Here is a 65,030-nt window from a genome sequence, read left to right as displayed (position 1 = left end):
ATAAATTTTATTTACATATGAAATAAATGATTATTAGATATAAAAGTGTGGTTGTTTTTAACAAAATATAAACTTGTGAATCAATTTTTGTTTTAAAATATCTCGAATCATGATATGGAATTACCATATAATTTCATATCATGGTTTTGGAGAATATTAAATCAAATCTCATGATATGGAATCATGCGATGGAATCAACGTAAAATCGTGTGTCCAAACATTAATTTCATCTCACGATATCATATCGCGATATGGTATCGCATGACCAAACGCCTACTTAGTTAGTGTTTGATTATACATTTCAAAAATATTTTTGTCATGAAATTTGATTTTTAAATATTTATAAGTTTTTAAAAATCAATTCAGTTTCATTCTTTCCATTCTTATTTAGTTGTTATCATTTTAGGTTTCACACTCCTTAAGAAATTAAGTTTATCATTTTACTCTTATTTAATGTATTTTTGAAGTCAAGTTTTCAATAAATGACTATGGATAAATTTATTTTCATCAATTAATTTGATCAATGAACATGAATAATTATTTGTTTTTTCTATGTTTGTCAAATTTATATTTTCAAGGTTGATACTCCATTTGCCCTTAATTACTTGTCCACTTTTGAATTGATACACCTATTGTATTAGGAAAACAATGATTGACATAGTGAGTTTACTATTTTACCCCTATTAATTATGAAGTTGATGAATTAAAAATTTAAGATTTTGAAGAATTTTTACCTTTTTCAAAATTAATTAATTGAGGATATAATACGTAAAAAAAATTGTTCTTTCTTTATTTGTCAAAGTAGACAAGTAAAAAGGAAAACTCAAATTTTTAAGTTTTAAATTCAAAACCCATTGTCAAATAGGAGCTTATACTTTGTGACTAGACCTTTTCGCCTTATTCTTTAATATTATCATGATCTTATTCTATTTGATAAGTTAAGTTAATCATGTTGAGGAAAAATAGACTGCAAAAGTAAAAAAGAGAAATGCAAAGTCTAAGAATATTGGATATGTGCTGAAATCTCAGGTTTTACAATCTATTAAATTGAAGAAAATAATGCCTTTATATAGGCTAAATAAGTAAACACTAAATCACTAAGTTATCATGTAAAGTTGCTTGTCAATCTTTATGTTTCTGCATTTGTTCTTTACTGTATGGCTTTACTGTATTGAGGCTCTGATCCCATCTGTATAAGTGGAGCATACATTCCAACACTATTACTAATAAAGCAACAACTAATCAATAACAGTAAACAATAAAAGTACTGCATCATGACCCTAGAATATAGGACACTACTAAATTGATCAAGTCACACATTGAATCAGTCATCAATACTTTCCGACCTGTTGATTCAAAGTTACAGACACCAAGCAAGCCCTCAAATAAATAAAATTGTTTGACGCCAAAGACTTGGTTAGTATATTAGTTAATTGTCCCTGAGTGTTTCAGTGCTTTAATATTATCTCCTCATTTAAGACCAACTCATGAATGAAATGAAAGTGAACATCATTGTTCTTGGTTCTGCCGAGAAAATTTTGGATTATGACAAAAATATTTTGTTGTCACAGTATATCTCTATTGGCCTTTCTTGTTTATCTTGAAGTTCTGCGAACATACGTTTCAACCATATGACTTGGTAAACGGTTAACTTCAGAGGTGGACAATGTTAGGTTGTTGTAGTTTGCTTCTTTGAGCTCCAACTTATTAATCTTGACTCATAAGTAAAAACATGCGATGAAACTCTACGTTTATCCTCCAACAAATTCAACCCACATAATTTCAAATTGGAAATTTTTGGGTGTCAAATCCCATAGTTCATAGTTCCAGCAATATGGCGCCAAACTTATTTTGCTGCCCCAAAATGAACCGTTGAAGGTTGATGCATAAACCTGAAAAATGACGCCAACAAAAAATGAAATATCGAAACAAATGTGAGTTCGATAAATTAAACCTCCAACTAGTCTTATGATACTTCTAGAATCATCCATCTTTACTGCATCATTAATCTCGAAATTTTCACCAACATTTGTAGGTGTAGCTGCAGACTGTCAATTGAGCGAACCAATTTTGATGAGAAATTTTCTTGGTGAAAAAATATTACATCTGCAGCTTTCAAGAAAATAATGTAACACACCATGCCCGACATCTCAAATTTATTCATCATTTGAGACTTAAACTCATCCACAAGAGTAACAGAAGAGCTAGTATAGATGAAATCATTAGTATAAAGGAAAACAATGATGAAATCAATACCTTTTGTGAAAAATTAAAGATAATTTTTTGGAGGTACAAATAATCCTAGATATTTAGTAAAACTTTCTAGAGTTATGTAGAGTAACACCTTAAGTATTTGATGTATCTAGGAACCGTGTAGATATTCTAGAGAAGTAAATATTTATAGGAAATTATAGAAATATCTAGATTCGTGTTAGATAGTTAGAAGATAAATGTATCTAGATTTTTCTTAAAGAAGTATCTAGACTAATTATAGAAGCATCCCAATACAAGTATAAGTAGGGGTGGCATTAGACATTTGTAAGCAACCAAACCGAATAGTCTTCTTCTATAACAAAGTTCTTTTATCCAAAATACTCCTTCTCCCTTCTAGTTTCATCTTCCTTAGTTGAATCTTCCCATCTTAGTTAACGATCTTGGCTAGCAAAAGGTTTCCCAATTATAATTTTCTTCTGCTATTCCCTACATGGTACCGAGCCATAGTCGTAGATGAGCTTGCGAGTGTTATTTCAAGATCGGGTTGGTGGTAGATTCAACTAGTTTGCGTAGTTGGATTTTAGCAGTCCTGTTTATAGACTGGGGATGGAGTTGTTGAATAAGTCCAATTACAAGGTATGGAAGACATAAATAGAATTATACATTGTGGAGGAGGATTTGTGGGATGTTGTTAATGGGAATGACACAAGTCCTCCTTCTGACGAATCAGAAAATAGCAGTGCATTTAAGAAGTGGAAGCAGATTAATGCAATGGAAGAGTTCATTGTGAAGAGGAAATCTCCTCTGATTTATCTGATCACATTATAAAGTGTACTTCATCTCATGAAATATGGGAAACCCTCAATCGCTTGTTCAACAAAAAGAATGAAGCTAGGATGCAAATATTGAAGAATGAATTGGCTAATACTACTCAAGTTTACCTTTCTATCTCCGAGTACATTTTGAAGATCAAGAACTGATTTTCCGAGATATCTCTGTTGAATTCGGAAGAGGCTATTTCTGAAGCACGAATGAGAAGAGTAGTCATTCTTGGGTTGAAGCCTGAATATATTCCATTTGTGACGTCAATTCAAGGATGGGATCAACAACCATCTTTAGAGGAGTTAAAAATTTGTTGTTGTCACAAGAACTACTAGCCAAGAAGTTGGCAAGTGTATTTGTCAAAGGAGAATAAAATAATCTTGTAGCCAACAAGAGGAACTTTAAAGGAAAAACATGATATATGCTACACTCTCACCTAGAGAGAAGGAAGATTCCTCTAACTATTATGGTAAGAAGCCTCTCAGATGTTATCGTTGTGGCAAAATAGGGCACATAAAAAGATATTGTGGAGTTAAGGAGAGCAATATGACTCAAAAGTTGTAGTAGAAGAAAAAGAGTGGGAAAAGTGTTTAATAGTTGAGGCTCTAGCAATAGATGCCATGATTTGAATCAATCTTGCAAGAGGCCGGATTGAGGATTTAGAATATAATATAGATGATAACTTGGAGAAGCAAGAAGTTGGTATTGTCGGCATGAAGTTAGAAATTTTTGAGGATGTTCCAAGTGGTGATATGGTAGCTTCTATTGAAGAAATCAAGGAAATAACTTCTGAACAAGGAGTGCCTGGAGCTATATATACCGATGGTGACCTTTATGGAGAAAGTATTCAGAAAGATGTACGTGAAGTTGAAGTCTCTGATCAATCGTCAGCCATATAGAGTTCAATCATTGGCTTTGATAAAATATTGGAAGAAAAATGGAGAAAATTTTGATCAAATAGATGGAGAAGCCGACCTTGGAGGATAAATTTTAGGCGAAGCGATAGACGATATAACTTTCGAAACTTCTAAGATGCTAAAGAAGTAATTGAAGAGCTCGAAAGGAAATATGATGGTGTATCCTACTATGGTGTGAAGCTTCACATGAAATAGATAACAATATCATCACTGCCTCAGATGAATAGGCTAATATTAATGAAATCTCTCAATATTATGGAGTTGCATCGAAAGAAGGGTGTTCCAAAATTTTGAGCATCGGAGTTCCAAACTTGTCCATCATAGATGTATCTCCAGATAGTACAACTGCAGGGAGGCTAAGAGAAAGGGGGATTCTAGGAACTCATGAACGAGATAATTCACATGGATCATTCAATGACGGAAAATCTTTATCATTTGATGAAGCAAGTGGAGTCCAGAAGAAATTGTGAACATCTTCACCAAGACATGACTGAAAGTTTCGTTTGAGATCTTCCAATACAAGTGTGAGGTAGTTTCAAAAAAATCACTTTAAGGGGGGAGTCTGAAAAAAATAAAAATATTTTTTTGAATTTACAAATAATCCTAGATATTTAGTAGAACTTTCCAGAGTTATGTAGAGTAGTACCTTAAGTATTTGATGTATCTAGGAACTGTGTAGATGTTCTAGAGAAGTAGATATTTATAGAAAATTATAGAAATATCTAGATTCATTTTTGTTGTTAGAAGATAAAGGTATCTAGATTTTTCTTATAGAAGTATGTAGAATAATTTCTTGAAGCATTCCTATACAAGTATAAATAAGGGTGGCCTTAGACATTTGTAAGCAACCCAAACCGAATAGTCTTCTTCTATAACAAAGTTCTTTTATCCAAAATATTATTTCTCCCTTCTAGTTTCCTTTTCCTTAGTTAAATCTTTAGATCTTAGTTAACGATCTTAGGCTAGCAGAAGGTTCCCCAATAATAATTTTCTTCTACTATTCTCTACATGGTACCAGAGCCATAGTCGTAGATGGGCTTGCGAGTTTTATATCAAGATCGGGTTGGTGGTAGATTCAACTTGTTGCATAGTTGGATTTTAGCGGTCGTGTTAATGGACTGAGGATGGAGTTTTTGAATCAATCCAATTACAACGTATGGAAGACCTGTATGAACTTATACCTTGTAGGAGATTATTTATGGGATGTTATTAATGGGAATGGCACAAGTCTTTCTGACGAACCGGAAAATAGCATTGCATGCAAGAAGTGGAAGTAGATTAATGCAAAAGCAGCAAGGAAAATGTCCTTTGATTTATTTGAACACATTATAAAATGTAATTCATCTCATGAAATATGGGAGACCCTCAATCATTTGTTCAACATAAAAAATGAAGCTCGACTGAATATATTGGAGAATGAATTAGCTACTACTACTCAAGCTAACCTTTCTATCTCCGAGTACTTTTTGAAGATCAAGAACTTATGTTCCGAGATGTCTTTATAATGACTAGGATTACATCAATTTTCGAATGTTAATTGCCCTAGCTGCATTATACGGTCTTGAAATTCATCAAATAGATGTGAAATCGCCTTCTTAAATGGAGATATGGAAGAAGAAATTTACATGGAACAACCTTGTAAAGAAAAGAAAGTGTGCAAACTTACTAAGTCACTTTATGGACTAAAACAAGCACCGAAACAATGGCATTCAAAGTTTGATGAAAACATGTTGTCAAGATGATTAAGATCAATGAATGCTATTAATGTGTTTACATTAAAGATACTCAAAATCAGGAAGTCATTGTATGCCTATATGTGTAGGACATGCTGATAATGAGCAAGGACCTTGCCAATGTAAAAGCTACTAAGTGTATGCTCGCTAGTAAGTTTGATATGAAAGATCTAGGAGTTGCTGATGTGATATTGGGAATTAAGATTATCAAAACTCTTAACAGTCTAGAATTGTCTCAAACTTATTATATTCAAAAGGTACTTGAAAATTAAGGTATTTGAATTTCAATAGGGCAAAAACCCCAATTGATGTGAACCTTCATCTTGCAAAGAATAAAGGTGAAAGTCGGTCTTAATTGGACTATGCCAGAGTGTTGGGAAGTTTGATTTATGTCATGAATTGTACACGACCAGACATAGCTTGCGCTATCAGTAAACTGAGTTAATACACAAGTAATCCCAATCAAAATCATTGGTTGGCAATGAAGAGAGTTTTGGGATACTTAGATGACACTCAAAACTATGCTTTGCATTACAAAAGATATCCAGCAGTTCTTGAAGGATATAATGATGCAAATTGGATTACTGGTTCAACTGAAATATAATCCACAAGTGGATACGTTTTCACCATTGGTGGAGGAGCAATATCTTGAAAATCATCCAAACAAACACTTATAGCTCGCTCTATAATGGAGTCTGAATTCATATCCTTAGGTAAGGCAGGTGAAGAAGTTGAATGGATCCAGAATTTCTTAGATTATATTCCATTTTAGCCCAAACCAATGGTTCCTATATGCATACACTGTGATAGTCAAGCTGCAATAAGAAGGGCTGGAAGCGTTATGTATAACGACAAGTCTCGTCACATAAGACAAAGACATAACTTTGTGACACAAAAACTCTCTAGTGGAATTATCACAATTGACTATGTGAAGTCAAAGGATAATGTGTCTTATCCACTTACAAAAGGCCTAACTAAAGAGGGAGTTGATGAATCATCAACGGGAATGGGACTATGGCCGAGAACAAGTCATCGTGGCGGTAACTCTACCTAAAATACTAGAGATCCCAAGATCTAGGTTCAAGGAGATAAAATAAAGTCATTGATGAAAGTTCAACATTGTCAAAAAATATTTTATGGTCCATTCTCATGATGAGACAATGTTCAGTAACTAGGATAAATGCATAAGGACTTTTTCATAGTTTCTAAGTTTGATATAGGATATATCAAATAGTGTATCTATGGTATAACATATTTAGAAACCACATATGTGAGTGTGAAGTGTAAGTCGCTTCAAGGAGAATCCGGTAAGGCCACTTCTCTAAGCACTTACTAACCGAGATGTGTTCATGGATGAAACGAACAAAACAATGAGAACTAAGAACAACTCAAGGGTTGATTTTGTGACTTATCTTCTCTAAGTATACACCAAAGATCGACGGTTCAAAGATATCAAATATACCGATCGACCGAGTATATCCGATATATGTTCGCTACGGAAAGTTTAAAGGGAAACCTACTTATCTAGATGCGATTAACCATTACTTACAAGACACACAAATTTTTCATGCATATGTTTTAACAATAGCCATTTCCCATTCATGTGGGGTATTGTTGGCTTTTGGCAAAGTGTGAATGGGAAATGAGAAGAGAAATGAAATGAGGAGGAACCAATTTTGGAGGGAAAATGAAAAGTCATTTATCCCATATCAGTAGAAGAAAGGAAATTATTGTCTTTATATTAGGAAACACTTCCTTTACTTCTTAAAGGTCTAAGAAGAAGGTTCAGCCTCGGCTTCGGATTCGGTAAATGATGTGATTGATTGATAATATTTTTGGACAAAATTTATTTTAGCAATCTCATTAATTAATTTTTTCCCCTAATTTTCCTTCCTCTAAAAAATTAATTCCAGATGTTAGTTAATTAGTTAATTAATAAAATTAATTTAAATGTAATGGTAACGTTCTCGTGTAACAGTAACGTTCCAAAAAATCATTACTCTTTCCAAAAAGTCATTACTCTTTTCAAAAGACACAATGGTCTGAAAAAACGGTCTTAAAAGATTTATTTTAACATATGTGTCCTTTGCTGAAAGTGGCTATAGATAAGAGGTTTTTCCAGCTTTCGAACAATAAAAATTTTCTTATCTGCATACAGTTTTCTCTCATAAACAAAGTTTCGATAGACTGAGTCTGTGTGGAATCTTACTGTTCTTAAGTTCGCTGAAGTTATTGAAGTTTGAGGTACCGGTACTTTTTTAAAAGGATTAATCCGTTTTATCTTGGGAGAAATTAATCTATAACCTCAGGTACAGTGAGGGGATTAAATTTCTTAAGGAGACACTGTAGTTTCTGTGGACTCGGATTAACAGTGTATTTTTGATCTGTTTCATCTTCTTTCTGTTGCTGTATTTTTAGTTTTTACTAAACTTGATACATGTGATAACAGAATTTCTCTTCACTTTGTAGCATGCATCTTTTCATCTCTGCAACGGTTCAATCTTTTTGCTCAAATGACACCATTTTTCTATGGAGTCTAAAGTGTTGCCAGCTCCCTAGGGATGCCACTTTCTTTACAACAGAGACTAAACTCCTCGAACAAGAATTCTCCGCCTCTATCAATGCAAAGAGTTTTGATGTATAGACCACTTTGGTTCTCAATCTTGGATTTGAAGTACATGAACTTTTGAAATGGTTCTAATTTTGTTTCAAAAACTAGACCCAACTCATGTGACTCGTCAATAAAGAGTAGAAAATAACGACTCCTACCAAAAGAAGTAGTATGCATATGTCTTCATAAATCAACATGAATTAATTTAAGACATTTTGAAGCCCTCTAAGCCTTTCCAATAGGAAATGATTTTCTAGTTTATCACACATTTCGATAGAATTAATTTCGATATTCAAAGAACTATACCTTTGTCACCTGGCAACATCAGTCCCTTTATGTTGAGATAAACATACCTCAAATGTCATAACTTCAATTCGTCCTTTAAACTTGCAGCAAGAGAAAATTTTCATGTTAGAAACGCCCAATGAAAATAGATCGTTCGGGGTCATGATGATGTAACCTTTTTTCTTGACTTCTTGAGTGTAATAATGACGCTAGTATTGTCATCAAATCAAAGAGAATATATGTTAGTCATTAGTTGTCTAAAACTTAAAAAATTGAATCCTAAATCAGATACAAATTGAACATCATTCAATATTTTTACTTTGTCGTGGCTAGTGTCGACAACTACCTTGCCTTTTCCTTCAACCTGCATCTCTATTGTGTTTCCAAGCTATACCTTCTTATTTTGCTTCTCATCAAGCTCTCAAAACATAGATTTGACCATTGATGTATGATTTGAACAATCACTTTATACAAACCATATATCACTTCTAAAAATTTTGACATTAGTCGCAAATTGATTCGTAACAAGTTGTAGAAAATCTTTCAGTACAAGAGGAACGTCACTTTTGAACTTTAATAAGTAAATCCAAATCATTCTGGTGTGATCATCCACCAAGGTAAGGAAGACTCTATGTCTATTACATGTAGGTGCCTTATAAAATCCTCATACATCTCCATGAACTAAATAAACATTTTACTTGCTCTACTGGTACTACGAGGAAAAGGAATTCTAATCTACATAGCTATAGGACAGATGTGGCAAACAACATATTCGGATTTCTTAGTATTTGATCCAAGACTCTATGTGGAACATGACCTAGTTTCTTGTGCCATATGTCAGTATCCAGAATTGTACTGCAAGCTACCATTGGACTTCAAGTGATATACACCATTTAGCATCTTACCCATTGTAACATCTCGCAATCCGAAATAACTAGGATGAAGCTAAGAATAGGAAATAGTCTTTTTTTGAAAATGATGTAAATTTGGAAATTTATTTAAGTTAGGAAAAATTGAGTTTTGCTCAACTTAAAATGGTCATAACTCCTAGATCAGGATCACTTATGTGTACTTCCAAATATTCTTGGGAAGATCTTGGAATGATCTTTTCAATGCTTCCAAGTTTGCGCGATTTCGAGTTCGTATGAGTAAGTTATGCCCTTTGGAAATTCGGTTGTTTGAATAAGTAAAGTCTAATCCAAAATTTGGAAGGGTAACTTAGTCTTTTCCTTACCTAATTATTCCAATTCATTTTTAGAATTAGTTGGAAATTAGATTTTAGTCAGTTTGAAAAAGTTGAAGTTTCTCGCTAGGGCTTGGAGAAAAGAAAAAAAAGGAGAAAGGAGAAAAGAAGTCAAGTTTAGTCAAGATCGTCGAATTTAGCTTGTGGATTTCATCGAGGGTGATCCCTACAAGGTATGTGAGTTCACACAACGTTGGGTTAGTTCACTCACGCGCCAAACATGTTTAGTTTAGCGTAAATTCTTCCTGAAAATTGAAAGTTTGAATGTTCTTGATATGTGTTCTTGAAATTACTTTCGTTCTTGAATTTGGATGACATTGAGGAATTCTTGAGAGTTTAAGGTCGAATTTTGAGTTTTGTTGAGTTAGGTTCTTGGGTATATTTGATGGGTATCTGAATCTAAAGAGAATTGGAGAAAAAGAATTCATTTTAGACGAGTTGGGGATGAAAAATGAAGAAGGAACAAGTTGGGAAAATATGGGTCCGCGGACATGTTCCTCTTTGGGAAATCCTCCCTCGCGTCGTGGAGCAGTCACAGACCTTTCTGTCTCAATATTGATTTTGTGATAAAAAATTTAAACACATCTCTGTATCGCGGACCAACCTTCGAACAATGATTTCTTCATATTTTCTCATGTTTGAAATCTAAAATCATTCCTAAACATCATGAGATTTTTCCTATCACAAATCTCAGCCCTTGAATCTATAATTCAATTCAAGGATCAGTTAAGAATCAAGTCAAGATCAGTTAAGAGTCCAGTAAAGAAAAGTTCATAGAGCCTTCCAAAAGTCATTTACAAATGATTTAACTTTGTTTTAAGACTTAAGTTTTAAGTTCAGTGAAAAGTAAAGTTGAAGTCCATTTATTCAAAATATATGGGACTATGTATTCCAAAAAAGTTTAAAATGTTTTCACATTTAAATAAGTAAGACAACTTTGATTTTTAAAGAGTTTTTGAGCTAGATTTCATAAAAGAGTAAATGTTTTCACAATTAAGCAAGAAGGGAAACTTTGATTTTCAAGATAGCCTTTGAACTAAGTTTTGAGAAATTATCTCAAACCGCAGAAAGAAGTTATGTTTTTAAAAATAAAGGGCTAGCATATCTTGAGAGTAGTATTGAGCACTGATATGGGGAGAGTTCAAAAAACTCTGAGCCGCCCTAAACCATGTAGCCATCATGGATAGAAAAGGGGCATACTTTTTAGATGATTCCCTTAGTGTTAGCATAGACTAGTGGATCCACTTAGTAGTTCAGATTTTATACTCATGACAAGAGGATGGCCATGGTAGCGTGAGGCTAAACGATGTATCATCACAATAGTGCTTACGTGATGGTTGTCCATTAGAGAAAATCCCACAGAAGTAATAATATTTTTAAATACATAGTTTATTGTATTTTTACATACACCTCAGAGTTATATATATATATTTGCATACACACAGATTTGACATCATGTTTTAAAAAGCTTTTTTTATAGTGCACTTGTTTTAAACTGCTTTATATAGAATTCAGTTCAGTTATGTTGAGTTGAGTTGAACTAGGTAAGTTCATCATATTCTTCAATCCTATGTTGTGTTTGCATTCCAACTCGCATACTCGTACATTCAATATATTTATGTCATTCAGCCTGCATCTTATTATGATGTAGACACATGTAACTAGGATTGGTATTCAGCGCATTGATGATCTAGTGAGCACTCAAGAGTCAGCTGGTGAATCTCCTTGCATTCCGGAGGATTCCTTTTTATTGCTTTCAGTTATATTTATTAGTTTATTAGGATGTCGTGGGGTTTGTCCCGACATCCATCTCAATTGTTTTAGAGGCTTTCATAGATAGTCAGATGTCAGTTCTTTATCTTTTTATTTTGCTATCTTATGTTAAGACTTGAGTTTGCCTTGATGGTCAAGTTGAATGTTTCATTAACATTCCAGTTTATTATATAGACTTGTCTTTGTTGGAATTGAGTCTTCCGCTAGTAAGTAAGTCAGACAAAGAGTTAGCTTAGGGCCAACAATGGTTCTCGAGTGTCAGCCATGTCCGGGATGTAGGCTCGGGACGTGATAGCAATCCCCTTCACCTTCTCAATGTGAAGGTCTTGCATTAAGCAGAAATCATGATAAGAATTTCGACACACAATTTAGCTCTCTGGTCAGCTTGGCTACAAAAAGTAAATTGAATTTTAAACTTGAAAAACATAACACATTTTTTATCATATCATGGTCTAGCTTACATCTACCAACATTCATAATAGGGAGTTTGCTTCCATTGGGTAAATGCACACCTCCGGTTTCATAACAATCATTTATATCAAATGACAAGCTAGGATGACAAATCATGTGATTATTTTCTACTATGTCCACTATCCAATCATGTAAAACCTTGCCCCCACTAAAGTATGAGAATCACCTGCCATGTTAGCTGATGGTGATGGTGAACGGTAGTGCTCTTTGGGAACTATCCTTTGAATATGTGCATATTGATCAGGGGATAAAGAAATAGTGATATTCGTATAAGTTTCCAACTCAGGCTGCTGCATATGATCCTTTCCTGTACCAGTTCCAACAGATTCCTCACCATGGTGTCTTAGACCATATAAAATCCCAGCAGATTAATTTCCAGTATGTCCAACTCCATGTGCCATTCAGTGGCCTCAATTCCCTGAATATTTATGCAAGGAGGTTGAGGCTCAATAGTGTGCATGTACGGAGGGTACCTTGTGATAGAACTAATGTGCTCATGTATAGCATACAGAGCATGATTAGCAAGGGGCTTCCTCTTCCCCTTAAAATTATTTGGATATCCTATTATCTGATAACAATCTACACTCGTATATATGACCATGCATCTTGCAATGATTATTCCAGTTTCTCTTAGGCTTTTGAGAGCCACACTTAGGTGTTGCCTTGAAATTGACCTGTAACATTCATATTGCTTGATGAACCTGATCCACGTGTGCTCAAAAAAAATCCATGTCTTTTGGAATCACTAACAAATCTATGAGTTTCTTCCTCCATAATCATTGCATAACATTGATTTAGACTAGGCTCAGTCATGTTCATTAGAATCTCGTTTAGACTCTGTATAGGTACCATTCAAACCACTTAGAAGCTAATAACAGTTTTTGTTGTTACAGGTATCTAGCGCATGCACAATTAGGAAAGGGTACAATTGTGTTGTGTTCAGCCCAAAGCACCTTCAATTTGGTGAAGTAGGCAGATAGAATGTCTTTCCCCTGTTGTTAATTCATTTCATTGATTGTGAACTGCATTCTGGAGAGAATTTGATTAAGAATAAGAAGAGAAAGTTTTCATATATTGATGAACTAGTTCACTATTATAGATTATTTATACAATAACTTTTGTAACTAACTTTGTATTGTGCAAGCTAATCTAACAAATTACATGTGACTATTTAACAGATTTAGCAAACACCAATTACTCTATAATATTTAATACTCCCCCTCAAGCTAGGATGAAAGACATCAAGTACTCCTAGATTGGAAAGAAGAAATTGATGTTGTACAGTCCCTAGGCCTTTTGTAAGTAAGTTTGCCAGCTGAGATTTGGTTCCCACATATTCAGGCTTGATCAAGCCATCTTTGATCTTTTCCTTTATAAAATGACAATCAATCTCAATATGTTTGGTTCTCTCATGAAAGATTGGATTGGTAGCAATCTACATAGCAGCCTTGCTATCACAACATATTCTAACTGGAGTAGTAATGTCTACCCTTAGATCCTTTAATAATCCAGTCAACCAAATAATCTCTGCTACTGTATCTACCATTCTTCTGTATTCAGCCTCTGCTGAGCTTTTACTGATGGTATGTTGCTTCTTTGACTTCCATGAGATCAAGAAACTTCCAAGTTGAATTACATATCCTGTCACTGATCTCCTAGTATTGGGACAAGCTACCCAATCTGAGTCACAATATGCTGCCAAGCTTGTGATGGAATCTCTTGCCAGTAACACTCTTTGCCAAGTGCTTGTTTGAGGTATCTGAGCACTCTCAATACTGCATCCCAATGTGATGTTTTTGGATGTTGCATGAACTGACTGAGAACTTGAACTGCAAAACATATGTCAGGCCTGGTGATTGTCACATAGATTAGTTTCCCAATTAATTGCTAATAACTGTGAATATCACTTAGCATAGGATCTTCAACACCTCCAACTACTGAGTCATACTCTAATGTAGTAAGCTTTACATTCATCTCCATGGGAGTGGAAGATGGCTTAGATTCTCCCAATCCTACTGTAGAAAGTAATTCCAAAATGTACTTCCTTTGGTTAAGTAGAATTCCTTTTTCTGACGTCAATACTTCAATTCCTAAAAAATATCTGAGTTGACCCAAGTCTTTCACTTTTAATTTGCTATGTAATGTCTTCTGAGCATCTTCAATCAGTTGTTGGTTGTTTCCTATGATCATCAAGTTATCAACATAAACCAGGATTACAACTATGTCATTTCCATAATATTTGGTGAATAAGGAATAGTCAAGTGAGCTTTGAGTATATCCTGCTTCCAACAAGGTAGTAGATAGTTTGATATTCCATTGTCTAGAAGCCTGTTTCAGTCCATATAATGATTTCAACAGCTTACAAACTCTTGTCTCCCCCTGTTTGTGGAAACCTTGAGGTAGGGACATGTAAACCTTTTCATGTAAATCACCTTGAAGAAATGCATTATTGACATCTATGTGAATTAAAGGCCATTCTTTAGAGGCTGCAACACTGATTAAAGTGCGCACTGTTATCATCTTTGCCACAGGTGAGAATGTTTCATGGTAATCTAAGCCCTCCTTTTGAGTATACCCTTTATCAACCAACCTTGCTTTGTATTTATCAATAGTACCATCAGCCTTATGCTTAATTTTAAACACCCATTTAGAGACAATAGCTTGTTTACCTGGTGGCAATTCAACCACCTCCCAAGTGTTATTACTTTCCAAGGCACAAAGTTCATCAGTCATAGCTGCAATCCATTTAGCATCTTGAGATGCTTCTTTGAAGGATTTTGGCTCAACTTGAGAAGAAAAAGAACTTAAATATGCCTTATAAGAAGTGGACAATGTGAATACTGAAGAGAGTCAGAAATGGGATATGAGCAGCTGACAGATGGTGGCTTAGCTTTAGAAGATGTGACATAATCATTTAACCATCCAGGTGGTTTAATAGTTCTGGAAGGTCTAGACTGAGTCTGGTCAATAATTTGGAGAGGTTCTTCTGAAGGTTGTATAGAGGGTGATTCATTAGTTAGAATATTAGGAGTGTTCTCTATAATAGGATCAGGGATAGGAACAGTAGAGCATTCAGTTGGAGGAGCAAAGGAAATAATAAGAGGAGGGGAAAAAGAATCTAAATTATGTAATTCAAACATGTCAAGACCAGTAGAAATAGAGTCATTTTGGTAAGTTTGGTAAGGAAAGATAGATTCTCTGAAAGTCACATCTCTACTAACAAAAAATACCTTATTAACCAAATCAAACAACCTATAACCCTTTTGAGTTTCAGAATAACCAAGAAAAATTGCTTTTCTAGCTCTGGGAGCAAACTTATCCCCTCTTGGCAATTGAGTTGCATAACATAAGCACCCAAAAACTCTTAAATGATGAAGACTAGGAATTTTCTTGAACAACATCTGTGTTTTCTCTCTACTTTTCCATTTTGTTGAGGGTTGTATGCACAACTACTTTGATGTATAATACCTTGAGAAGCGAGTAAATCATCAACTGAAGAATTGAAAAACTCAGTACCATTATCAGATCTTAAGGTTTTCACAGACAAGCCAAATTGATTCTTTATTAAGGCAATGAATCCTTGAGCACTACAATAACCTCACTTTTAGAGTGAATGAGGCATACCCAAGTATATATACTATAATCATCAACAAAAGTGACAAAATATTGCTTCTTATCAAATGTAGGTTTGTTATATAGCCCCCAAACATCCACATGAATTATTTCAAATGCTTTTAAAGTTCTGCTTTCACTAACAGGAAACTGTAATCTACACTGTTTTGCTAAGGGACAAATGTCACATTTATGTTGCACATTCTTGTCTGAAAAATGCTTCAATGATTGAATATGCTGTAAAATACCAGTTGAGGCATGTCCTAATCTCAAATGCCATAATGTTGCATCCTCACTCATATTTGAAGTAGCCATAGCTTGTACTGATGACTGTATTTGATTCTTTAAAATGTACAATCCTTCCTTCTCCTTACCAATCCCCAATACCTTGCCATCGTAGAGTCCCTTAAAGACACAGAAATCAGGAAAAAAACATATTGAACAAGATAATTCCCTGGTTAACTTCGATACGGACAGCAGACTAAATTTGAAGTCTGGCACATGCAAGACATTTCTAAGTTCACGATCCTCTAGAACCTGTGCATTGCCGATTCCTTTAATATCACATCTACTTCCTGTTGGAACTTGTACTCCATCACTACTATTTCCTTGTACTCTACTGATGGTATTCAATGTCTCCTCATTAGGTGTGATGTGGTGTGTAGCTCCACTATCTATTATCCATTCATAAAATCTACTTGTTTTTGAGTTTAAAGAAGCCATACCTGACATGTTAGCAACACAATCTGATGTTCCTGCTCTCTGCATCCTGTCTACCGAATCCTGGTATTGAGGTGGTGTCATGTGACCTTCAGCTTGCTTTCCTTTATCGTGGAAGTCATCAGAGTTCCTTGTGAAATGTGCATTTGGTTTGAAGTCAGGCCTAAAACCTTCAGCTGTTTTGTAGTCATTTTTATAACCATCAGTTCCTTTCCTTTTGCTTTGAAATCCTGTGGGATATACTACCAATCTGTAGCAATCATTCTTATAATGACCTTTGAATCCACAGTGATCACATATTGTTCCAGGAGGCACAAATTTCTTTGGCCTAGGATTGTATGTCTGAGGTTTTCCTGCTAAGAGTGTTAAAGGATCTCTTGTTTTCTCTGAAACTCCCAACGCTCTTTGATTTTCTTCTTGTGCTGCTGCTGCATATGCTTCATTCACAGTTACTGTTGGTTTTCTAGACAAAATGTTACTTCTAATACTGCAAAAGCTCTTATTCAACCCCATTAAGAATTGTAGAAGTCTATGTGATCTTAAATGTCTCACATAAATTGTTGAATCCTCACAATTGCAGCCTGGCGATGGAATCATCACATCCAATTCAGCCCACAAATCCTTGAGTTTTGAGTAATATGAAGTTACAGAGTCAGTGCCCTGTTTAAGAGTTGCAATTTCAGACCACAAATGATAGATTCGCGTTAGATCTGATCTATCAAATCTTTCCTCAAAATCTTCCCAAACCTTTTTCGCTTGAGGCATATATGGATCCTGGCATTAATTCACTTGTGACAGTACTTGTAATCCACGATAATACGATTGCATTACACTTTTCCCATTGCTCCTCCAGTGCTCCTTTGAAAGCTGTCTTTCTACATGATCCATCAATGAATCCAAGTTTTCCTTTTCCTCTAAGAGCCAATTTCATCGATCGACTCCATAAGGCATAATTTTCTTGTCCAGTTAACTTGATTGGAACCAAAATCACTCCAGGTGCATCAGATGCTTGAAGATAAAGTGGATGATTGTGATTCAGAGATGTGACTTCATTTTCTGCCGTTGTTGTTGCTTCATCTGTCGGCATTGATGCTTCCTTTATGAACTCTTCTTCACTGCTTCTCCTTTATGCATATCGATCCCTTATGATCTGAGCTCTGATACCATGTTAATTCATTTCATTGATTGTGAACTGCATTCTGGAGAGAATTTTATTAAGAAGAAGAAGAGAAAGTTTCATATATTGATGAACTAGTTCACTGTTACAGCTTATTTATACAACAACTTTTGTAACTAACTTTGTATTGTGCAAGATAATCTAACAACTTACATGTGACTAATTAACATATTTAACAAACACCAATTACTCTATATTATTTATTACCTGTGAAATCATGGTAATATCCCTATGCAATTGAAAAAATGGTACTCGATTCTTTATCAAACCTCTCCATAATATTAGATCTTCCCAAACTGTGTGGGCGTAATCAATTCCAATGAAAAGAGGTGGAATGATCCACAAACAGAACAATTGCGTTGCAAGTTTCGTAGTGCTCCCAGATGAATCGAAACTAATACAGATTCAGGCCTATCAGATGGTCCCACGAATAGAGACTACCGTTGTTGTTGTTCAAAGTAGTGAATGAAATCGAAGAAAAAAACTAACAGAATTAGTCATCGATCATCACTCGGTCTTCAATCTTTAAGATTTTCCCTTAGTTATTTGAGACTGTGCTCTAATACCATATTGTGATTTGAGAGAAAAACAGGAAAATGAGGAAATTTCGGAAAATACATAACTAATTTTAACTCGCTCTGACATTTTGGCACACCTACAACAATTTTATTCTCGGTCATGTTCATTCAAAACGATAAAATAGATGTAGAATTTTCAGATCGAATTCTCCATATTTTAATTACAAATTTACACCGTGCATCCATTGCTGCAACTTTACAATCGTTATTTCTCCGAAATCAAGTATATAAATTAATAAAAATAATATAGAATATAGTATTAATGTGCTCCTTGTTAATTAAATAATAATATCTATATACTGGTTGTTCTTTTCTCAAACGAAAAATCTCTTGATCCAGCAATAGTAATCTCATGTTGGTCGCGACCCTCTTGTGATAGAGGAACCACTTGTGACGAATTAGGCTCAATAACTTGTTGCAGTTCATGGTCCAATTGACCAAGTTGAATATGGTGCAATGAGCCATCAACAGCCTCCTGGTAAAACCGGGAGGGTGAAGGTGAGCCCTCGTTGTCCCAATGATCAAAATCGTAGTTTGATCTACGAGGTGAGTTTTGTAGACTGCCCATATCACTCCTATAATGTCCGCGCAATAAATGCACGGGTGACATGCCATGATGAGAAGGTGTCCCTGGTCTACTTGACATTGGTGTCACTGGATTAGAATGTTTGCTTTGATCCTTTACATGTTTCTTTGCTGTGTGGTGCCAATTCTTCAATGCTGTTGCTACTCTTTCATTGAAGATAGTTGATTTCATGTTTGAACCCATCTGTAATATAATACACAACATTTATTTGAGAATCTTACTCTAATCAAATAATCTAAAAGATAACTATGAAAAATTATAATAGTACAATTTATTACCTGTGTCACAAGGGCATAAAGAGGAAGAGTGACATAACTGCACAGAATCTGAATGAGGACCCTGTTCATAATAACAAAATTATAATATGTTAGTGTTACAAATTGTTACTCTTCAATAATCTCATTAGCTAAATGTAGAATCATTCAAAAGATTTACTTTTTTTGAAAATCGACTTCAAACTCGGGCTCAATAATACTAAAAGAGTCTTAAGCATCTACCCAAGAGTAAATGGATCAGTCAGATTATTTGTTCATTGGATGTTCTATGTTAATTTTATATAAATACCTTTTAATTTCTACATAAATATGTATATATATTCCGAGACAAGGTTAATAGATGTTTGAGCTCCCGACAGACTCTTTGTGGACACGTATACTTCAACATTTTGAATAGTTGCTCATATATGATGAATGGAAGGGAAGATAAGAAATAAAAAAATATATATAGCCAAACATCAAATCAAAATAAAGAGTACTAATTACAACGTAACAATTCTTACCCCATAGTAATTCTGATGACAATATCCTCAGTATGGTCATGGTAACAAGATTTCAACCCAAATTCATACTGGTATTTCCCAAAAGAAAAAAAATGATGAGTGAAAGTTTCGAAATAATTTTTCGATCTCCAGAATTAAAATACAGACATTTGTAATCGACACATTTTTTATGCTTAAACAAGACCAAAGTTGTTTTAACATTTATTTTACAAAATATTTGGTTTGTTGTAAGTGTAGTACTTACCCAAGTCCAAGCAAAGAAGGCCAACTGAAAAGCATTCTGCATTTATTTTAAAAAATAAAATAAAATTATGTTGGTTACGATTTACATAAACAATAAAGTTTATAGCTAATTTCAGTAATTATTACCTGAAAGAGAACAAAGTTAATAAGATAAAGAATGAGACGAGGACGGTTGAACCAAAAAAGGTGATCTCCTGGCTGAACCACAGGTACCCCTTTTACTACTTCTCCTCTTTCATGAATCCTTAGCCCCATTTTTGTTATTATCACTTGTAGCTTTGTCCCTACTAATAATATCACCTGTAATGGTCGAGTTCGAAATTTTATTTACTGCTAAAAAATAACTATAAATATATATATCTATATATAGCTAGCTGTCAACTATATATATGCACCATTTAAGCCTTTTTTGTTAATGGAATATGATGTGTTTCTGGACCCAAGAAAAATGAAACAAATAAATATATTATATATTATGTAAGTTTTGAATTGATATATGATGTGATAAAACGATAATGAGACATTCACATAATGTCAAATGAAAGATGTAAACTTGTGGACTACTACTACTTACAATCAAGGGGATGAATGGTAGCCAAAGATAGGAATACCAGCCTGTCAAAAAATTAATAATAAAATATGTTAGTGTAACATTGTTGCTACTAAATAATATATTAGAATTTAAATTTTATAAGTTGTCAATTTTGAAATTGCGATGTTGGTATATTTAATAAATTTATTAATAATAATAATATATATATATATATATATATATATATATATAAAATTTGTAATAACAATAAATATGCTCATTAGTTAGCAAAGAGTGATAAAGTCTTTACCAACATCAGTTAATTGTCATTGAATCCAATATTGTAAACGAATTCAGGAATATTTACAAAAAGTGTTAATAATTTTAAAATTACATATCTAACTGTAATTAAGATATTATCGCTAATTAATTTTTGTGAAAGAGTAAATATATATATATAAAGAAGTTTATATTTACCATGAGTATTAAAGAGTAAGAAGAGCACGGCGAGGAACCATATTGGGGGACTGAAAAAATCATTACAAGAAATAATTACAAGGTTAGCATAAAATATATTATTAATTTATATTTATAAAATTACAAGAAACGAAATTATTAAATAACCTGATTCCTACAACCACTTTAAAATCTTCTTCAAGTGATCGTTTAATGTACTTTCGGAAATCAAATTTTTGGTGGCTCTGTGGTGCTAAATGTGCCTGAGATAATTTAATAGTAAATTAGTAATATTACAAATTTAAAAAAATGTATTAAAAATTGATTTTCATAAGTATAATAATAATCATAATAAGAGTTAAATGCATATGGAATTTAATTTTTTATTTTTCTGAAATTAATTAGTACCGTAATAAATCCATGCCTAAGTGTTAAGTAATCAACTTTTGGGACAGATCTTACAAATTGCCTAAAGAAACAAACCTGCAAAATAGCCAAACTATTAGGAAAAAAAAAGAGATAATAATTGAGATATACGTAACAATTTTCAGATCGTTATTAATTATGAATATTGTTTAAAATATTTCAATCAAAGAAAACATGTTACATAATACATAACTATTGTTATTTTGAAGTAAAAAGTCGAACTAAATTGCTGATTGAAAAAGTCAAATAATTGAAAAATTAGTTATATTCACCGTTGAACGATCTTATATTATAATTGTTGTAACAAAATATTGGATTACTTAGTACACATGCTAAAAAGGGAATTAATGATTGCGATAATAAACAATTCCATTATTGATATTCTGTTTTGCAAAATAAAAGCAACCTTCTAGCATGATGTATAATATAAATTATGTATTTTTGGAAATAATTATTGGGACAATATATTAGCTTGTTTTTTTTTTCTTAATCATAATCAATTGAGTATGATTATGAATATGATAGAAAAAAAAGAGAGAATTTTCTCACCATAATAAACAACTAGAATTGGCTGTCCAAAAGGGGAAAAAATAATTTACATCGTCCAAATATATTTAGATCGTAAATAAAAATAATTTATTCTATAAAACTTTTTAATAATCTACTACACAAGTTATGATTATTTAAAATTTACTTCTACTACTAAAAACTTTATAAATTTCCTAAATTAATACTAACTAGTGTAATGCATGTGCCTGTGTGAAAACAGTAATCTCCACTATGATAATAATCATAGCAATTAGAATAATCTAAACAATTTCGTTGACCTTTTCTAGTATATGTGAAGGTTTGTTCTTTATTTTTTGTTATTCATTCCACTAATTTGCATTATTAGTATAATTTCATTGATTATTACATGCTGTATGTTTTTATAATACTCACTCCACTTATCAGGATCATTTAATAAGTAGGCATCCCTAATAAGTATATCTCTTCTACTTTAATTTATATTAAGTACGCTCTTGCTTATATATTCAAATTATATAAATTTTAATTAATATCATAAAAAATATTTTTTTCATTATTTTGATATGAAAATAGTTATAATTATATTATTTTTTAAAAATACTTTTTAATATCTTAATATTAATTTAAAAATATTAATCTAATATAATAAAATTTGACTTTAAAATATATATACATATACATATAGATTATGGAGAAGCAAAAGTGCATGACAATTTAAAATGAAAGGACTTTCCTTCTAACCTTTATATCATTGTATATAAACGGCGAAAGTTTTCAGAAAAAAAAAAGGAAAAGGAAAAGTTATAGAGATTTAAATTAGTATTATGTTCGTCCATTTCTAATTGTTATATTTTTTTTAGAGTCAAATTATAATAAATTTTGATTTAATATGTTATGATATATTTTTTCTATTATATTAATATGTGAAAATTGTAAATTGTAGTACTTTTTCAGCTTTTAAATATGTAATTTTTTTTATTTAAAAAATATTGAACTAATATAATATAATTTAATTTTAAAATTAGTTGATGAACTTTTGAAAAAAATGACAAATAAAAATGGACGGGAGAAGTATATGCTTACGATCCAAAGTAGGACAGGATTTTTGGTCCAAAAGCTCAAGTGTCTTCTTCCAAATGATGTTTCTCTTGTAAATCGAAATCTTTCAGGATCTGCCACGTATATAACATCATAATCAATTAATTACTCTTTCTAAAATATTTTACTTTTATAAATATATATAGATAATTGATTATTATTAGACTTTTTCAAATATATATACGTAACTGATAATTATTATTAGACATAAATATCCTCTAAATTCAAAATGCATATTAAAAAATGATGTAAATCTGAATTTTCTTTACCGTGAGAGAATTCGTATTCAGCTGTTTTAGTTTCATTTTCCCATGACTTCCAACTTCTCATCTGAAAATACCCCAAAAAAAATGAAAAAGAAACAAAATATATGTGTTGTACTTTTATTCTCAATTAGATATTTTGATATAAGTTATATTTTGCAACGAGCTAAATTAATGTATTGTTTTTGTCTTACTATTTGACCTCATTAACATATTGTCTTTGTCTTACTATTTGACCTCTTTTCACCTGCGACTAACAGATGCTCAATAACAATCTCTCATTTGTCATGATAAAAGAAAACGTGTACATGCACTTTGAAAAAGAATAAAATAATAAAATTGGAAAAAAATTACCTTAGCTCTCCCCAAAGCCAAAGTTGTAACACAATAGAGGACATGAAATACAGCCAGCACAAAGATGAAAATGTGTAATTGATGAATTCCATCAGCAGACACAAATGGTACTTTTCCCTGCAAATATATTTTATTTTCAAAAAAAAAAAATTAATTTATAATTAAGTGTTTGAATAACTATTTACGAATGAGTTGATATGATTTCCCATTTATAAAAGTAACTTTCGAGGAAAGTCCCATATGTTTCAAATTGTTCAAATTTGGTAACTAGATTTAAATAAATAAATATTAAAAAAATAATTAGTCATGCCTTTGCTGCACATTTGTCATCTCCACCACCACCAGCCAATATTCGTCGTACGCCACCGCCGGCAGCATCCATAAGAAGTCTCCGGCGGTGTTGCTCCGACAACGAATCTTCTGAAATTATACTACTATCTTCTTCTTTTTTACTACATGGATGCCATGAATTTCCTAATTTTTCTGATACACATATGTTCGAAATTGGACTTTGTCCTACTGTTAACAACAATGATATGAATCCCAGCAGCATAAGCTCTGTAAACAAAAACAACAACAACAATAACTTGTTGTTAGTTTGGTAATTATTGACAGAATCAGTATGGGTTAAAATTCATAAGAAACATATATATATATATAAAACCTGCTTTGATCTTTTCAAGTGCTTCATACAAGGCACTTTTATTTTTAGACTTCAACCACTGCAATCAATCAAAACAACATATGTGTTAATTATGTTATAATTTATATATATATATATATATATATTAAGATAATATCAGTTACCTTTCCAATAAGGTGGATAATATGTTCAATGACAATAGATATTGCAACTAACACAAAACAAACAACGGCAACCGCCCAAGTTGGCGTTTGCTCCAACGATCTTCCACCACCACCACCACCGGCCATCTTTCGATTGTCGTCGTCTTATCTTAATGAAAAATCACTCAAAACTTGTTTCTCAGATATCTATAAGTATATAACAAGGTACGTACAAATGTGATAGTGAAATAGTAAAATGTAATTTTGTGCAATAAATGATTTCTAGACAATTAATTGCAATCAAATTAGAAGTGGAAGAAATAACAAAGGGAATAGACAACCTTTATAATAGTATTGTTAAAGTGTTCGTGGGACATAATGAGGTGGAGGACTTTGACTTTATTGCCGCGTGAGAAAACTACAAACCACGGAGGACTCACGACTCACTTATGCAATTAAACGAATTAATACTTCCAATAATTCACAAATTCATAAATATTTATAATAACATTAAATTTAAATTATCATAGTTATGAGAAATAATCTACTAATGATTTTCTGATCATGGATAAATCTTAATAAGGAAGAAATAAAATTGTGCTCATCAGTGGCGGAATCAATAATTTTCATTCAAAATTAAAAATATACACACAAATAATCGAAGGAGATTCGGAATCTAATATATATATTTAAAAAATTATTTTAATCATATTTAAATCATATAATTTTTCGCCGAAGGGGTTCGACTGAACCTCGTCGTCACTGTAAGGTGGCTTCACCACTGCTGCTCATATTGATTTATCAATAAATATTCTCATCTCTTAAAAAAATACTCTCTCCCTCTTATTTTATGTGCAACATTTAACTTGACACGATAATTAAGATGAAAAAAATAGTTTTTTGTTTTTTAATTTGTGTTCTAAAATGATTTTCATTATTCGTATGATTGTAAATCATTTTATCATACGTAAAGAGGAATTTAAAAGGTAAACTATTTCTAACTATATATATGACAAGAAGGTATTGCTCTCATGGTAAACACATCTCACTTCCATTTTAAAGATTGTAAATTCAAGTTATTAAGAGAACAAAAAGATAAAAACTCTTAGCGAGGAATTAGCGAGGAATTATATTTTTTATATAAAAAAGAAAAACTTATTTGACTTTATCAAACTACTATATGTAGACTACTATTTTCAGCCTATTTTAATGATGTAAGTAATACCTTTCATTGTTAGCATATAATTAGACAGATAACTACTGCTCAATATAATTATTTACCCATAATATATGCAGATTTCTTTGACTCTCTTAATAACGTGATTTGGTATTATCAAATGGAATACATAGATTCGTTTCTAACTTATGTGATTGTAATTTAATTTGTGAAGATTTAAGAAAGAAAATTGACTTTTAAAATTTATGGTCTAAAATATATTGTTGATATTTGTATGACTACAAATCATTTCATTTAGAGTAAAATATATATTTAAAATTAAATAATAACTAAATGAAGAAATTTGTTATTCTTTACTAAATATACTAAAAAACAAAACATGAGTTATATAAATTTGGATAAAGTATAAATTATTCAATAATTGTCAAAGGTAAACCCACTAAGCCTTTTGATCCTAGCTATATATTAATATTTGTACATTCCTATTTGCCATAGTCATGAATTCAAGTTTCATCTCCAATGTCATGTGCATTACTCATGTGTTTTATCCATATAGATTTGCTATTATTATTATTATTTATCAGAGAAGATGTGACAATATTAATTTGTTGCTTAGGCTACATAAGAAATGTTCAAATGATGTTTACTTTCAAAATATTCTCAATCATAAAATATGTAATATTATGATTCATAATTCACAATATTCTCAATCATAAAATATGTAATATTATGATTCATAATTCACAATATTCTCAATCTTCATATATTTCTTTATAAATGAATTTAATCTTTTATCAATCATGCATGTATTAAAGAATTTAAAATTCAAAAATGCTAATTAGAAAATTTGGCACATAATTTATAATTATGAAGGAATATTTGTGGGGTGAGCCTGAGCGTTGAGTTCCAGCTAGTCAGAGAAATATTTTTTACAACACCTATACATAAAACTTAATTATTTTTAAAGAAAAATTACAAAAATCTCACTAGTTTAGAAGCTAATTATATTACTTAGATACGCTCCAATATGCAATATTGTATATTATCAGATTTTGATGTCTCTAAACACGTCTAGATACATGTATCTCTGATACATAGAGTTAAATTTAGGTGTAATTTATTCTAGATATATAATATCCAAGTGAATTCGCATGTATTTAGGAGACATAACAAATTTCTCTTGCCTCTCTCCCATCTTCCTCGCCACTCTCCCATGTATATGATATCCCAGATACATGTGAATAATCAATCTAAATATATACACGTATCTAGTGTATCTAGTGTGGTTCACATGCATATCTGGGATACATATAAATCTCGTTAGCTTTCCTCCCCAATCTGACTCGCCCCTCTTCCTATTTTTATATATCTGGTAGCAAATACATGCATCTAAGATGCATACGAAACTCTTAATTAATTATGAGATACATAAAATTTTAAAAAGTATAGATAATAATAATAATAATAATATATGACAGTGAATTGCATATAGTTTTTCTAATTTTTTTAATTAGGTTATATATGTGTACAAGTCAATATAATTATTTAGTCATAGTCATAAAATTTGCATCATACTATTTGAAATTGCTCGATTTTGTCATTCATTACATATTGGTCTCATTCACACATTAATTAATCTTGTATTTCCCTTGCCAATATATAGAAGTTCTAGCATTTGTTGGATGTGTCCAAAATTCTCGAGAAAAATGTCTAAATCAATCAATTGGTGCTTCATTAGGAGAGGGCAAAAATAAGACTCTTCTTCTCTTATAGAAAAAAAAAACAATACTACACAAAAACAAATATAACAAAAGCAAAAATTGCTCAATTTTGAATAGTATGGGAACAAACTTAATTTGTTCTTTTTCCCTCTAATGTATATACAGGTTTCTTTGACTCTGGAGTAATGTGATTTGATCAACGTGGTAATTATGAGTTAATTCATCAATTGAGGCTATACTAAACATGTTATTTTATTGTTATGGTTCAAAATATTATTCTTCGCGGCATGGTTTCTTTTAAAAAACATATTTTAAGTATTTTTTTTAATCTTGGTTGATATTTTCTTTTAAATATTAGAAGAGATCCCATCTTTTACAATCTATATTTGAAAAATGAGACTTTTGAAAATCTATATTAATTTGTGCCCCAATAAGACTGGAAATACCATTATTTATTCCCCAGATCAGCCTGTATTTTAAAAATAATTAATAAGTATTAGTAGCCGTTGGATCTAGTCATCTACCTATCAAAGCCCACGAAATCTTGTTCCAAGCCAACGTATATTGACTGACAATTAGAAGACTTAAAAAGAGATTCCGTTTGGATTGATTAAAACAATAATTTTTAAATTCAATTAAAAAGTTAAATTCAAATAATTTTAAATTTTAAAAAATAAAAAGTAAACGATATTCACTTTTAGTTTTTAACTTTTAAAAGTTATTTTAAATTTATTTTAAATTATTTTATTCTTGTCAAATATTTCTAAAAATTAAAAATAACAGTATATTTGATTAATTTTTAAGTCAATTCAAACCTTTGCTAGAGATATATGGGATAAAAGATGGCAAAATAGATCAAACTACTCATATTTTAATAAATTAAAATAAGGGTTCTATTCACACACCTTTTTTTTCTCTTTTAGGACAATATACAAATAAAAATTGCAGTATTCAACCAAGGGAGAAAAATGGTATGAATGCTGACTCTTATGAGGGATATATATATCATGTATTTAAATACTTGTAGTTGACTACGTACATATGTTTTTTTTTTTACCATTTATTATTCTTACAAGGAATTATTTTCATACAATCAATTCAAAGTGTATTAGTTAATTGGATTTTGTAAGATCCTCTTTCTTATTTTAGGCACAATTTTGAATTTGATATGATTTGTTGAGTGAGCATTTAAAAAAATTTATTTTAAAGTGAAGTAAGCATTTAAAAAAAAAGTTATTTTAAAGTGAATGAAGAACTACTATGAGATTTATGATTTAAATACGCAAACACATAGTTGATTTTTTGCTCTTTGTCTACGCCTTAATAATTGATAGAAAGGAATTTAACCCCCCCAAAAAAGATATAAGGGAAAAGGCTCATAAATAAATACCATCACTATGAGTAAAGTCTCATAAATATCTTATTTTCGTTTTTTAATATAAAAATATCTCTAATTTATTTTAGATAGAAAATACCTCAAATTTATTGAAAAATGCCTTAAAAAGTATCCTTCTTTCGCCTTTTAATATAATATTAGAGTCGTTAATATGAGCTAGGTTCGTTGAGCCGGCGTGGTCTAACTCGGGATTTAATAGGGTTGGACTAAGATTTTTGAAGGCCATCTAAGAAAAGAGTTTTTTAGCCCGACTTGAATAAGTTTGTTGATTTTATGAACTTAAGAAATATAAGTAGGGCCGGCCCGTGGATCAATAATAATTAATTTAAAAAATATAATATAATATTAAAATTTAAAATTAAAGAGAGTCCAAATAAAATAATTAGGTTAATATTTTTATTTATATATTTATACTTTTACTTGATAAAAACATAATAAATAGAGATAATTTCAAAGACCTCCCTCCAAGCTTCGCTCTATAACACTCACCTTCCTGTGGTTTATGATATTACGTCTACCTCCCTTATTTTCATTTTCTTGTAACCATTCTTTAAACTTATTTAAATAAATATAAGTTAATATAGATTTGACAAATTTACCCTTATATATGAATGTTTAAATTTAATTTTCAATGATTTATCTTTATACGTTGGATCATGTTTCTTCTTTGCTTGTGTAAATGTATAACTAGAACAAAATCTTATCGTTCTTATCGAAATTCTTTCTTGGGAAGTTCAATTTTATCTTCTATTTGAAGAAATTGTTGCCGGAAATGATAGGTTATAGTGGAGGGAAAATTTACGTGAATTGGTAGAGGTGAAATAGAGATAAAGAGTTAATATTTGGTGAAATTGTGGGTCAGATTAGTTGAAGACTTTGATCTTTGTTGGATTAAAAAACAAGTCTTTGTGTTAATTTATTTTTAAAGTATTTATTAAATAAGTTATTTTTTATATAATATTTATTAATAAGAAGAAATTTATATAAAAAAGAGTAAAAATTGTCAAATCTATATTAATTTATATTAATTTTAAATAGGTTTAATGAATGGTTACAAATAAATGAAAATAAGGGAGGTAGACCAAAGGGGAGGTGAATGTTACGGAGCGAAAAATGGAGGTCTCTGAAATTATCTCTAATAAATATTATAAAAATAATTTTATTTTGATTTGATTAACAAGTACTAACATTAACATAATGTAATATTGTTTTGTCGATATTTATTATAATATTTTAAATTATAATTCAAAATTTAATTTAATAATTATAAAAGAATATAATTTTTTTTTATAAAAAAAGTGGGCTGGCCGGTCAAGCCTGTAGCCCACGTACTTGTGGGTTGGGCTGATCATTTTCTGGCCCACGCAAAAAATGCGCTAACCCGACCTGTAAAATGTCAAAACCTGTATGAATTAGCACGGATAAGGTAGGCTAGCTCATATTATCAGCTCTATCTAATATCCTCAACTTTTATTTTTATTTCAAGAATATCCTCTTCCACCTTTTAGAAAATAAAAGTACCATTAACTTTTGTTATCTATTTATATTTATACATCTAACATTTATGCTCTCGGCCTTTATATATATATATATATATATATATATATATATATATATATAAAGGTGAAGTGGGTGTAAAGATTAAAATCTAGGAAATCAAACTCTTATCAACAAATACAAAGTTCAAATAGCTAATTAATTGATTTACTAAAAATTTTATATTAAAATAATAACATCGAATGATTAACAATAATAACTTGAATATCATTAAAATGTATATTTAAAAACAATTAACGCTCTTATCATTAACAATAATAACTTGAATATCATTAAAATAAAATTTTAATTTTATTTTCTTTTGACTGAATCAAAATTGTTGACACGTGGATTTTTAAAAAAAAACGGATTTGGAAAAAGAAAAAATACATGGTCCATAATCCATATACTATCTTCCATTAGCCGTTTTCCAAAAATAATTAAAAATGATAGGAAAGAATCAAAGGTGTCTTTTCAAAGTAATAAATATGTGGTACAATGTCTTCATCTTGTGACAACTATCTACTATGTGTTCGTATGGGGTATTTTCAAACTACCCTTGTCCTTAATTAATGCCATATACAAGGATTATATTTTATAATGATAAGCATGTAAAAAAAATAAAAATAAAAATGATAAGCATGTTGTTAGGGGTGGCAACAATCTATTTGTTGGGTGTAAGATTATTTAAAAGTGAATTAAGTTTTAACTCATTCAAACATAAGAAATTTAGCTTTTAAAATAAGTAAGCTTTCTTTAGATTCCTTAAAAATATACTATCTTTGCTCTAATTTTATTTTATTTGATAATTTGGCTATAGTTAGACATAACTATCCGTTTAGGTTTGTAGATTGTCAAATGATTACAGATTTGCCTTTTATTTTGAATTCCACTACTATAACACTTTGAAGAAACACTCCATGAGTTGGCATGAGTAAATTGTATAGCAATCAGAATGAAAGTGAAGTTAAAATTGTACCTAACAGAAATATGTTTGACATTTGATTTATGAAATTGTGAAATATAAAATTTGATTAGGGATGGAATCACTCTTCCATAGTGGGTTATTCATGAAATACGAATTCGTCTAATTAACCTCTCCTGTATCATTTGAAAAACAGAAGGGGAACATCCCAAAAACCCTACTGGGCCACTTTAATTTGAAGGACAACAATAAAGGAGAGGAATTTCAGCCCAAAGAAGGTTACCATCCAGGAAAAATCAGTCACCCAAAGTAGGCTAGATTTTCTTAATGGAGTAGTACACATACCTTTACCTACAAAATATATATATTTTGTACACTGTCAAAAGATTTTGTGCTCAGGCCTTTGAATATTATCATGACTCAAATTTAAACCTGAGCAGAAACAGGAGACTTATAACCACGAGTGATCCAAGCTAACTATTTATATAGCAAATCTAAGCACATCTTATGAAAACTGATGCGGAAGTTAGAACTAGAAGCATAAATCAAATAAAGTTTATTAAACTGATGCGGAAGTTAGAACTAGAAGCATAAATCAAATAAAGTTCAATAATAAGTCCATTACAACTAAATACTAATGTCAGAAAGCCTCTAAACCAAATAGAATGATTTGTTAGGAAAAGACCCCGGACTGCGTGAACTAACACAACTAAAGTGAACAAGATATAGTGACTTATAACTGAAATCCTCTGAATGCAAGCAGGACTCACCACAATGTTAAAAACAGAGGAACTTAATCGAATGTCTTCCCAAAAATCTGAATTGAAGTGCTGAAATCTACATCATAAAATGATGTAGCGCAAAGTAGAGTCAACACATAGAATGTATTGGTATGCAATATAAGGATGGAGATTAATAATTATACTAGGAACTGAACGAACATAAATCTGATCGTGAGTTGTACACACACAATAATAGAATGACATATGACATAGTTTTACATAAACAAAAATGTTCTAAGACCATACATTCTAAGATCATATTCGGTAAGAATGTATATCTGAAAATCATTTTATCTAAAAAATTTATAATGATAATATTAAGAAACATAAAGTAATAAAGTATTACTTTAGGTGAGAGTTTCTCTTAACCGACATGCATCATGTGAGGTTATGATCCACCAACTTACAATGCTAGTTGAAGAGGGTTGCACTATACCTTGCCACGGTATAAAACCTTTTTGTCTAATCTGGATCCACTAATAGGAGCCTCTCAAGGCTAAATAGTCAACTGAAAAAGTGTTGAAACATAATCCTATGATGACACTTACAATCCATACAGCTCATATCATATGTATTAATTTTTATCTAGAAGTTTATAATAAGTCTTGCTCAAAAATCTTTTTCTAAAACATATCTTGTTGTGGAACTATGCTCAAAGAGTTGAAAGATTAGTTATAAGACATTGAGTAAGGGGTTCATTCGCTTTAGTGTGTCACCATGGGGTGCCCCTACTTTGTGAAGAAATAAGATGGAACCATAAATATTTATATTGACTATCGATAATTGAACAAAGTTACAATGAAGAACAAGTATTCTCTCGTGCACATTGATGAATTATTTGATAACTTCAAGGATCATCAATATTTTTTAATATTGATTTGAGGTCTTACTATTATTAGTTGAAGATTAGGATATTGGATGTCCCTAAGACAACTTTTTGGACTTGACATGGGCACTATGAGTTTCTTGTAATGTCCTTCGACTTGATTAACGCCCTTTCAACGTTCATGGAATTAATGAATGAGGTGTTTTGACCCTTTTTGGATTTTCTGTGATAGTCTTAATGAAGACATCTTGATGTACTCCACGACTGAGGAGGACCATGATCGCCACTTAAGGATTGTGCTACAGAGATAGAGGGAGGATAAGTTGTACACAAAGTTTTCAAAGTGCGAGTTTTGACTTGATCTTGTAGCATTTTTGAGACAAATAGTGTCCAAAGAGGGTATTCAAGTGGATCCATCCAAGATTGAGGAAGTCAGAGGTTGGACGAGACCTTCTTCAATACCAATATTTGGAGTTTTTTTAAGGCTAGTAGGTTATTGTAGGTGGTTGTTTAGACGTTCTCTACTATTGCATTACCTTTGCCCAAATTGAGTCATTAGAGTATAGTTTTCAATGATCAAATGAGTGTCGGGAGAGATTTCAAAAGCTTAAGACCTTGTTAACTTTGGCTCTCAAGAAAGGTGTGGACTTTACCATTTATTGTGATGTTTCTAGGTCAGTTTGGGTGGTTTTCTAATGCAAAAGTGGAAGGCGATTGCATATGCTTCTAGATAGTAACTCATGAGAAAAACTATACTACTCATGACCTAGAGTTGACGGTCGTAGTCTTTGAGCTTAAGTTATAACGACACTATTTGGTTGGGACATTGTGAGGTCATTACTGATCATCAGAGTCTTCGATGCATTTTCAGTAAGAAATCTGAACTTGAGACAACACATGTGGCTTGAGTTACTGAAGGATTATGATACCACCATCTTGTATCATTTAGGGAAAGCCAATGTTTTTGTTGATGCTTTGAGGAGGAAGAATTCTAGTATAGGGAGTCTTGTCTCTTTTATTGTTGAGGAGATATCGTTAGCTAGAGATGTCAGAGGTTAGTCAATTGTCTTGTCCGATTGTAGATTTCTGAGGAGAGTGGTAGTTTTATTGCTATAGAGGACTGGTCTTCCTTAGTTTAGCATATCCGTGAGCACAAATTTAATGATGAGAAGTTGTCTCATATGATAGAAAATGTTGAGGGCCAAAGCCAAAAAAGTTATTCTTGATTCTTATGGTGTCTTGGGATCAAATATAGGATTTGTGTGCCAAGTATATACAGTTTAAATTGATTCCAAAGGAGAACCATTGTTCTTGATACTCCATCCATGGCGGAGAGACGAAGATGTATCATGATTTGAGTAAGCATTACTAGTGATGTGGCATGAACATGGATATTGTGGTTGTGTCTAGATACTTGACTTGCCAATAGGTTAGGTTCAAGTACACATAGTGTAAATGTGTATATAAGAGGATGCCTATTACTATTTGGAAGTGGGAACGAATCATCATAGACTTTTTTTGTGGGTTTGCCTACCACCTTAGGTGGTTATGACTTTATTTATCATTGATAAGCTGACCAAGTATTCCATTTTATTCCAATTTAATTGAAGTATATAGAGAAGAACTCAACACAACTTTATATCAATTAGATTGTTCAACTACATGAGTCCAGTTTCTTTTGTCTCTAATTGGGGTTCATTATTCAGTTCTCACTTTTGGAGGGCTTCATAATATGTTTTGGGTATTCTGTTTGATATGAGCATAACTTTTCACCCTCAGATAGATAGTTAGTCTGAATAGACAGTTCAGGTGTTAAAAAATATACTTCGAGCAAGCATGATTGACTTTAGTTCTTGATAGGATCATTACTTACCCTTACCAAAGTTTGCCTACAACAACATTTATCACTTTAGTATTCAGATGGTCCCATTTGAGGCATTGTATGAAAAATGATGTAGATATCATCGGTTGGTTTGATTTGGTTGAGATGGAGACACGAACTTGATTAGAGATGTCATGGAATAGATCCAAATGATTCATATTAAATTATTTGGCAGCCTAGAGTATATAGATGAGTTATGACGATTGAAGAGTTCGAGCTTACAATTTATGGAGGGAGATTATTTTTGGATCTAAGGTCACCCATGAAGGATGTGATGAGGACAGGAAGAAGGTGAGCTTAACCTTAAATTCATTGGTTGTTTCGAGATTTTGAGCGAAGTAGAAGAGGTGGCCTATAAGTTGTCTTTTTCACTTACCTTGTTAGTTGTGCATCTTGTGTTTTAAGTCTCCATCCGTTAAAAGTATGTGTCAGATGAGTCCCGTATGCTTTCACTTGATTTGATAGTGTTGGGTCCAAACTTGTCATTTGGGGATGATCCTATAGACATCTTGAATAGGTAGGTACGAAAGCTCAGGACCAAGGAGATTGCTTCAATGAAGGTGCAGTGGAAGCACTGTCGGGATAGTGAGGTGACTTAGGAGACGAAGTCGGACATGCATGCTAAATATCCTCAGTTTTTTAGGCTTGAAATACTTTACTATATGTTCGAAGACGTTGTGAATAATGTAATGAGTCAGTTAGTCATTTTTAGAATTTTGTATAAGATTACTATTTACCCCTTCTAATATTTACCTTGAGTCACTTGTGATTGGATTTTGAAAAAGGTTTTGTACTTTGAGTAAAAGGTTATGTATTATGAGAAATTTTGTAATTTTGAAAGGCTAAAATTCTTCAAAATGATTTTTGGTGTCTCTTTGAGTTTCGAGTCTCAAAATAGAATTTCATCGATCCCATTAATTGTGGAATGTGGAAATTCATGTAATGGAGTTTTCTGTTTTGATTGCGGAGTATTTGTATGGATTTGAGGTCCTAAGTTGGAACTTGTTGAAATTCTAGTCAGTGGTTGAATTTGATAAATATTAGAGGTTCGCATGCTTAGATTTGATTTCTTATAGTTTTGTTGGATTCGAGGGTGATTTTAGGTTTACTAGAGGTTGAGTTTAATTTTTAGAGGTCTCGAGTTTGTTTTGGCCTTTTTATATGTTATATTTGTCACTGTGGCTTCTACAGTATCGGTTCAACGATACCTCAGACTCGTACTTCCATGGTTCCGTTGCGTCTGAACATCGAGTTTAGTCGAATCGTACATTTCATTTGTGTGTACGAGATTCTAAACGAATTCTAAAGAACATTTCGAAAACTTTTGACACTTGTATGAATTGTTGGCTTATGTTATCTGGTGCACAACAATTTGTTTATCGCGATAGCGTGATCTAATCTTGCGACCATATACCTTTGTATTTATCGCAATCGCATGAAGACTAATCACGATTGTGATGGTAAGCAAAAATGATTTGACCTTTTTAACTCAACTTGATGCGAGCTTCCTGTCATCGCTATCATGAAGAAAAATTTTCATCTAGGTAGAATATTTTTTCAAATTGGGGTTTCAACTCCCATTTCATCATTTTTGAATAATTAGAGCTCGGTTTTGAGCTATTTCAAGAGGGTTTTGATGATTCAACTTTTAGATGATGATTTCCACATTCCTAACTCACTTCCCCATTGATTAATGAATTATTTTATTGATTAGAATAGAGTTTTTGTTCCTACTTGAAATGGATTTTAAAAATGTTAAAGGAATTCAATAAATTTATGATTATGATTTAACTTTAACTCTTTTTCGAAATGGTTTTCACCAATGTATTTCAAATGTTTTGGGTAACATATCTATGTATAACTTTTCAGATTTACCATTAATATTTGGAGTTGAGTTTTTGAGTCAATTTGATCAATTTATATAAATTTATTGAGTGTTAATCAAAAGGCAACATGTTGATAATGTTATATTGAGTTGTATGAATTGTTTTGAGTGTTGATATTGAATTGGTGATTGATGAAATACTTTGACAGTATTATTGTGGACGTGAATTGCTTGAATCTTTTATTTCCTTATTATTGTATAAACAGTGTGATGAGATACATTGTTATTGATATAGATGTCTTTGCCGATGAATGTTATTGATGATAAAATCTTTGTCAATGAGTGTTATTGATGTTAAGGTCTTTTCTGATGAGTGTTATTTATTCTATGGTAATTTCTGCTGAGCTTAAGCTATTGGACTATGATTATGCAATCCTTGTTAACTTCATTTTGTAAAATGTTAGTTTGAGTTGATTTCTATGCAAGTTGTAGCGATGACACTTCGGTTGGGATGAAAAAAGTTCTTTTTTCCTAGCTAGATTTACCTTTTTTTAGTAGATTGCTTTTTGAGTACCGTGTTATTTGGTACTTACTCCTTGCTTTTAAACTTGTGTAGGTTTCGATCCTAAATCTTTGTGAATGTTCTTCTTTCATCTACTTCTAAGGCTTTTTTGTTGATACTTGACATAGTTGCTTGTCATCCTAGCGGACCCTCTGGTTCCTTATTTATGCATTTTTTTATTTGATAATCAAATACATTAAGACTTGTATTTATCAGTTAATTTTTTATTATACTAATGTCTTGTACATGTGACAACCTGGTTTTGAGAATATTTTATAACGACAATCTTTCGCACTTATGTTATTATTAGTTTATTTCTGCCTTTTATTATAGATTATTGTTTAGGTTGACTTTTCTTTGTAGTATTATATGAGTGTCATCACATCAATTTTTGCGTAATGACATTCAACATTGATAGATAGGGCCCTGCGGACACCTCTTGTAAGATCCCGAAAATGACATATGTGAATCTAGATAATATCATGTTTTTCATGATGTTCTAAGGTCCTAAAATGGGTTATAACATGGTATTGAGGCACTGTCTAAGATTTTAGGTGTATTGGAAGTCAAATGTCAAGGGACGACTAAGGCATTCGATGACTAATTCACCTATGTGCCTCATATGTGGTTTTATGTGTTTATATGTGATTCATGAGGTTATAAGGTCATTATATGAGTTATTATGGTTTATATAGGCAGTGTGTCAAGTTTCATGAAGTTTGGTGGTCAAACGTCCAAGAACGTCCATGACGTTCAAAATTTTTTCCTTGAAACAATCTTGTCTGTCTATGCATGTTTCGTTGAGTTTTACGTGTTATTATCATGTGAAAGGTCCTAAAATCGTATATGAGCATGTTTGGGTTGGAAACGTCCGGTCAAACATCCCTAAGAACCATCCAAGGTTCCTTGAAGAATGACCCATGTTGGTGGTCAAGACTGCCCAAGACATCCCACCTACGGATGGCAATCGACACCCTGTGGGTCCATTGATGAACCGTAGGTGAGGTCTCGTCTATGTACACTTAGGAGTGGGGAAGGAGAGGCCAAAGACCAGACTCAATCCTAGACCAAGGACCAGTAGGACGGCCCGTTGGTCAAGGGACGGGCCGTCAATGGTCCTTCCATCTGTGAGGCTGTTCCTGCACAACATTAATGTAAGAGACAGGGCGGTTCCTAAAGGTTATTTTGGGTATTTTAAATATCTTTATAATCCTAAAACACTTCGAAGATTTCATTCTTCAAAATCAAAACCCAAATTTCCTTAGAAATTCTCTAGAACTCCATTGGAGTCAAAACTCAAGGAAGGGCTTGGATTGGAGAATTGAATGCAGATTCTTCATCAAATTGAAGAATAAGATTTATTAAGGTATGGTTTTTGATCCTTTAAACTTTGTTCATCAAGGATCCCAACTTTCAAATAAGTTTTCAAAGATGAATTGTCCAATTTCATGATCTATCTATGGGTTCTTGCATTAAAGGTTTTAAAGTATTGAATATTGATTGAATATTTATTAATATATGATTTTAACTCAATTAACATATAAACCATGTAATTTATGAAACCTAGTTTTTGACTACTTTATGGGTTACTTGTTATTGACTTAATGCTTATGAATTGTAGTAGTTTTCTATTGGCTATTGGCTGATGTAATAATTGTATTTGATTGATATCTAGGTTGTCTTAGATTGATGAATCTATAATGAATTGACTTAGTTTCATTGAGTATCATAGTTTTATATTGAATTGATGTTCATGACCATGGGTAAGTGCCTTATGTTATTGAATTGGATGGTTTAGCATAGGATTGAAGTGTTGGGGATGGAGTGGTGGTATGCTGCCCTAATTCCCTTTATGTTATGTTAATTATACTTCAATTATGTTGTGATTGTTATTGTCCACTTATGGTGGCGGTGTATGTGCTTTACTTGCAATTGACATGACCTTGTCGGCGTTACTTATGTAATATGATGATCATGGCCTTGTCGGAAACTACTTGAAGTATTATGTTGATTTGTGTATTTGATTATGTGAAGTTTGATAATGTCTATCTACATGATAAGTAATGTGAAAGTATATGTGTTCTTCTATTGATGCTAATTAGATGATTATGTTGGACTACGACTATGGCTTTACGTGTTTAGTCTTAGGGTTGATGCATGGTTATACCTACTTAACTATATGAGTCTATGATGGTCATATTAATGATGATATGGTAGTGTATAAGATGACTTAAAGATGATAATGGTTATTTCTATGTGCTTCTAGATTGACATGTAATATGTGTTAAAGTGAAATATGTTGTGACTTGTCTTGGTTGACTTATGTACCTTACTTGATGCATGCATGAATGTGAATATGAGATATCTTGACTTAGGATGCTAAAATCTCTTAGTCTTATATGTATGAATGACATGAGACCTTAAATGATGTTAAGAGAGTCCTTTATGTGAAACCTTGAACTTAGTGGTAAGGTTATGAATGTTGAAGTCGAAAGCCGTAATAGTATCCTTCAAGTAAAGGAATGATAGACTTAAGGTTGGTTGGCTGGATTGACATCGTATCAAACCTTAGGAAAGTCATTATGAGCTTTTTCTCGCCATTGTAAGGTAGCCCTAGTGGACCTCTTTGGTAGGGTAAATGTGATTGGGTTATGAATCAGATATAGAACCCCTTTATATGAACCTTTAATGTAATTGACTCTATGAGAACGTATGCTAGCCCCAAGTAAGTATGGTAAGGGAAGTAGTTCTAGTTAAATAATGAGACTAGAGTACAAAGCATGCCCTTCATATTCCTTAACCATGTGCCTACATGGGATGTGTCCAAGTTCTACCATTGGCAAGTACAACACCCTCATTGGAGTAGGTTAGAACTCTAGATTCTATGTCTAGCTACCATGGTTTATGTCGGTTGTTTCATATTCTCATCATTTGAGATACCTAATATCATTAGAAAAGTTCTATGAAGTTTAGATGGTGGTATGGGACACTATCTAGACATTACACAATAGGCTTTGAAAGTGTTAGTTAGAGTCCCCAGGTCTTGTCCAAGACCATTACCTGAATGTATATATATGATGAATGAGTTTTAAATGAACTAATGAATGTAAAAAATTAAGTTAATAAAGTATGTTAAATGAATAAGTACTTACCTAGAGTAGTAAGGGTTGTCTAGTTAAGGTATGAAGGGGGCATAGGAATGTTCACTTCGTATCTTACCTAGATAAGTCTTAAGAATGACTCTAGTTAGGGAAGATGTTGATTATGTGGACATGATCTAAGCCTTAGATAGTATTAATGATTATTTAGGTAGTCTTGAAGAGGTCAATCATGGACGTTGTCTTGTTGATTTACTTAAGTAAGTCTTTTAATAGCCTTGGTAACCAAAATGTCATATTATGCATGTTGTGTTTTAGTGTCTTGTAATTGTGTATGTGTCTCATTATGAGTAGTCTTGAGGATTGTTTAGGCATGCTTAGAGAGGGTGTATGTGCGATCTCTCTTGTGTTTCTAAGGTGTTAAATGTTGTTCTTATCATTATATTATGATATTTAAGTCAAAAAGATGCATATTTCTAATAAATGTTCATTTTCATGATTTTATGCATAATGCCATACTTAGTACAAGTGTTTGTACTAACCATACATTTTGTTATCTCTAAAGGTGTAGGTGAAAGGTGAGAAGGATCGTGAAGGAGAGCTTGGATTCTAGAGTCATTCAAGCAAAGTTGAAGTATGTCCTCAATTGACTCGAGGGTATATTTATAGATGTCTTTTATTTCCTTTATCAAAGTATTATAATAGACTAAGTATTTCTATATGTTGAATTATGGGCCGTGTCCCAAAGTATTCTCGTGTCTAAGTTTGATGAGATTGAGACTTAGTATTTCCTATGATTTCTAATGAATGTTGTTATTAAAGATATTCTAATGTTTTGTGAAAAGTTTTAATTCCGCACTATTTTTCATTATGTATATGCGATGAACGATACGGAAAAATCTTGTACAAGACCTCCGAGAGGTCAAGGCCGATTGCAATCCGAGATTGTCCCGATCTTCTAGGGTGTGATTTTTTGATGTGACACCTCTCTTTCTCTTCTGTGAGTCACATTGACGAAGGGACCCATAGGGCATTCACTTATGCAGAAATATATATATATATATATATATATATATATATATATATATATATATATATATATATATATATATATATATATATATATATATATATATATATATTGTAACAACCCTAAAAAAATGAATAAGATAAATACTTAAGGTGTCAAGAATGCTTGCGATTATACCCAGGGGTCACACGGATTGATACGCATAGAACCAGACCTTAAAACCCTTACTACTGCCAAGCCAACTACCTTGGGGAGTTAGTTGAGCTTAGAAAGGTTGGAACCAACCATGTAGGGCTCTCAAAAACGAAGATTTAATCGAAAGAGTATTTACTGAACTTAAAAGAGGAAATTTTATGTTTTGAGGGTCCAGGGTAAAATGGTATTTTCCACGCCAAGGGTAATATCGTAATTACCCTATGTAATTAATTAATTAATTATTTAATTTAGTTAAAAAACCAATTAGGCTCGAGTTGACCCGAAATGGTCCATTCGCAAGGGTCACTCCACCCGAGTTCGAGCCCCAATGGAAGCAACATATTGGTGATTTAATTATGTTTTATAATCTAATTTTTTAAGGGCATACTGGTTCTATCACTAAGCTAATTAAATCAGGTTTTCATTTAAATTAATAAGGAGTCTTAGTTTGACTAATTCCCAAATTAAAACTCCTAATATTAGACTACTCTCTCACAATCTCTCTCTCACGTTGGTTTCTGCCAAAACAACTAAAAGAAAAGAAATAATATTAAGAGTTCTTAACACTAGAAGAACTCACATGAAATTTTAAGAAAAATAAAGTAACTAAAAACGTTAAGCCAAAGAGAAGTTTTACGTCGAGTGGTGTGGACGATCAATGTGTGTTCAAAATTATGTGCAAGTGTGTGAAAGTGTGTGACTTTTGCAAGGGTCTCGGCTTGATGCTCAAAATTTGATAAAGTTGTAATTGTTGTTTTATGAGCATAAATCCATGAAAAATCGTGATGTTCATTTAAGGTAATGTGGCTGATTTAGTGACAATATTTTAGCCAAATAAACTCATGAAAGATGCGCCTAAAGATATGTTAAAATGGTATATGAATACGCCCTAAGAACTGACATGTAAAGGTTGATGAAAGGAAGCTAAAAATAATGAATAAATTTCTGGCTTGGTGTACCATAATTTCGTTCAAAAAGAAGGTTGGGAATCTGAAAATTTAATACATTTTAAAGAGGTGAGACCACCAGGATTCGAACATTTGACCTCAACCTTTGACTACTGGAATTCGAAAAAAAAAAAGAAAAAGAAAAGGGGGCTAGGGGAATCGAAACTGGATCTGCTGGTTTAGGAAGAAGAGAACAAGAATAAAAATAACTAAATTGGAGGCATGGGAATCGAACTCATGACCTCCAAGGAGCGAGTGAAGAAGAGAAATTAAAGAAAAGAGAATGGGAGGCGTGGGAATCGAACCCACGATCTCAGGGCTGGAAACGAGTAGTCGAAATTAATTAAATAAATAAAGTGAGGTTGTGGGGGTTTGATCCCACAACCTCATTGCCATACGTCTAACTTAGTGAATTTTTAATTAAAAATAAAGATTGGAGGTTGTGGGGGTTCGAACCCACAACCTCACAGCCCCTAGCGAAATTAAAATTTAAAAAAGGAGGCTATGGGGGTTCGAACCCACAACCTCCCAATTCCCAGCGAAAATTCAGAATAAATAAAAAGGCTATGGGGATTTGATCCCACAAATTCTTGGCTTAGGCAAAATTTTGCAACAAGATGATAATGAAAAATAAAAAGGGGTTGTGGGGGTTCCAACCCACAACCCTTCGGCCAACCTAAGAGGAAAATCAAGTAGAAAACTAAAGATACAATGTTAATGACGGGGTTCAATCTAGAGTCCCAATATCATGGAGATTAAAAATAAAATCAATGAAAAATGTAAGTGTTATCCAAGTGATTCTAACTTGGGTTTCCTTGTCCAAACTTCCGTATTGATACATAATTCATACGTGAACAAAATATCCAAGAATAATGCCACCTACTTAGATCGAAATCAAAATATTGGCATATATACAAGATACATAAGTGTTGTACTACATAATCTTAGAAATGTATGAGTCACTTAATGAACTATGAATGAAGCCCCATGGCTTGTGTGTATAGACTCATAAGTCTAACATACATCCAAAAGTAAGTGAACCTAAGATGTATGTAATGAAATGATGAACCCTAGAAGGGTTAAGTATGAGTGTAAGATACACCAAATGGCCAAGTGCATTTGCATAAGATGAGATGAACAATGAAATGGAGAAATGAACAATGAAATAGTAAACCCTAGAGGGTTAAATAAGGGTGTGAAACACACTGAATGGCCAAGCGCAGTGGCATATGATGAAATGAACATTCACGTAATAAGAGGTGAGTTACTATGAAAAGCAAAGGTTCTAATGATAATTAATGTGGTGACAACATGATATGAGGCTAATGTAAATGATGAGAGCAATCTTAAATGAGTCTAAGTAAATGTTACCAAAAAGTAATTTCCTTTGAGAGTGTAAGATAATAAAGAGACCAGTCTCTATGAACACTCTAATGAAAGTATTGAGCTTAAAACACTTAATACTAATGATGATATGAGAAATCATCTAATGAGCTTTGATGTCCTCATACTATAAGCCAACATCCATTACGTATAAGATGAATGCAATAGAACTTTATACTGAGCACCGATAGGCTAGCTATGAGAGGTGATGCCTTATTTCGGGAAGGGCAGAGGTTCACGTAACTCTCATGAGATGAGACTGTTTGGCTTGCGAAGTATGTGTATTCTTATATCTCATAGTATCCGAACCTATACGGCTAATATAGGGATCTGGCGGGGTTAAATTCCCATGTACGCTAGCATGTTATGGGTCACTTTGGCCGGTGATTACACCTCTATTCGGTGTGGGGGATACACTGGATTTCATGATGCTCACATGATCTATGTCTGTTAAAGTTAAAGTTCCTATTGAATGAATGAGGCCAACCTCAAATGATGCACATAATAAAATGAATGATACCAAAGATGTTAGGATAGGATAATCAAAAGGTGAGTTAGATTCAAGTAATGACATTAGGTCATTCTTGGTTATTGCACAACGAAGCTAACAAAAGTTTTAAACTACATCCTAGGTATGACTGGTGTTTACACTAGCCTATGAATGAAATGAAATGGAGTACGTATGAACGAATGAAGCAAACTTTGTGTTTGCTAATGAAGACTCCCTAGTTGAGGCCCCATATGTTCAGCCCCAATTTCTGGGATGTCTTGATGTTAAGTCCATGATTCCAAGGTCTAATGGCATATGAATGAATGATATTAAAGAAGTTGTGTGCTACATGCAAAATGTGTAGTATGCTATATGATATGTGCTATGTGTAAATGTTATGTGTTGTGTGGAAATGTGAATAGTATGATGATGTATGTTATTCTCATTGACATAACTTTCCTATTTGAAATCTAGAAAGCTCACCGACTCTCCTAATTCAAGCTTGGAAAGCTTATTGACTTTCCTAATCCAAATTTGGAAACTTTCCTAATCTCATTTTGGCAAGTCCACTGACTTGACTTCCAAAAATCTTGTTGTTAGGAAAGAGCTATGTTTTCTCATGCATTTCCTCGGTGTGTGCTTGCATATACCCATACTTAGTACAAGTGTGTACTAACCCTATACAAACTCTACTATTTTAGGTGCAGGCATAGGTGGACGATAGAGCTACAGGATCATCGCTGCAGTTATCCGGACGTTCATAATTCATCCGGTTTTGGTAGGTCCTCATGTTTTAAAGGATGCTGCTATTTTATATTCTATCTTAGTTTTAGAGTTGAGCTAGTGGAGCATGTTCCACTAGCGTTTCTTTTTTTGGCAATGATACACTTAATAAGAATTGAACTATTTCTTTTAGTTGCTTATCTCTTAATGTTAGATGGTTGATGGTGAAAAATTATGTATTAATGAGAATATTTTTATAAGTATGTTAAGAAACGAAAAGTTTCAATTTTTTGCCAAAATTAACTTATGTAAAGTAAGAATGACGGAAGTAGGCTTGTCTGCGACCTCTGAGAGGTCAATGACGCCGGTCTCGTCTGGGGTCTAGATTCCAGTCGTGACATATATATATATATATATATATATATATATATATATATATATATCGATCCCGACACTAATTTGAGACTCGAACTGACCCCAACTCTTGAATTGGACATGACACCGACGAATGATATAAGACTTGACCCCAAGACCATACCTAGGAATTAAACTTGACTCCTGATTGGGGATTCAACGTTTGAATTTTGATCTTACGCCACCCCAACCCCAACACCTCAACCTAGACACACCTCCAATGATAGATTTAGGATTAAATCCCGACACACAATCTGGGACCTTACTGCGACACTTGACCCTGAACCTGATGAGGGATTTGGGACTTAATTTTGAAACTCAACCCAAAAGATGACACCTGATCTGAAACTCGACTTCTAAATTAGTTATCTATCTTAACATCCAATTTGGAATTTGATCCTGATAGTTGACTCCAAACCTAATATAGACCACCAAACATCCAAACCAGGACCCGAACCGAGACTCGATATGCACTCAACCTTCGAACAATGATCCAACTCCAAGACCTGACCCTTACTCCCTAATTAGGACACGACGTCCATGTTGAGTTTCGACCCTGAATTTCGATTCAAGATGCGACTTTTAAATTAATATTTAAACTCGACACCCTATTTGGAAACCAGGTATTGAATTGGGATTTGACTTCATTAATAACCGATGATAGATTAGGGGACATAATATAATATGGGACTCCACTCTCAAAGTGACTCGACTCTAGCACCCAACTCGAAACCCCACTTAATTACCTAACTTGGAATTTGACTCCAACACTCAACCAGGGTTTTGACACTCAAATTGGGGTTTGACCTTGTCTTGACTCAGGGCGTGGGTTCCGAGTCAAGAATTAGGATTTAAATCTCAGAATAGGTGGTTGGTTCTCCGAAAGGTCCGAATATGTGAATTTACTAAAAATATAATGTTAATATCTTAGGAAACTACATAAATTTAGAGTCAATTCAAGATTTGCCTTTTTTTTTGGTTTAATTATGTTAATTTGGTCTCGGATTTAGTTTTTCAAGATTTAGCATCTTTTTGTACATAACATCTAGTTATTTGGATCCCAATCAAAAAGGGAAAAGAAAAGAATAAAAGATAAGGTGATGACTCAAAGATGATTGAGTAGATAATGAAGGTTGACTAGGCAAATCCTTGTAGTAATTTTGCATGGAATGTTTGTCGTTATAATTTGTCGATACTACGTAGAATCATCGCTTTTAAACATATTTTATTAGCCAACATATATGATAATCTTCTAATTAACTTTATTTATGGACCTACTTAAATGGAAAAAGAGTTTGTAAATGTAAACTAAGCATATAGGACGATCACTTTGAAATTTAGACATCCGCCATTGATACAAGATCCATGAGATCATCCTTCAAAAGGTGAATCAACTTGAGCGAAAAAGAAAACTAACTTGTATTGAAACTGGCAATATGTACTTTTTATATACAACATTTGTAACGCTGTGACTTAGCTGACTAATCTACTCTGCTAATTGACTAATTAACAAACTAACAACTAACTACCAGATTAACAATTAAGCATGTTGACTAAGCATATAATTAGACATCAACTTATCTTAACATCCTCCCTCAAGTTGGAAGTGTGCCTCTTACATCAAACTTGACAAGAATAGTTGAATGTTTAAACCATGTCAATTCTTTATTTAAGATGTCTACGAGCTATTCAGAAGTAGTAACATGATGCAAGGTCATGAGGCCATCATGTAGCCTGTTCCTCACAAAGTGACAATCCACTTTTATATGCTTGGTTCTTTCATGAAATACTGGGTTCTGGCAATATGAAGAGCTGACTGGTTGTGAAAAAATACTGCATAGGTTGTGGAGGTTGGAACTGCTAGTTCTTTAAATAGTCTATTTAAACACACCAATTCACCAACAACCTTTCTCAAAGACTTGTACTCTGCCTCAACTGGAGATGATGATATTGTCTCTTGTTTCTTGGACTTCCAACTGATTGGAGTGTTTCCAAGCAAAACAATATACCCTGAAACTGATCTCCTGAATTTGGGCATGCTGCCCAGTCAGAGTCAGAAAAGGCTCTTACTGTGCAGTCATGACTGTTTGACATAAAAATCTCAAGTGTGGAATCTCTTTTAATGCATCTTAGTAAATGAAAAGCTGCATGTAAGTGAGGTTCGCTGGGATTTTTTTAGAACTGACTTAAATGTTGTACTGCATAAGATATATCCAACCTTGTGTTAGGGAGAAAATTCAGTTTCCCCACCAATTTTCTATAAAAAGTAGGATTTGAACCTTCAACTTCACAGTTGGATCAAGAGGGGAAGATGAACAAGGGCAATACAAGCAATCAAACTCTTTCAAAATATCTAAAGCAAACTTTCTTTGTGAAATAAGGACTCCATCATATTTGTACAAAATCTCAAGGCCTAAGAAGTAATGCAATCTTCCCAAATCCTTAATTTTGAATTGGTCATGTAAGAACCTCTTGAGTGAATCTATTTGCAAAATCATTGCCAGTGAGTATAACATCATCCACATAAAAAGCTAAAAACACAGTTGATTTAGTGGACTTTTTTGTAAAATAAAGAGTAGTCATAGACTGAATGAGTATATCCTCTAGAGTACAAAGCAGTAGTCAACTTTTCATACCATTATTGACTAGCTTGTTTAATGCCAAAAGTGATTTATTTATCTTGCAAACTAAACTTGGTATATCAACCATCAAACCAGGGGGTACTTCAATATATACCTCCTCATGCAAGTCGCCATGGAGGAAGTCATTGTTGACATCAAGTTGAGAAATGTTCCAGCCTCTTTTCATAGCAATAACATTCAAGGATCTCAAAGTTTTTGATTTTACAACTGGTGAAAAAGTTTCTACATAATCAATTCCTTCTTGTTGAGTATAACCCTTGACAACTAACCGAGCTTTAAATCTGTCAATACTTCCATCTGCCTCATGCTTCACCTTGTATACACACTTACAACCTATAACTTTCTTACCCAAAGGTAGTGGCAATAAATCCTAAGTGTGATTAGCATGTAGTGCCTCAAATTCTTGAGTCATGGATGCCTGCCAAGCAGGATTAGTAGATGCTTCCTTATATGACATTGGTTCACTATCATGACATACACTTTTTTAAAAAAACTGACTGTCAGGAGATATAGCATCAGGGGTGATATAGTGATTGTTTGAGAATAAGTCACGTAATGACAGTGAATTAGTGTGTTGTTTAGGTGCAGTAGTAGGACAATGATAATCATTTAGATAAGTAGGTGCTTTATGAGTTCTTCTTGACTTTCTTGGAAGAATAGGATCATCAACAATGTGAGTTATGGAATCAGTCATAGCACGTGGTAAAGTAGTATCATGTGGTGACCTTGTATCCACAACACTTACACTTTCATGATCATTTGAATAAAGTAGAAGTATCGATGTATCTTCACAATCAAAATTATGATTGAGATGAATAAGTGGACTAGGAAGAATGCAATATAAAGAATTGGAAACAGAATCAAATGAGGCACCTTTGGATGCAAGTGTAAATGGAAATATATTTTCATGAAATACCACATCTCTAGAACCATTAATATTTTTAGTGGCTAAGATCAGTACCTTATATCCTTTTGTTCCAAATGGATACCTTACAAAGATGTGAGGGGTTGTTCTAGGTACAAATTTGTCCCTATGAATTTTGGGTATTGTGGGGATAACAAAGGCAATTAAAGCTGTTTTAATGCTGAATAAAAGGGTTTTCTTTGATATAGGACCTCAAAAGGACATTTTCCATGTAAGTATCTAGAAGGTAACCTATTTATTATGTGAGTGGCTGTTAAAATGCACTCTCCCCAATATTTTTGAGGAAGGTGGGATCTGGAACAACAAGGCTCTAGCTATTTCTAAAAGATGTTTGTGTTTTCTATGAACTACACCATTTGTTGTGGTGTGTATGGGCAGGACTTCTGATGAATTATTCCTTTGGATTGGAAGTAAAGATTGGCTTCATTGTTTATGAATTCTAAGCCATTTTTGACCTAATAGTTTTTAAAGATGTGTAAAATTGAGTTTCAATCATGGAAAGAAAATCTTTAATCACTTGGAGAGCATTGATATTGCAACTCAAAAGATGTGTCCATATGGATCTGCTATAATCATCCACCATTGTGATGAAATATTTATAGTTATCATGTGTGGGAGTGTGGTAAGGTCCTAGAGATCCACATGTAGAAGTTCAAACACTCTTGTGGATTGAGTAGTGCTTTTGGAAAAAGGCAATTTGGACTGCTGGATGATATACCTAGGGGTGGGCATTTAGTATTTTGATTCGGTTTTGGTTTTTTTCCCAGTTTTTTGGGTTTTCGGTTCTTGTAAATTGTTTACCGAATATCGAACCAAAATATTTCGGTTCGGTTCAGTTTTTGTTAATTTGGTTCAGTTTTTATTAATTCAAATCGGTTTTTTATTTTGGTTTTTTAAGCGGATGCTGGCTGCTTGATGGCAAACAGCGCGACTGCTGCTGGTAGACGGCGCGGATGCTTCTTCTTCTTCTTTGGCGGATAGTGCGGCTGCTGCTGCTGCTGCTTCTGGTGGACAGCGCGGCTGCTGCTGGTGCTTTTGGTGGACGGCGCAACTGCAGTTGCTGCTTCTGGCTGGCGGAAGAGGAGAAGAGGAAGAGGAAGATGAAAGAGCCAAGAGGAAGATGAAAAACCAAGAGAATTTTTAATACGTATCGAAAACCGAACCAAAATACCAAAAAATACCAAAACCCAAAATAATACGTATAGAAAACCGAACAAAAATACCAAAAAATATAAAAAGGTAAGCTGAACACCGAACCAAAACCTGAAATACCGAAACTTTGAATATCCAAAAAATTTCAGTTCGGTTCGGTGTTTTGGGTTTCTGGTATTTATGCCCACCCATAGATATACCGTGGTTTCACAGTATTTTTAATGCTTTTTCCTTAAGTTTAGTGTGTGTCCAAAAACCTTTTTGTATTAATTTTTATTAAAGTTTCTCTTTATTTGCAGAAAATTTGTCTAAAGATGAACGCGGATGTTTTTGAGCAAGAAATATAGAAAAGTTACCACCTACGGAGATTGTGACAGTCCGTAGGTGGCATCCTAGTGAATCTACTGAAGGAAGATGGGGAAATCTGACCAAAAGTTGGGTTACGAAGTGCATAACAGACCATCGTAGCCATGACGGTCCGTCCTGCTGGTTCGTCGTGATGATCAGAGAAGTAGTCCAGTACCCATATTCCAAGAGTTAAGTGTTATGGAACGGAGAACCTCGACGGATCGTTGTGCATGTGATGGTCCGTCATACCTGCCGTCGAGGGTAATGAAGAGACCAACAGAAGAATTTGCAAAGTATGGGACGATAGAGTCCATGAAGGCCCGTCATAACTGCGACGGTCCGTCACTAGGTCCGTCGACCTAGCTGCATTTTGACAGATTTTCAGCAATTAGAGTCCTTCTTTTATTAGGTTTTTGTTTTTTTATAAATAGTTGTAAAAACCTCATTTTTGGGGTTAGACTTTTGGTGGTTAGACACTTTTATGTTAGATTCTTTGTCAGTAGATTATTTTGGATATTAGACTTTGGATTGTTACACTTTTCTCTGGAGTTGATTATTGGTGATTTTGTCAATTAATCATGTAAATTTCTGGATTTTATTCTTTATCATTGAAGTAAGTGCATGAATTCTTATATCATATACATGAATATTGTGATTATGACTATGGGTAACTAAACTTCATAACTAGGGTTGTGGGAACCATGGGTGAATAATAAGGTAAAATCTAACTAAAATAACAATTCTAGAATAGTGTCTTGCATGTATATATAATTATTTCGCTTAGAAGTCTTTTTAACGGATGACCAACATCAGAACTCGCCTCAATGCTACTTGCCGGACCAAGGAGGTAGATAATAGGAAAAGAATTATCAACATAGATTTAGTGTATACTATCTAATAGGCTAGTATTGATTGGTACGAGTTAATAACTTAGTCAAATATCGAATACAATGCTTAATATGAAGTAAAGGTAAGGGTTAGTATAGCAACGCACGTAGCCAGACCAAGGTGCGGAGTGAAATTTTCTAGATTCCAGACAAAGGATTTAGAAACACATAACTTATCACTTTGCATGCAAGATACTAGGAAAGAATTATTATAGATAGGGGAACACATAAACCCTAGTTACTTTCATTAATTGATTAAACTCCAACATTTGAATCTGTTAGTTGTCTACTTTAATTTAGCTAGTCATTTTCATTCATTTAGAAGTAAAAAACCCCCTTTTATTTTCTATGTGTCCTCTGTCGGACATCTATGACGGACCGTCGCTCCTACGACGGTCCGTCCTACACAACCATTCTTGTTGTCAAAGACCCTTTTTCTAAGGGTCTCATGTTTTTTTTCTAAGTGTCCTATGATGGAGATCTACGAAGGACCGTCATACCCTCGACGGTCTGTTTTGGACAACTGTCGTGACGATCAGAGACCGCTCTCCTGAAGGTCTCCATACTTTTTCTAAGTGTCCTATGATGAACCTCTACGACGGACTGTCATTTCCGTCCTGCACAACTGTCATGGTTGTTAGAGACCCTTGTCGTAAGGGCCTCCCACTTTTTCTAAGTGTCCTTTGACGGACATCTACGACGGACCGTCATACCCTCGATGGTCCGTCCTGCACAACCGTTGTGTTGGTCAAAGACCCCTCTCCTAAGGGTCTCCATGAATGATATCGACGACGGATCATCATTGTCACGACGGTCCATCCTGCTTATCCGTCATTCTTGTTAGAGAATTTCCTTCAGGGGTCTACACATCAACATAGTTGAAGTAAGACATGATGGACCCCATGACGGTCCGTCGTACTCACGACGAGCCGTCACCTGGTCCGTCATATTTCACTATTACTGCATAAAATTCATTATAGCTTAGCTCTTATATTTATTTTTTTCATTTTTGCTTGTCTTGTTTACTCCTTCTCGTACTAATATTGATTCTTTACAGATACCACTCTTATGGCACCAAAACAAGATCGAGTTTACGCATGTGGCTAATCAAAGTCTGTCGCCCCGTCTTCCCGCCTGATCATTAGCTCTGATGATGAGCGTGACCCCGAGTATGTGCCCCAAAGCACTGCCACTCCATTACGAGCTGCACGTGCTACAAGAGCTACGCCCAAAAAGGTGGCGTCCTTCATAGTCACTGCCTCCAGTCTGATGAGGAGCGCACACTGACTGGCACACCTTCTGGGTCAGCTACTCATGAAGAAGGAGCGTCTGGATCCTAAGGAGTTCCGTGGTTGGAGGAAGCCTCTAGGTATGTTGAAGTCCCTGCACCCGCCACAGCTGCACAGTATGCATTGTCTGATGAGGCTGACAGTTCTGATTCCATTCCTGGCCCACCGACTCGTGCTCTCACCCCGGTTGCCGACCAGCCCAACCGGTGGTGTGTCGACGGGTAATATCAAGTTTATTCATACGCAAAGTTTCTGAATGATAAAGGAGTCATGACACGAACCCTTACACTAGAGAGGCGGGTCTTTACTAGAAGTCTCCATACCATGCCAGAGATGCATAATCTCTTCACCAGACACCGACTGGAGTGGACAGTGCATTCTTTGAGCCGTTATAGTAAAGAGTTAGTCCGAGAGTTCTACGCCTCTTACGTGGCTACTCTCACATCACAGATTGATAGGTGGGCTGCCCTCTCCAAACAGGCCCCACTTGACCATGTCCGAGTAAGTAGCATTCAGGTCGATATCTCCCTTCCTGCCATCCGCTGGTATCTATACGGTAAGAATGTTGATGCCAACCGGACCCCTCTCACTACCGGGTTCAACTTTGCGTGAGCCATCGCTAAGAGAGACCACTAAGAGGTGGATGACCCTGCACCTGTTCGTTGATGGAGAGGGTGCCGACTGGGTAACAGAGCCGAATGGATCCATCAAGAAGGGTAACTTAACTTTCACGACTAAATTCTTATAGTTGATTGTCCGCCACTACCTTTCGCCCACGACCACTGATAACATAGTCACATGGGATCGTGCAGTTCTGATGGCGGCGATGATAGCCGGGTTTGAGGTGGACTTTGCTTTGCTTCTACAGGCAGTCATGCAAGAGAGGGCTTTTAAGGTGACAAATACTTACCCTTTTCCTTCCATGATATTTTACTTATGCAGGTCCGCATATGTGCCCATCTGGCACATTGATCAGCTCAAGACTCCGTTGGGCACTGTTGATATCTGCCTCATCAGGTATGAGGCTAATGAGTTGGGTCCACGCAGAGGGCCCCGTCCAGAGTTGCCTCTATTTGGTGAAAATCTGGCTGATACAGTAGCACAGGCTCGCACGGCTACGCATGCTGCTTCTGAAACCATTGACACTACCCTGGTCGAGTTTATCCCAGGTAGTAGCACTACCTCTAGATCCTCCCGCTCATCCCCTTTCCCGCTCTGGTCCCGCTTGCTAGGGTCCAGAAACTAGAGGCACAAATGGCTACACTTATGCATCATATCCAGCCTTGGATTCATAGGTCTATTGCTGAGGCAGAGGAGTGCTTGGAGCGGAAAATGGTCCAGCACACAGAGCGGAAGATCGCGGAGGTTCATCAGCGCTTGGACGCTTTTGAGTTGCGGGTGCTAGCTCACCCAGCCCCTCAGGTGGATGTGTCGACCCTTCAGGATGCGGTCGAGATTCTTCGAGCAGACATTGATGTGATCCTAGAGGCTAGGGTGCTGAGTCAGAGGCCCCTTATGCAGAGCCTGCTGAGGACACAATGATGGCGACCTTATTCGCCACTTCTGAGATTCCACCACCGCCCCCTCGAGAGCATGCCAATGGTGTAAGGGTCGAGATGAGGATGACGCTAGAGCACGGAAGAAGGAGCGCAGTGAGATGGAGGGTGCGAGGAGAGGCTCGCTTGCTGATGAAGAGGCGCGTCGGATCAGGGATGTAAAGTCAGCTGCTGGGGCATCTAGATCCAGAGATGTGGTGATAGCGGGAGGCACTATTGATAGTGTTGTTGCTGATGAGGACACTACTGAGGGTGTCTAGACTACAGAGGTAGTGAGTTTCGGGGAACTGGACCGACCATCTTGCTGATCGTCGGTGCTTTGCACCCCAGGTTTGATTCACCTACCACTCTCGTATCTCAATTTTTTATGCATTGGGGACAATTGCATGTCTTTTTTATTGGGGGTAGGGTAAATGGAAAGTGCGTGCTAGGGTGAAGTCTGAGTAGTTCAACTCTGAAGCATGATGACTAAAATAATATCCTGATGAAATGAAAATGATGCACGACTAGGCATAGTAATTGATGAATGTGTGGCTCTAAGCATGACATAGAGATACACCACTGCATGACCCTAAGCCTAAAATTCGAACTAGGTGTCTGATAATCTGGTAGAGTAATGAGATGTCAAGTGAGTGTGAGGAAGATTTGAATAGTCCACCATTTGTACTGAGCTAGAACTTGCCTGGTTAGTCCTGCTAAAAGTAAGTTATAATAGACAGTTAGGAAAGGATCATAGACCCTTATCTAATATAGCCAATTTTTATCCTAAATAAAAAAACTGAATGAAATTAATCCCTCTTTGATCCAAATGATTTAAGCATAAAATAGACCTTTCTTTTTCACCCCAAATTATCTTTTCTGGGAATAATGTGTTGGCCCTGGTCCCTCCTTGGACATGTGCACCTCAGCTTATGCCAAAAGTATAAGTTGAGGGTGGATAATGCAGTCAACAACCCTTTCATGGTCCTGACCCAACTTCCGGTATTGTGTACGTTGACTCGTGGGAAAGCCATGAGTTGAGGGTGGCTATTATGAGGAATGCTCTGGAAAGTGGGGTTGAAAGAACAAAGAGAGAGAAAGAATAAAAGTAAAGTGACTCAAGAACCAGTTGAAAGAAAAGTAAAATAATAAAAAAAAAATACAATAAATACAAGCAAGAAAAAAAGAGAGTCCCTTATACGAGTAAGAAAGAGGGGAAAATAGCAAGGTGAAAGAATATGAGAAATTGGGTGAAATAAAATGATGAAAAGAGGTATGTTTAGCTGATATGTCAAAGAGGGCAAAAAGTCACTAAATTATACCTAAATATACCCTACCTAACCCTGAGCCTATGTTACAAGCTATGAAATTCCTATCGTCATCCTAAAAGTTGTATAGCAAACTTTTTTTTATTGAACGACCCTTGAGGTGGGTCAGGGGCTAAGCAATACCCCCAGGCCTTAGCATTGATATAATAAAAAGATACTTGGAGGGGGACATAAACCTTACCTCCTTCCTAAGATGGATTAAGTTGATTTACCTACTAAGGTTTATCAACTAACCCTTTACATTTGTATTAGTTTAAGACTAAGACCTAAAGAGGACTCCTCTCAAAGTAGTTCTAAGAAAACATGTATAAGGGAGACTCTCCCTTTACAATAAAATTGGTAACCTATTCTATATTATCATAAAACAAGTTTATAACTACTAAGTCTATCATCCATTATACACAAAGTGTTATGGAGGATGTTTAATTCTCTTTAACTTCCTTCTTCTGAAAAGTTGCATGCCCATTTTCTCCAAAATGTAACTTCCTTTAATTGCACCCCTTAATTGTTGAGAAGAGTAGAATTGTTGTATTATATCCATCTTGTGACTCCATTTTGCCAATAAGTCAGCCGTGCCATTTTCTTCTCTATAGACATGTTGACAATGAAAATATCCATCTTTTTGCAAAGATCTTGAAGCTATTGGACAGCTTGTTGACTTCTCCATGGTATGGAATTTGTATTGGATATCCACTTGCTTAGCAATTCAGAATCTACCTCCAATATAATCTTCTTGAACCCATGTTGATAACACCAATGTACTCCATGAAGAGCAACATGTATCTCTGCCAAATTATTAGTACCAAAACCAAATGGAATAGCACTCCCATCAGTGTTGAGCTTGTGTATACCTGTTGGTGGTCTTTCCCAGCTAACCGTAGTTACTTTAAGTTGCTGTTGGCAATGATCAACAAAATTAGTCAATCTATCCCAACTAGTCTGCCATGGTGTTCTAGGATAGACTGATTGTATAATCTGCATGATGTCTTTGAATATAGCTATTTCCACTCTTTGCATGCTTGATTGTTTGTTGCCATATTTAACAGAACATCTGTTTTTCCATAAGTTCCAGCAAATAATGTTAGGTGAAATATGTAAAATTAATTTATGTACCTCATTATATGCAGTCAGTCTTCTCCAATTAAGTAAAAGACTTCTGAGAGTACTGCTTTCTGTTCCTATTCCAACTCTTTTTGTATGAATCTTCCAAATGTATTTAGCAAAGCTACCAAAAATAAGGATGTAATTAATGTCATCTTTTCCTTTCCTATAACAGCAATAACAATCAGCTTCCTCTTTTCCAAATTTCAGCAGATTCTCATTAGTAGGTAATTTGCTCCTCAATGCTCTCCAAATAAAGAAAGAGATTTTGAAAGGAACATTTTTATGACAAACACACTTATTAATAGGACCAGGCTCTTTTTTCTTCCTAATAATCTCCCAAGCTGAAGATATAGTAAAAAGACCCTTATCCTCAGGCATCCAATAAGCAGAATCCAACCTTCCATCAATTACTTGTAACTTGAATTTTAGAATCATAGGTACTAGCAGGGGAGGCACATGTTGCCTTATTGCACTTTCTTTCTAGGACCCAGATTCAATAAACTCATTCACCTGAGTATTGTTTAAGCTAGACACATGATCACAATAGTTTACTAATGCTCCATCTCCCAGCCAATTGTCCCACCAAAGACTGCAATTGCCAGAATTAATTTTCCATATGATATGCCTTTCCACTTCATCTCTATTTCTAGTAAAATAAGGGCAAGCTTATGGCAATATGTATGAATGAGTTGTGAATTTGTTCTGAGAGTGAGTGTTGAAAAGTAATCCTCTTACTCAAACTGAAATCATTGTCTGAAAAATGATGTTGAAGTGAGGACACTAGTTGCAATACCGGAAATATTAGCACCTCGGTGAGAAATTGAAGAGGATAGGTGTTAGTGCATGGTGAGTCTGTGTCATGGTCTGATTCCACATAATTCAAGTCTTATAGTGATAACATGCATAAATATGATGAGACTGATCGGTATTGATAGCCAACTAATTTCAAAAGATAAAACATGGATACTATTGTACAAAGATTTTATAGTGAGTCATAGTGCGTCGCTTGAGGACAAACAACGAATTTAAGTTGAGGGTGTTGATATACCGTGGTTATACGGTATTTTTAATGCTTTTTCCTTATGTTTAGTGTGTGTCCAAAATCCTTTTTGTATTAATTTTTATTAATGTTTCTCTTTATTTGCAGGAAATTTGTCTAAAGATGAGCACGAAAGTTTTTGAGCAAGAAATGCAGAAAAGTTATTACCTACAGAGCTTGTGACGGTCCGCCGTGCCTGTGTTGGTCCGTAGGTGGCATCGTAGTGAAGCTGCTGAAGGAAGATGGGGAAGTCTTACCAATTGTAGGTTACAAAGTGCATGACGGATAGTCGTAGCCATGACGGTACGTCCTGCTGGTTAGTCGTGATGATCAGAGAAGTAGTCCAGTACCCAAATTCCAAGAGTTAAGTGTTATGGAACGGAGACCCTCGGCGTACTGTTGTGCCTGTGAAAGTCCGTCATACCTGCCGTCGAGGGTAATGAAGAGAGCAACAAAAGAATTTGCAAAGTATGGGACGACAGAGTACATGACGGCCCGTCATAACTGCAATAGTCTGTCACTAGGTGTGTCGACCAGGTCTATCGACCCAACCGCGTTTTGACAGATTTTTAGCAATTAGAGTCCTTCTTTTATTAGGTTTTTATTTTTTATAAATAGTTGTAAAAACCTCGTTTCTGGGGTTAGACTTTTTGGTGGTTAGACACTTTTATGTTAGATTTTTTGTTAGTAGATTATTTTGGATATTAGACTTTGGATTGTTACACTTTTCTCTGGAGTTGATTGTTGGTGATTTTTTCGATTAATCAAGTGAATTTCTGGATTTTATTCTTTCTCATTGAATTAAGTGCATGAAATCTTATATCATATATATGAATATTGTGATTATGACTATGGGTAACTAAACTCCATAACTAGGGTTGTGGGAACCATGGGTGAATAATAAGGTAAAATCTAACTAAAATAACAATTCTAGAATAGTGTTTTGCATGTATTGATAATTCTTTTGCTTAGAAGTCTTTTTAACGGATGGATAACGTTAGAACTCGGCTTAATGCTACTTGCCGGACCAAGGAGGTAGATAATAGGAAAAAAATTATCAACATAGATTTAGTGTATACTATCTAACAGGCTAGTATTGATTGGTACGAGGTAATAACTTAGTCAAATATCGAATACAATGCTTAATATGAGGTAAAGATAAGGGTTAATATAGCAACACACGTAGCCGGACAAGGGTGCAGAGTGAAATTTTCTAGATGCCGAACCAAGGATTTAGAAATACACAACTTATCACTTCGCATGCAAGATACTAGGAAAGAATTGGTATAGATAGGGGAACACATAAACCCTAGTTACTTTCATTAATTGATTAAACTCCAACATTTGAATCTGTTAGTTGTCTACTTTAATTTAGCTAGTTATTTTCATTCATTTAGAAGTAAAAAACCCCCTTTAATTGTCTTTTTTTTCTAAGGAAATAATTAACTAAATAATAGTATAATAGAGTGAATTTAAGTCTGAACTATTTTCCTCGTGGGAACGATCCTAACCTCGTTAGTTGGGTTCTTTACTTGATACGACCACTTTACTTCTTATTTGAGAAGTAAGTTTGAGCGTATCACTGGACATGGGACAGATTGGACAAAGAAAAGACTGTTTGGATTTAAAAATTTGTTAGTATAGAGTCTATGGTTCTCATTTTTGCAAAAGGTACAAGACCAAACCTGTTGTGCCACAACAAATCTTTATTATTTCCAGGATATAAGATTGAATTCAAGACAATGTGCTCATTATTATTGCATGAAATTGAACTAGTTAAAGTTTGATGTAAAATACATGAATGAGAAGAGGATTCAATATTGTTCATTACAGAATCAGAAGTGGAAAACATGAGACGTTAGCAGCTCTTCCAGCACTGAAAACTATCAGAAATCTCGAGCACAAGAAGTACAATCCATCCCTGTACTTACCAATCTCATAAGGCCTCTTCATTAAAGGGGACTATAATAGACAAGCAGTGTGAGTGAATGTTACAATGCCCTTTAAGGAAATAGTGAGTAAATGTATAGAGATTAGATTGAATTTGAATGAGGGAACATACAACACCTTATGCAATGTAATCTTGGGTGTAAGTGTTACATCTCCTAGTTCATTCAGTTTTACTTTATATCCATTGGGCAAACTTATTAAAATTGGATAAGGCAACGGTTCAATGTTTTTCGTGAATGATCTATGAAAAGTCATGTGGTGTGATGCCCTTGAGTCTAGGATCCATAAATCAGATTTTGATTCAAAATGTTTACATGAAAGCTTACCGAAATCAATTGAGGATGTACAAACTACATTACCTACAAAGTTCACAGAACCATTTCCCACATCAAGATTATCTACACTTATTCCAACATTGTTCACTTGGAAATGATGCAGCATTGTCATAACATTGTGGTATTGTTCTCTTGAAAAGCTTATATTATCATCTGCATCAACCTTTGTTTGATACACCCCTTCATCGAGCATTGAGTCGACTGGTGTACTATGGACATTTCATGCAACTCGCTGCCCAGAATTGAACTTGTAATTGTAGTTGGGATTGGTGTTATGTGGCTGGTTGTTTAGAATTTGGATTTGTGAGATACTGAGGAGAAGGGTTTTGTTTTCCATTCTCATTTTGAGTACTTTGGGGGTATCCGTGTAGCTTATAACAATTTTGTACTGTGTGTCTTGTTCTTTTGCAGAATTCACAAAACAACTTAGATTTGTCTACATAGTTTCCTGCAGACGAGCCCCCTGCATTGCTAGTGGAACCACGATTGAAATTTCTGGATCCTGAAGAACTAGCATTAAGAGAGACAAAATCCATATTCATCACATTTCGTGGCTTGAATTCCCGTTGTTTTTTCTCTTGGATTAGGATTGAGAAAGCTTGGGCCATGGAAGTTAAGGGATTCAACATAAGAATGCTCCCTCTTACTGCAGTGTATACCTCATTTAACCCCATGAGTAATTGAATCAATCGACGATCCTGCTCAGCCTTGTGTACATTTTCCTTTGTTCCACACAGACAAATACTCTTAATGCAAAAATTGTTGAGTTCTTCCCACAATTTCTTCATTTTAGTTTTATGCAGTTATGTCAAGAGTACCTTGAGTTAGATAGATTAACTTCCTTTTGGATCTGATACAATTTTGCCCCGTTCATCTGATCGTATCGATTTTTCTCAAGTTCCTTCCAAATCTCTATAGAATCATTGACATATTCCACACTGTCATAAATTACTTTGTATAGGCAATTGAGAATCCACGATGTAACCATGTCATCACATTGCTCCCACTGCCGGAATTGGATAGAGTTGACTTCAGGCTTCTTGCATTCACCATTTACGAAACCTAATTTGTTTTTCGCCGAGTGGGATCGAAGTACACTCCGTCGCCATGACCTATATCCTCCTCCATCAAAAGAAACTGGGACAAGTGTTGCGCCAGGGTTATCTGACGGATGCATATACAAAGGATTGCTTGAATCAATCAAGCTAGAAACTCCCGTGTTACTAGCAGTAGCAGTTGATGTCGATTCATCTATCGCCATGAAAAAAATGACACTGGCCATAGATGTCAGAAATTGAGATCAAGAAAATTGAGACGAGGATGAAATTTTGCCGACGAATCTTCACCTACACTTTGATACTATGTCAATTTAAACATCCGCCATTGATACGAGCTCCATGAGAGCATCCTTTACAAGGTGAATCAACTTGGGGAAAAAGAAAACTAACTTGTATTGAAACTGTCAATCTGTACTTCTTATATACAACATTTGTAACGCTGTGTAATTTGCTCTGCTAATCGATTAATTAACAAACTAACTAACTACCAGATTAACAACTAAGCATGCTGACTAAATATATAATTAGACATCAGCTTATCTTAACAATCACTATGCATTATTTCACTGAAATTGCAATATATTTTCATTCAACTACTCTCTCTGTTATAAAAGAAGACTTTTTTTTTTTTACTTTTAGTCTCTTTAAAAAAGAATTATATTTTTCTATTTTTGATAATATTTTAATTTTAGTTTTTTATGTGACATGTTTAAGATAATAAGATTAAAGAGTTATTTTATATATTTGATGTAATTTTCATTTAGGATCATAAGATTCAAAAAATTTCTTTATTTATTAAAAAATTCATATCAAATTTAAATAGATCACTCTTGTTGAAACTATGAGAGTAATATAATTATGTTGCCATTCTCTTGGAGGATAGCTGATAAATCATAAACGTCACCCCAAATATGTCACCCATTGAACATAATCATTACTTTGGAAGTTTTATATTCTTCCAATATTTAAAAGGGTCATGGCGGAGCATTTTATATAATCATTCCATGACTTATTAAAAAATTTGAATGGGCGTAGAAATTTTTGAAGGACCTAATTTAATTCTTTTTATTGTCGTGTGAATTACTTTGAAAGTGGTTTTTTCCCTATACAATCGTAATGTAATGATTACTTTATAAGTTCTTTTTCAATATAATGTTTCACTAAATAATGAGTGAAGTAAAAATTGATTAGAACGTAATTTTATTACTTTTATGGTGCTTCATATAAATTAGGGAAAAAAGTTTGAAATATATTTGAATTTTTATCGAAATTACTGTTACGATATCAAACTTGGAAAATGATCTTTAACCCTCTGCATTATTCATTATGTATTTTAAAGGTATACATGTTTCATGTGGACAGAAAAAATATTTCATAATTATAATAGTAACGTGTCCACGTGGGCACATACATACCCTTAAAATATACAATTAAATAGTTCGGAAGTGCAGGAGATCCTTCATAAAGTTTGATATCGTAACAACAATTTTGATCAAAATTAAAATATTTTTGAGACAATTTTCCCTATAACTTAAACAGATTCTTCATTAGAATTTAAAATAGGAAGAAAGTGTGAAATGTAAAACAATCAACACAAGGTTCTTATATGACAAAAATTTCTCTCCCAGGAGTAAAAATTTCATGATTTGTTACGTTATCACTTAATTTAACTTTTACAAGTTTAAGATAAACCAAAGAATCTAACAACTATAGAGCCTATTAAAATCACACTCATAATATTATTCCCTCCGTCTGCGTTAACAACTCAAAGATACTAAAAATACTTATATTTGAAAAAATTAATATTTTTTTTGCCCTTAATATTAATTTTACTGGAAAGTAATTGATAAATAAAGTGTCATTTATTGAAGAGATATAGGGATAATTAACAAAAAAAAAATAAATACATTATTCGTCTATAACTTTTTTCTTTTATACAGAATATAGTAAAAGACACTAGGTGTTGAATTCATGCTTTTAGAAGATTTGAAAATGCTAAAATTTGTTAGGAGGTATTCCAAAGTAAACAATTAGTAGTCCTCTTGTTCATCTTACATGCATTTCAAGTTTTAATGTTTAAAAAAAAAAGTTTTAAAATATGTCACTTAATTAGTATTTCACTAAATTAGAGCAATAAGAAAAGTGAATGAAAGTGTAATGTTAGTAGTCAAGTTTGCACAACGCCACCAATGGGCAATTGTCAATTCTTGTTCTACTCCTTTTTCCTAGAAATGACCCATGAACAACATAAAGTAGGAGATACAACTATTGTGCATTTCTCAAACTTATTTTAGATTTTGTACATCCCTTATTAGGCAATTGATCGAATTAGAGATTTTAACCTAAATTTCACAACGATAAAGTGCTAATTATATCATATCAATATAGACTCCTTTTTTAAATTATAAAAATGTCTTATTTTGTGGCATTTGGATTCATCACAAACTGTTTTGATACATCGCATTCCAGTTTTGGGTACATCCCTCAATATCTCAATACATGTCGTCATTTCAGATATATCATTCAACATTTGACACATCGCATACGTTCTGATACATTGCGTGAAGTTATGTATCGGAGAATAGAAGAAAGAAAAAAAATTTCGTAATTTTTCTATTGGTAGATATTTTAGAGAAAAAGATCAAATAAGTTGTATATTCAAATAATTTTGATGGTGTATTATTTACCAAAAAGTATTCCACTTCTAGAGCTTTAAATCTGAAAACCTTTAATTAACAATAAAAATGTACTAATTACCACCGTATCACATTCTTTTTTAAAAAATAAGTTACAAATAATTTTTTCCCGATTTATATGGTATATCAAAGAGAAGATATACATATTTTAATGTTGTACTTTTACTATTAATTATTTATTGTGTAATTCATTTCTCAAAATATAAAACTTAATATGGATATTATGATAATACATTAACGTCAACTATTATTTCTTAAAAAACATGTAAAATTTAAACTAGATATATTTAAAAAAAAAAGAGAGAAAATAAATAAGAAAGGTATATTATCATCTAGATGGTCCAAATCTAATGACTTTATATTCTGAATGGGTGAAGGCAGTCCAATACCGGCACATTTGGTCCTGTCCTTTTATTATGTTAAAGAAGAAAAAATAATAATACTAGTTGTTACTGAGTCACAAATCGCAATTCCAATCAATCACACATTATGACCACTTCTACTCACCTAATTTTTTCTTCTAATTATGTCTTATTATTGATGTCGTGGAATTTATTACTGAAAAAGAGATATTTGAAATTTATGAATTTTTATAATGATTTTAAAGTAAATATATAATAATAATATGTTTGTAATGAATAATATTTGTTTATTTTTGTTTGCTCAGTGTTTTAAAAAATGAGTTTTCGTTTTTACTTATCACATTTATAGCATCAAGTTAGTCGATTACTTTTTTCTCATGTTTTACTCTTGACATTTTTACTTATTCTCTAAGTCTTTTTTTCAATACTTATAGAAAAAATCAATTATTAGATGTGATAGGATAATTATATCAATCATTATTTTTTTAATCGATGTGCTAAGTTCAAATATAATGAGTAAAAGTGAATAGAGAAAATAGTAGAAACTTATAAACCCGAGCATTAGCTACATGCTAGATCCACTCTTGTTCCAGGATGTATTTGTGAAAGAAAGGATAATTGTTCAAGTTTGTGACCTTAAATATGAATTTACTTTAAATAAAAGTATGACTCAATTGTTTAAGAGGATTATCATCCACAAATGACCTGGAATTGATCCTCCTTATGTCTTTCGAATTGAGCTCACAAAAAGTGTTCAGTATATAGTGCTCACTGCTCACCTAAGTAATTGAGTTGTTCTAGGGTTCCAAAAAACAAAAAGAAATGTATCATTTTTGTTCAAACGGATTAATCACAAGTACTTTATAACATGGAATAACTGGTGTACAAATTCATATACAGCTTAGATTTGGTCCTTTTAATTCTTCATAAAATGGAACTTCTAAATTTTAGTTTAAATTAAACTTTAAGATAAATATAATTTTCTATGAGATAATTAAATTCAATGTTGAGAAATCATTTTCCAAAATTGAAATTGTCTCACAAACATTGAAAAATAAACAGTTATAACGAAATTCGACTGAAAGCCTAATGTATGTTCTCAAAAAAATCATTTACAACATTACTTTTAGTCCTTATAATTTCAGCTAAAGTTAATATATTAACTAAGTGAGACAATTATTTTCAATTTTTTTTTTTACTAATATTAGGTTATATGAGGTGATCATTATTAGGGAAAAATTACTCCACATATGTATTTAAGA

General features: G+C 33.6%; 1 protein-coding gene across 1 annotated transcript; it reads right to left on the bottom strand.

The window, feature by feature from the left end:
• Positions 1 to 18,289: 18,289 nt before the first annotated feature.
• Positions 18,290 to 24,556, bottom strand: LOC101245171 (MLO-like protein 6). The gene is made up of 15 exons (XM_004240533.5): positions 24,228 to 24,556; positions 24,085 to 24,142; positions 23,731 to 23,978; positions 23,421 to 23,537; positions 23,073 to 23,133; positions 22,789 to 22,877; positions 21,160 to 21,234; positions 20,920 to 21,014; positions 20,773 to 20,822; positions 20,338 to 20,378; positions 19,890 to 20,063; positions 19,765 to 19,800; positions 19,521 to 19,588; positions 19,021 to 19,081; positions 18,290 to 18,925 (listed from the first exon to the last, which is right to left on the bottom strand). Exons 1-15 carry the CDS (start codon positions 24,351 to 24,353, stop codon positions 18,449 to 18,451), a joined length of 1,776 nt encoding a protein of 591 aa, XP_004240581.1. The 5' UTR covers positions 24,354 to 24,556; the 3' UTR covers positions 18,290 to 18,448.
• Positions 24,557 to 65,030: the final 40,474 nt, after the last annotated feature.

The sequence above is a fragment of the Solanum lycopersicum genome, chromosome 6 (assembly GCF_036512215.1).
Source record: "Solanum lycopersicum chromosome 6, SLM_r2.1".
Lineage (NCBI taxonomy): Eukaryota > Viridiplantae > Streptophyta > Magnoliopsida > Solanales > Solanaceae > Solanum > Solanum lycopersicum.
The sequence above is the reverse complement of the archived record's forward strand: the minus strand, read 5'-3'. Positions and strand labels throughout refer to the sequence as shown.

What these genes read in the sequence shown, in the direction of transcription:
- LOC101245171 (XM_004240533.5), bottom strand. Translation starts at nt 24,353, where the DNA reads ATGGCCGGTGGTGGTGGTGGTGGAAGATCGTTGGAGCAAACGCCAACT. An exon ending in ATCCTGTCCTACTTTGGATC is followed by an intron (nt 21,235 to 22,788) that starts GTAAGCATATAC and finishes GCTATTTTGCAG; the next exon opens with GTTTGTTTCTTTAGGCAATT. An exon ending in CTTACTCTTTAATACTCATG is followed by an intron (nt 20,379 to 20,772) that starts GTAAATATAAAC and finishes ATTTTTTGACAG; the next exon opens with GCTGGTATTCCTATCTTTGG.